This window comes from Petaurus breviceps, unplaced genomic scaffold (genome assembly GCF_028583685.1).
Source record: "Petaurus breviceps papuanus isolate PSGF00001 unplaced genomic scaffold, PetGlider_PUasm1.0 38, whole genome shotgun sequence".
Lineage (NCBI taxonomy): Eukaryota > Metazoa > Chordata > Mammalia > Diprotodontia > Petauridae > Petaurus > Petaurus breviceps.
The window spans coordinates 29038274-29110362 of NW_027186304.1; the positions used below are offsets into that span (position 1 = coordinate 29038274).

The 72089-nt window shown below is 38.9% G+C and overlaps 1 pseudogene; it reads right to left on the reverse strand.

The window, feature by feature from the left end:
* Window positions 1-24954: 24954 nt before the first annotated feature.
* On the reverse strand, window positions 24955-46471 carry LOC138169940 (probable E3 ubiquitin-protein ligase TRIML1; annotated as a pseudogene).
* Between the last annotated feature and the right edge of the window lie 25618 nt (window positions 46472-72089).

Here is a 72089-nt window from a genome sequence, read left to right on the forward strand (position 1 = left end):
TACATTTTAAAAATTAGAATGTGATACCAGGACAGAAAAAAACACCCCAAGCTAATGGTAGTTGGGCCTACCAGTGGTTTGAAAGAAAACAGACCAGGGGTCTTAGGACTGATTGCTCATCTCCTAATCTTTACAGTAATCACATCATAGAGCTGGATCTAGGACTGGTTCCAGAGGCCAGGTAGCCCAAACTCCCCATTTACAGGTGAAGAATCTGAGTCCCAGAGAGGTGACGAGACTTTGCTCCAGGTCATATAAGTAGTAAACATCAGGAAAGGGATTTGAACCCAAATTCTTAGACTCCAGAGCCCATGATCTAATACCATATCATGCTTCTTCCTCTTAGATTTCCATCCTCTAATACCAATAGTTGCATCAAATGTGTGTGGGAGCGTATGTTTGTTTCTGGGCACTGATTCAATCTAACACATATTTGCATTTCTATAAAACTTTTCTCCCAAATAGCCATTAATGAAGGAGGAAGTATTTTTATCTCAGTTTTCCAGAGGGCCAAGTGGAAAGAGACCAAGAAACACAGAAATATAAACGTTCCCAAATGTGTGTATGAATGTATATGTCTGTATACATACACACACATATACATACCTATATACATACAGAGAGAGATTAATAGAGAGAAGCTCTCTATCTCCCTCCCTCCCTGCATTTATACATACATACACGCAAAAGAAAAGAAAAGGGCATAGGCAATAAAAATCTGGCTTCAGAGTTATGAATACCTGGCTTTAAGTCCTGTATCTGCCACACACTAGCTAGGAGCCCCTGGTATAAGACATTTATATCTCCTCCATCCACCTCTCATGCTCCCAGGCAGTGTTCTAAGGCTATAAATTGCAAATAGTTGCTAACCTGCCCAGTAGAGGAATTTCCCTACATATATATTTTTTTCTTGGGGGATGGGGATAAACAAGTCCTGAGGGAGATCTAAATATAAATACATCTCTATGAAATAGGTTTTCATTTTTTAAAAAAATGCCCTCTCAGAAAGATTATTTTTTTCTATGCAAAGGTTTTATGTACTATATACCTTGGAAATGTTCACCTTTCCATTATGTGGAAGACAGGGGAGTAGTATGATACAGGGGCTAGAAAGTGTGCCTCAGAGGGAAGAAAACCCAAACTCAAAAGTTTTCCTTTTAACATGTTATGATTGTATTCATGTGTGGATGCATATATATACATACATATATACACACACACTCATACACATATACACGTGTGTATTATCTGTATTTCCATAATATGATAATAATTATTCCATTGGCATCCTTTTCAATTAGCATTTATTAAGCACTTAGAAGGTGAAAGACACTTGTCTAGACATGGCATTTATCACATAAAAGACATAACGAGGCTCAGCTCTCCCCTAGAGACCATCCTACAATAAGGAAAGCTGCAATTGGAAACATATGGAATAAAAAGAATTATAAATTTTTCACAAAGTCTCATCAAAGGGCCACACATGCTGGTAAACTAATGGAAGCAAGGGGCATTAAGACAGTGTATTATAGCAGGGTTCTTAGGAAATCTTTCTGAAGTAAGGCCCTAAGGGTCATAGCCTTATGTTGTTCTCTGAGTTGTCTATCATAATGGAGTATTGTGTTTGTTCCAACTGTTTTAAAATAAAGAATGTTATGTAGTGAAACACATTTTAGTATACATATCATATCTGAGACCCCTCCTCATCCCACCTTCTTTCACGGCCTTAAAAAGGACATTCATCTTATAGTTATATCATAAAATTTTTGGTGTGTGCAGTACTATTTTTTTAGAGTCCAAAACACTTTACTGGTCATGTCTAGATAATATATATGTTGTTTATAGTTTCTCTCCCTCCCCCCCCCCTTCCTTCCTTCTTTCCTTCCTTCCTTCCTTTTTCTACTACTATAACCTATGGTTGGGAGAAAGAACATGACACTGATTTCTGACCCTCTCTTTGTTCAGAAAAATACCACTAGTGTAAGGGAAACCATATAATGTAGCAAGTGAAAGTTTTTTATCCAGTTTTTCTAAAATCTCATTACCTAATAGCAAGACCAGTAATCAGGGAAGAATTCATACTTTTTCAGGGAAGGGGGGAGGGCATGAAAGGAACAAATTTTTTTTTAATCAAATGATTTTGCTCAAGCATTGTCCTGAGTCTTTGTAATTCTCCTTATAAGGCCATTTTTTTCCCCTAGTATTGATAACATCTTTGTAACAAGGTGTGAAGGTTGACTTTTTACTAAAATAAATTCTTGTTTTTTCCCAGTTACTTGTTGCCCCACTGATACCACAACAGAGATGATAGATTGATAATTAATGATTGATTCACAGCCAGGTCATGCACCTGAAAAATACCCTTGAATTTATACATGTATATACTTAGTTGTTTACGTGTTGTTTTCTCTATTAGAGCTTGAGTTCTCTAAGGACAGGGATGACTTTCTTTGTACATGTCCCCAGTGCTTAACATAATTTCTAGAATATTGTAAATGCTCAATAAATGTATGTTGACTAATCAGTTTAATCTCTCTCAGCCTCAGTTTCTTCATTTGTAAAATTGAAGGTTACTATCAAGACTAAATGAGCACTTTGCAGATGTTGACCCATTATTTCAATGCCAGCTATAACTGAGAACATTCACTACTGCACCCAGTCCTTGTACACCCAGAGCTTTAGTAAGGGACCAAAGACTACTTTTTAGCAATTTTCATAATAGCTCCTTAAAGGTCTAAAAGACTGAAAAATAAGAGTCAGCATCTCTAAATAGTTTCCAGAGTATGACCCAGGATAGAGAAATAACGGTATTCATGAACACACAAAAACGCAAGCTATTATCATCATATGCAAGTACGTTCATTTCCTCATCTAGAAAGGCTAAACACAAACTAGATGGTACCTAGGGTCCATTCCAACTCTTATATATATATATATATATGTGTGTGTGTGTGTGTGTGTGTGTGTGTGTGTGTGTGACACATACACACATATACATACATACACGTTATATATGTATATGTATGTACAGAAATATGCATGCACATATATAAGTTTGTGTGTATATACATTTGTATGCATATAGATATATGTGTATACATTTATATCTATATTTCTATATATACTAATCTATATAATTATGTGTATATACGTATATATACAAACATTATATCAATATATTTATATAAGGCACAAAGGCTTACAAAGTGCTTTGTACCAACAACACTATGAGATACATAGTATAGATATTTGTATACACATTTATTGGTAAGGAAACTGGCTCAGAGAGGTTCTTACCTTATTTTGTCAATATTAGCACAGCAACTGACCTGTCAAACTGTTATTTTTCCCTCTTACTCCGTAACTGGGTCCACCTCCTTTTCCAGTCATAAATATCCTTATGTTTCTTATGCCAAATGTGGTATCATTAAGTTATGTGGTTTATCATCCCTTAAATTGCTGTTATTATGCTTTACAGGCACAGTACACAAGGCTCTATATCTCATGCCTCAGAAGGCCAAGTATTTCCCCCCCAACCTTCATAAGTGTCACTGTATAAACTGCCTTTGGAGTCTCTGACTGTGTACTCTCTCTGTAGCTTGTAGCTTTCAGCTTCCTGACACTAGTGATCTATGACACTGGTTCAACATTTATTAAGCCTTATGATGCTCAAAGCACTGCTGTAGCAACTGGGAGAAAAAAAAAACAGCTTATATTTATATATTATTTTGTACTCCCAAGTGCTTCACATAAATTATTTCATTTGATTGTGCTACAAACCTGTGAGGTAACTGTAACAAGCATTTTCTTGTTTGTTTGTTTGTTTAATTTAACAGGACAGTGACTTAAGTGGTATAGGGAACTCCTGGTGAGGAAATTCCCTCCACCAATGCAGGTTGCCATCTAATTTACAACTTAAAAGTCTAAGACAGAGGTGTCAAACTCATGTTGGCTGTATGCAGCCCATAGCACATCAAGCCAGATTAAAATGTAGTTCTTTTCTGATTTTAATGTATTTACAAAAAAAGAAATATTTAAACGTGCAGTTTTCTAAGACAATATGTGGCCTAAAGGAATACTTATATATGGTTTAGTGGCCCTTATTTCTATTTGGCTTTGATACCACTGATCTAAGAGAACTTCCTAGAGAGCCATTTGCCTGGGGTCACCCAACCAATTCATGTCCAAGGTGGGAAGACCCAGGTTTTCTGTGCTATAGGGCTGGCTCTCTATCCCCTGAGACACTGCCTGCTTCAGAGTCCATGCATGATTCACCCTATTCTAGAAATGAAGAAACTGTGGGTCACAAAGATTAATCAGTTTTTGGAGAAACTGCCTAGTTAGGTAACAAGTATTTATTAAGTTTGCAATGTGCCAGTCACTGTGCTAACACTGGGAACACAAATATAAGGAGAAAAAAGGCAGTTCCTGCCTTCAAGTAGTTTACATTTTAATAGGAGGAAAACATACAAAAGGGAGCTGGAAAATGGTAGTGCAAGCATGAAGATACCTGCTTAAAGTCATGATGTTGAAGTTCAGAAAGTCAGAAACGCAGCCAGGATGGCCAGCTTGGGCCCCATTCCAAAATGGCCCACGGAGGAATTTACTAATGGGAGAAAGGGTTTGTCACAGCGACTGGCTACCTCAGTAGGAAGAGGCTTCAGGCACTGAGGGAGGTTAATGGAGTACTCAAGAAGCTCCCCATAGGCAGGGTATAGCTTCTTTTTGGCACTGTGAATCTGCCTTCCCAAACTCATATCCAGTCTGTTCTTGGCTCCCAGTGGAACAATGACTCAGGCCACCGTTGTCCTTAGAGCATTAAAAAGAAGATAGGAAGTTCAAAATCCTCTAGACCTTTCAAAGTTTCCGAAGTCCTTTTCCAACTAAAGAGAGAGAAGATGTAGACTGAAGAGGAGGTAGTCTCCTTCTCACCCCTCAAGCTTTCTCTTCAGGGGATTTTTAAAAAATAACATTCTCCTCTGGCTAGCACTACGCTAGAAATAGGTATTACATCTAGCCCTAGAACAATGCATTTTGTCTCCATACCATAGATTTGGGTGAAGGTGAAAGACAAAGAAATAAGATTAGTAGCAAGGCTGTATTTCTTATGCTATGATAAGAACATGAAAGTTACAATTTTAGATTTGGAAGAGACCTTTAAGGTCCAACGACTACTTGAAACAGGAATTACAGTTATATACTCTCTGGAAAGTGTTCATTTAACCATTGCTTAAAAAACTCCAGTGATGGTGTCCTAGACCATAGCTAACTCAAGACCAGTGGTTCTAGCTGGGGACTGAAATGAAAGGCAATATCTAGACACCATATAGCACTAAACAAAAATGCTTACTTAAAAATAGCATGGTAAGGCTACTCAGTGAGGATATTGCAGTGTTTCTGGTAGACTGAAACCTCTTTTGTCTCAGTAATGAAATATGTCAGATCAGAAGAGTAAGTCTGACCAGAAGGCCACTGTAATACCTTCTCTTGGAAGAAGGTCCTAGACATCAGTTGACTTCAACTGGCAATGCAGTATGCATCAAGTTTTTATTTTTCAGTCATTTTCAGTCATGTTTGACTTTTTATGACTTCATTTGGGATTTTCTTGGCAAAGATACTGGAGTGATTTGCCATTTCCTTCACCTGCTCATTGTACAGCTGAGGAAACTGAGGCAAACAGGGTTAAATGATTTGCCCAGGGTCACACAGACAACAAGTGTCTATGGTCAGATTCAAACTCAGGAAGATGAGTCTTCCTGACTCCAGGCCCAGCACTCTATTTACTGTGCTACTAATTCCTTGTGGATTGGTCTTTTGTATGTCCTAGATTAGTTCTTAACTTTGGTTTGTGAACTTAAAGAAATAATTTTGATGACTATTCCAAAATAATTTTTCTATTTTAATTCTACATATGTTATTTTGTGTTTTTAAATAAGTATTCTAAGAAAAGGTTCATAAGCTCTATCAGACTACTAAAGATTTCTCCCCTGATTCTCCCCCGCATTAGTGACTCAAATCTCCTGGGCCAATGGATTCTTGATGATAGCTTTTCTTCCTTTTAGGCAATACCTAGTCTAGTCTACATGGCAGAGACCCTAATTGATATTGATCCATTGGCCTCCAGAGGTAATCCAGGTAGTATTTAACAAGCTCTAATATTTAGGTATTTACCCGTTAATACAATATGATAACAGCTTAGACAAAATGTGGTGCTACCTCTCAAGAAAAAGTAAATTCTTCACAAAGCAGAAAGACACATTGATAAGGGATTACTTTTCAAATGAGTTAAAATGAATGATTGAAGAAAGGGACTGGAACAGAAGAGAATCGATTACATGACACAGACCTATTTATCTGTTACGAGAATGCCCAGGAAAGTGCAGAGTATAATGTCAACAAAGTAGCTAAGTCAGGGATGTTTTAGCAGTGTACATGTGTCTCACAAATCACCAGTAATATAACAAGCATCTAGTAAGCACCACCACAACATATATGACCATCGTAACAGTCAAAACGTAAAATTTCAGGGAAGATTGACATTGAATCCATCTATATTAAAATTAAAAGAAAAGAAAAACTCAGTAACGCTCCCAAGGCACACTAACAAAATTATATTTTGAGTAATGACTTTGGGGATTATGGCCATGAACTTGTTATATAAACATCATCTTGCTTGCTGTTTTGGTTATTTAAAAGATAATCGGTTGTCTGCTTTTTCCCACTTGTTATACGTAGTCTATGTAATGATGTAACAAGCATTTTGGCAGCAATTTCATTGAAGAATTATGCAGCAGCTGTTTACCATGGGGCCAAGTCAGAGATATTCCATTTCCTGAGAGTTTTCATTTAATTGGGAGGAGAGTTAAATGAATTAAATCATTCCATTTTATTTTTCCAGATCTCACTAATCTGGAGAACTTTTTTTTTTCTGTGTCTTCTTGGCCTCGGCACGGGAGTTCATAGAAGACAACATTGGCACAGTCTGGTGGGTGGGCTGAGTTTATTGAGCTTGTACCTTTCTGAAGAAATTATGCCTATTCTTAAAGTTCTACTCAAATGCTGCCTCCTTTAGGACCTCTTCTAGAAAGGAGATCCTTCCCTCTCTAAAGTGACTGGATAAATCATTTAACCCTGCTTGCCTTCCAAGATTTCATACATAACTTTATTTTGTAATGCTCTGATGCATTTATCATGTGATATAATTTCTTATAGCAACTTCCTTATGCAAAGCCCAATACTGATGCTTCATAGAGGGTAGAAAGGATCAGACTTGAGAATCTTGCAAATGATGCCAGCAGGCTTCAGTATCTTTATAATATATAATTTTTAGTATCCTTATAATATATAATGTCTGCTTTCTGAGCACCAATCTAGCTGTCATTTGTGAGACTCATCACTCGTAGACTGACCATCTGGTGATGAATTCTCTGACCATGAAAAGCCATGAAACAGAGAAAAACAGTATTTCAATTATAGACCTGTAAGGTCTATTTCTTATGGTACCAGATTAGTAGAAAAGGAGGAGGAATGTGCTAAGAATCCTGAAGTTTTTTAGATCACACATAATCATTGACTTAACCGTTTGTACTATGAATGTGATACCCTTGCTCAGTTACCTAGTGGACATATGACAAAAAGAACTGAATCATATCAATATTGACATTGATATGCACTTGTCACTGTCCTATTTTTAGCCATGACTTGAATAAAGGCATAGTTGATAGGGTCATTAAATTTGCATACATCACAAAGTTGGAATGGATTGTTAAAATATTGGGTGATAGAGTCAAGATTCAAAGGGATCATAACAGGCTACCAGGCCTGCACAACCTGCCTCTTGCCAAAGAATTTATTTTTGTGGGGGTGGGGAGGTGCCAAAAAAATGTAGAGAGAAGCATCCTTTGTATGTAGAGGAAATCCTTTCATTTGCTACAAGCAGCCCTTGGGCCACAAGTTGTGTAGACCTGGGATAGAGCATGGAATGAATCTAATAAAATGTAACTAATAGGGATGAATATCAAATCTTGCTCTTGACTATAAAAAATTAGCTTCCTAACTATAAGACAAGAGCGATATGATTAGATAGCAGTTGCTTTGAAGAAGATCTTGTGATATTAGTAGTCTCCAAGATACATGAGTAAGCAGGGTCATGGAGTTTTAAATGTTGAGGTTTAGGGGTGGTCAGGTCCCCAGAATACTGACAGGCTGGGTTCTGCCCAAATGAATTCGACTCAAACCTTTTTTCAGCCAAAAAAAAGCAAAGTTTATTAAAGATCCAACATATTGGGTAAACTCTTAAGGAATCTGAACATTTGCAACACTTGTATTGACAAGTGGGACAGAATGATTCTGAGCACCTTCATGGAGACAAGATGGATCTTATATACAGAAAGACTATGAGGGGCAGCCAGGTGTCTCAGTGAGTAAGAGCACTGGCTCCAGTGTTGGGATGACCTGGAGATCAAATCTGGGCTCAGATATTCAGCACCACACCCAGAAATAATAACTGACCATGTAACCTTGAGCAAGTTACTTAACCCCGATTGCTTTAAAAAAAAAAAAAAAAGAAAGACTATGGGAAGGAACTAGGGGTGGTGAAGTAGTCTGGGGTGACTAGAGGAGGGGGTTAGGGAGTATCTTGAGGAGGAGTCTAAGGAAGATCTTGATGGGTCTGGGGTCACTAGAGTTCAGATTCCAGGAACCAAGAGAATAGGATTTTGATGGGATCAAGGGTGGAAGCAACTGGAGGCAATCCTGAGGTAACAGAAAATGGAGGGCTAGACTAGGTTAAGGGAAACAGATTTGGGCATGAACAATCTAGATTAAGTGGGAAAATTCAGGGAGAATTCAAGGTGGGGGTTTCCCAGGGCCTATGAACAAATGGGACTCAAATTCTTTTGAAGTAAAGGGAAAAGGTCTTGACTTGAGACAGAACCTGGTCATTCCTCTCTCAAACAGATGGGTCCCAAATTCTTTTGAGGTAAAGAGAAAAGGTCTCAGCTTGGGCCCATACCCTATTGCTGCCATAGCAAATAACAAACAACCAAAAACAGACAAACAAAAAAATACTTAGTATAATCTTTGGCTGAATTAAGAGAGGCATAGCTGCCATGACTTGAATGTCTCAGGGCCTCATCTGATCTCATCTAGAATATTATGTTTAATTCTGAGCACCATACCTTAGGAAAAATAAACTGACATATGTTCATCAGATGGCAACAAGGATGGTTAGAAGGTCTTGCATCTATCTCATATTGTTGAAGAAATGGACTACGTTTAGCTTTGAGAAGAAACATTTCAGAGAAGTATGAAAATCATCTTTAAGTATCTGAAAGACTCTTATATGGAAGAGAGATTCTATTTATTTGTTTGGCCCCAAAGGGCAAAGTCAGGAAGTATAGGAAAAGCTGCAAAGGAACCAATTTAAGATTAGATGAACAAAAACTGTTGTTATAAATTCTCCCTCCTCCAACCTCTTGAACATAAAGTGTCCCTGGGGAGAGTGGGTTCTTACTTAAAGGTCACTCATGTAGAGAATGTAGTGATAAAGGGATATGTTACAAATTCCAACGCTGGCAGTCCTTCTTGACCTTCATGGAGTGAGTCATGAAGTATTTAAGTATTTAATTTCTCTTCTGAGCTCTCAGGATTGTCACATTTCTCAGGCCCATTCTTCTCTGTTGTGGGAAGGCCCAACCAAGCCCTTCCATTGCTCAACGTGCCTAATTATTCTTTGATGTGTCTCTCAGCTTCCAATGCTAATACTATTGTCCCAGAGATATCACTGCTGATGACTAAGACCTCTAGATCTTCTAAACTAGCTTGCTGTTCTGCCGCTTCCATCCAGGGGCTTGACTGATTCTTTACAATCAATCATAAAATAGTTCTCGTGTGGCATCATCTGCTTTCGTCTAATGACTGAAAGCCCTTACGATCATTTCAAATTGATTAAGGACTTAGTTTCCTTTTGAATAATCCAATAAAGATAATCTATGTTGTTGTGGGTTTGTCACTCGTGTCCTACACTCTTGACCCTATTTGGGATTTTCTTGGCAAAAATACTGGTATGGTTTGCCATTTCCTTCTCCAACTCATTTTATAGATGCAGAAACTGACTTGCCCAGGGTTGTGTGTGGTTTGTCTTTCATTCTCAAAGAGGACCTTGCATCTATCATGACATCAGGAAGATGATACCACTACTTGCAAGTGAATTGAATGACAGTGAGAGAGTACTGGGCAAAGTCACCAGTTCACTTTCTCCTCCAGAGCCATTTGGGTCCATGGGTCAGAGATAGATCAAAACAGCTGGAAATGGCCCAGAATGTAGTGGGAAACTTTGGCCTTTTTAAGCAAAGGTCTTTCTGAGCCCTCACTTTGACTGAGGCAAAGCCCATTCAGTGATTAGGGCTATTTAAAGAGTAAACCAAGGCGTGGCCTCTTTAATTAAAAAAAAAAAAATCAAATCAAGCCAGGAGACCCTGAGGGTTGTTTCTGGCCAGAAGAGAAACCATTACTATTTACATTCACTCTGAGCAATGAGGGCCCAAAAAATAATGAGTAAGTAGTTTGGGCAGGAACCTATTTTTGGTTAATCAATGAGAGTTAGAGTGAATTGGGTTTCAGAGTTGATCTATAAGAAAGAGATCTAGCCAGTAGACCCCAAGATAGGTTTCAGGAATCAAAATTTATGGTTTGTCCTTCGTTCTTGAAGAGGACCATGATATCAGGAAGATGACACCATGACTTGCAAGTGAGAGTCACCAGGCTCATTTTCTCCTCCAGAGTCATCTGCATCCAGTGGCCAGATATAGATTAGAACAACTGGAGATAGCATTGTCTGAGTCCAGGTTTGAACTCAGGTCCTCCTGAATCCAGGGCCAGCACTTGATCCACTATGCCATCTAGTTGCCTTTAAAATTCCTATGTCTTTGGTAATTGATTAGGGTGGAGTGGATACCCCACCTTTACATGGAATCACTCATTTCATCAGTAGGCCAGTCAAGTCGGGGAAGAGCTCCTGCCAAGTCCCTCAGAAGAAATAACTTGGAGGGAAGAAGAGACACTCTCCTTCCTCCAGGTGACCAGAGGCAGTAGCAATGGCTTCTGGAGTGCTAATGGCTGAAAATAGAGGAAGAATTTGGAGATAGATGTGGAAAGACAGTCACCTTGGGACAATGATAGTTTTAGGGAATGAGATCTTGTGTGGCAGAGGGGTGTTCCCTAGAAAGTCACCACTCCTAGTGATGGGGTTCAGGCTCTGGAAACCCCCTTGAATCTTCCCACTTGATGAGGCACTTGCCTGAGGTCATAAGCCTTTCATTATAGCTAGGCCCAAATCTCTGTTACTCTTAACCTAATCTAGCCCTCCACTGTCCAGCTATTTCCTACCCTTGATCCTATAAAAATATCTATACCCAAATCTGTTACTCTTAAACTAGCCTAGCCCTCCATTGTTTGTCATCTCCAGGTAGTCTCCAGCTATTTCCCACCCTTAATCCCATTCCTGGAGTCTGACCATAGTCCTGGTCAAGATCCTCCCCAGACCCCTCCTTTAGACCACATCCTAGATCCCTCCCACAGTCTCTCTGCATATAAGATCCATCTTGCCTCCATGAAGGTGCTGAGATTCAATCTGGACACAAATGTCACAAATACTTAGTCTCCTTAAGAGTCTACCTATTATGGTGAATCTTTAATAAACTTTGTTTCACTTTGATTGAGAGAAGACTTGAGTTGAATTCATTCCGTAGGACCCAGCCTGTTGGTATTTTGTGGTCTTAAGCATCCCTAAATCACCAAACCTCAACAGGTCCAGAGAGGTGTCCTACATCTCTGAAAAAAAAGACAACTAATAAATGTTTGGCTTATTTTCAAAAGGTGAGAGGTACTAAGGGAATCCAGTATTCTGAAGCTGATTCTGAAAAACATAAAGAAGTTGTCTGCTGTATATTGCTGTGCAGGTTAATGTTATTGATGTGATTTGGGATTGATAGGATTCCTGAAATGGCAGGGGACAAGGTGGCTTCTGCCTGGAATGAATTCATGCACTTAAACCTTCCAGTCAAATGAAAAAGTTTCTTGTAGCCCATAGAGGTGAGATTCTTAGTGAATCTGCAACTTAATGGGTCGGTGAGACTGATGCTTGTGTACAAAAAGGATAGTGAAAGGATCTGGATGGGATTAAGGAGAGGTAAGTAGTAGTCTGAGGTAGGCCAGGTGTAATAGTGAAAGGAGTAATAAATAGGCTAATTAGGTGATCTGGATAGGATTAAGGAATGGTTGGTATATTCCAGCAGTCTGGGGTGGGCCAAGAGCCACAGTCAAATAAGCTGGGTGATTTGGGTGGGCTGGCGTGGACCGGACAGAGGCACCAATGATCTGAGCTACTGATAGGTGTTGAGGTTTAGGTTTAGGGGTGCCCAAAATATCAACATGCTGGGTCCTGCCGAATGAATTCGACTCAAGTCTTCTCTCAGACAAAGAAAAACAAAGTTTATCAGAGATTCACCATAATAGGTAGACTCTTAAAGAGCCTCGGAATCTGTGATGCTTGTACTGGACAAGTGGGCCAGAATCATCTGACACAGAGTGAGTCTGCACTAGATAATTCTCCGGTTTTCTCTTTTCATGGAGGCAAGATGGGTCTTATATTCAAAAAGGTTGTGGGAGGAAACTAGGGGTGGTCTAGAGGAGGAGTTTGGGGAGGGTCTTCAGGAGGAGTCAATGAGGTCAGACTCCAGGGATGAGAGATTAAGGGTGGGAAGTAGCTGGAGGCTACCTGGAGATGACAGACAATGGAGGGATAGGCTAGTCTAAGGGTGACAAGATTTGGGTATAAATATTTTGGGAGCATCAAGGGTGGGGGCTAGCTGGAAAATGGAGGGCTAGCCTAGTAATAGAGGTTTGGGCTGAGCTACAATGAAAGGCTTATGGCCTCAGGCAAATGCCTCATCAAATGGGAAGATTCAGAGTTCAAGGGGGTTCCCAGAGCCTGTACCTCATCAATGTGTATTGGAAAATTCAGGGAATAGGTTGTTTTCAAAGACATGGTCTTTCCTTCTTGGGGTCGTGGTCCCATCACTCCATCATTATCTTATCTTCGTAGGTTCCTAACTGCTGTACAACAATGCTTTTGCTCCTCTCTCACTTATGCTATAAGTATTGCCCCCACTGTTCCAAACCTTCTGGAGCGTTGGAAAGAGTGCTGAATTCGGAGTCAGAGGACCTGGGTTTGAGTCCAACTCCTGCCACATACTACTTTAATGACCTTAGCAAACTAATCGTATACTTTGGGTCTGTTTATTTATCTGTAAAATGAGGGTGATAGAGTATTTGGCTTCTAATGTCCCTTCCAGCTCTGAATCTGTAAGTAGCTAGATGGTATAGTAAGTAGAGTTCACTCTTCTTCTCCATGCTACCCTTCAAATTCCCTCAAAAATACCCCTCTATGGCCTATTTCTTTGTTCCAGTCTCTGATAAAGAGTTCTTCTCCTTGCCAAGATCAGCCCCGGTATTTGTGACTTTGATCCCAGCACCTTCTTCCCTTCTGGGAACTTTCCTCTTTGATCATCTATTTTCTTCCCATAATTTTCAAACTTGTTTATTCTCTAGGGCCATCCCTGATGCCTACAAATGTGATTAGATTTACTCTCATCCTAAAAACCAAACAAAAACAACTTCACTTTACCTTTGCAAACTAGCAAGATGTAATGTTATATTTTCCCAGCCTTTCATAGCCAAAGTCCTAGATAAAAGTTCTCTGCCCTCTTTGCTTCCACTTTTCCACCTTCCACTTACTTCTCAATCCCTTGAATCTGGCTTCTGTCCTCATTACTTACTTCTACCAGTCAACTGAAACTATTCTTTTTATGATCTGCAGTGATCTCTAGGGCATAGTCCTATTACAGTTGTCTGGAGCATGAGCCCTACAACTCAGCATGAATATATGCTTATGATATATGCTAATTCCAATTAAAAGTGGTGGCTTTTAAGCCATATAAAAGGAGGAGGAGAAAGAAGAAGAGGAGGAAAAGGAAGATGAGGAGAAGAAGAAGGTGATGATGATGATGATTATGATGATGGGGGAAGGGGTAGGGAATAATTATTTATATAGTGCCCACTGTATGTCAGGGACTGTGCATATTTTTACAAATAGTGTCTCATTTAATTCTTACAACACTCCTCGGAAATAGGTAAAAATAAGGGATAGAACCACTGCTCAGGGGTGGATGGGATGATAGTACAAAGTAAGATCATGAAAGACTCAAAATCTGGGATTATTTTATTCTTAACTTGCATCTGTCAGGCCCAGCACTGTGTCTAGTACGTAATATGTGCTTAATAACTTGTTGATTCATGCTAAATGACAATAGAGGGAAAGCCAGTCAATGAAAGTCTTTTCTTGCAATACTAGGCCTATTAACAATATTTCAAAAATGGTTAATAGATATTTGAAACTTAAAGAGATACCAAGAGAGCAACCTAGCTTCCCTTAGTAAAAGTTATCAAGGTAGAGAGAACTATGTCCTAGAATAATAAAAGAAATATTGGATGTGATTGATAAATCATAATTGTTGAACTCTGAAAGACTGGAAAGAACAGAAAACATGCCCTAGGTCTGAAAAAGGGAAATATTTGACAACTTTTGAGAAAACAGGAAAGTAATCAAGTAGAAAATAGGTTTAGACCATTTTATACTATATTCTCTAATAATCTCAAAATGGATACAAGACATCAATGTGAAAGGAAAAAGAAGACCAGGTACATTTCCCAGCTCTGGCTAGGGGTAAGTTGATAATCAAACAAGCAATAGAGATGGTCAAAAAGGATAAAAGATGTATTGAAGTATTTTATGAAATCCTGAAGCTTTGGTATGAACAAAATCAGTGCATTTAGGATAGAAGGGAAAGCTGTTTATTGGGAGTGGAATCTCTGCATTTGACATCTCTGATAAGGATAACCAAAATATATAGGCTGACACAAATACATGACTGTCTCCGATAGACAAAAGGTCAAGAAAAAAATCAAATCAACAAGCATATATAAAATGACTTATAGTTGCCAGGCACTATGCTAAGCACTGGAAATTTAAAAAAGGCATACAGTCATTTTTTTTCCCTCATCAAGTTTGCAGTCTAATGGAGGAAACAAGATATAAAGGACTATGTGCAAGCAATATGTAATATAGAATAAATTAGAGATAATGAACTAGTCTTAAGTGAACAGGTGTAAACAGGTTTAAAATTTTTGTAAATAAAAATAAGAGTCTGTGTTCCAAAGAGATGAAAAAAAGAGAAAAAGAACCCAATTTATATAAAAATATTTATAGCACTTTTTTTTGTGGTGGCTAAGAATTGGAAATTGAGGGGATGTTCATCAATTGAGAGATGGCTGAAAAAGTTGTGGTATATGATTATAATGGAATATTATTGTGGCAAGCAGGATGATTTCTGAAAAGCCCAGAAAGACTCACATGAACTGATGCAGAATGAAGCGAGCAGAACCTGGAGTACATTGTACACAGTAACAGCAATAATGAATGATGAACAACTGTGAATGACTTAGCTAATCTCAGCAATACAGTGATTCAGAGAATCCCAAAATACTCATGATGAAAAATGTCAACCTCCTCCAGAGGGGGAAAAAACATGATGGTGTCTGAATACACACTGAAGTATACTATTTTTTACTTTCTTTCCTTTTAAAGTTTTTTGGGGGCTTTGAGTTTTCTACCAGAAAAATGACTAATCTAGAGATATGTTTTACATGATTGCAAATGCATAACTTACATCAGATTGCTTACTGTCTCGGGGAAAGGGTAGGGGAGTGAGGGAAGGATAGAATTTTTAACTCAAAACTTAAAAAAAATTTATTATGTTTCATATGTAATTGTGTAGAAATAAAGTGTTATATATAAAAAGGTTTTTAACTGTGAGACTTAGTTGTTTTAATACAATAGGAAATAATGGTGAAGGGAAGAGGGAGCAAGATGGACCTACACATTGACAGGAGCCATTTTGTTGAGGTTAAAGGTTTGGGGGTACTCGAGATCCCAAAATACCAACAAGCAGGGTCCTGCCGAATGAATTCAACTGAAGTCTTTTCTCAGCCAAAGTGAAGCAAAGTTTATTAAAGGTTCGCCATAATGGGTAGACTCTTAAGGAAGCTTTGGTATCTGTGACACTTGTATTGGACAAGCAGGCCAGAATAATCTGACACAGAGTAAACTTGCACTATTTCATGGAGGTAAGATGAAACTTACATACGGAAAGGTTGTGGGAGGAATCTAGGGGTGGTCTAGAGGAGGAGTTTGGGGAGGGTCTTCAGGAGGAGTCAATGAGGTCAGACTCCAGTAACAAAGATGAAGGGTGGGAAGTAGCTGGAAGCTACCTGGAGATGACCAACCATGGAAGGCTAGGATCCTTTAAGAGTGACAGATTTGGACATAGATATTTTGAGAGGATCAAGGGTGGGAAGTAGCTGGACCGTGCAGGGCTAGGCGAGCAACAGAGATTTGGACTGAGCTATAATGAGAGGCTTATGGCCTCAGGCAAATGCCTCTGTGGGAAGATTCAAGGAGAGCCCGAGGGGGTTCACAGATCCTGTACCTCCTCAGTTTAAGCTAGCAGGCCTTACAACCAACAATGGTGCATGGAGAAGAGAAAGGGGAGGTAAATAGTCTATTTTTCTCAGTAACCCACTCCTAATGAAATCATCAGTCTTCATTATCTTAGGACTCAGATATCTCATACAGCTTTCTGGTTTCTGAGAGCCTCTCCTAAGGCAGTTGTCTGGTCTTCTGGAAATCTCTCCTCTTGTCCTGGCAGGACATGGCCTTTTTCCCCAGGCAGAAATCTTTGAAAGTTTTCACAGAGGGAGGCAATTATATGATTCTTGATTTTCATGATTCAAGGAAAAATGTAAGGTCCCAGATCATAATAGTTAACATTCATATAGCACTAGAGGTATAATATGGGTAAGGCACAAGGATAAGCACTTTATGGACAAGAGCTTCCTACAACCCATCCTGAAAAGGGTGGGTGAGTACGGCTACCAAATGGTTATCTCACTTCCCTTGGAGACTAAAAAGTCAAAGCTTCAGAAAATTCTTAGGGTAGTGTGGTACAATGAGTAGGGATTAAATCTTTTCATTTTGTAATTTCTAGCCAGACAGTATAATATACAAACATAATATACAAACTTCAGCTTGGGGGCCTAATTAAACCTGGATTTGCAAGCTCTTAATATTCAAGATCGTTTTACAATTAAAGTTTTAGCCTTAAAATCAGGGAAAGAATTTACCCTACTGCTACTTCTGAGTTAAAACAAACTTTCCACTCTTAGCTTCAGTTAGTCAATTAGCATTTGTTAAATTGCTATAGGATGTCTTATCATTAGAAAGAGTAGTTATTCAGCTTCTAGAATGGGTGGGGAGAGTAGGGTGAAGGAAACATCTGGGGAAGAGTTGGTTCTGGGATCTTGGAGTCTGGGGAAAAGCTGAGATTTCCTATCCTGAGATGCAGATAATACAGATATCTTGGGAGAATCTTTTAGATGACCTAATTGCCCTTTCATTTTCTATTTTCTCTGGCTCACTTAAGGGAATCCCTTTGGTTATGCTATTTTTGCTATTCTTAGTTTCCATTATATGTAAAAATTCTTAATCTAATTTAGGTTTAAATCTTTCAATTTAATTACTAACTCGATCTTTTGTGCAGTTTAGTGTGGGTGAGGACTATCAATTAATCCCAATAGAGACCTTTGTGGTCTGTCCTCTAAGAATTAAAAGTACAGGAGACATCATATGCCTCCTCAGGGAAAGGGCCATTGGCCCTTGCTTTCTAAGACTGGGTTCACAATACCATGCTTGCCCAATGTAGGTTTCATTCTCTGTCTAGGAGATTCTAGTTCATAAACTAAGGGGAAGTAAGAACAGAGGAAGGCTATATTTGTGAAGAGGGCATCATAAAATGATGAGGTTTTGGGTTAGGGGTGCTCAAGACCCCAAAAAACCAACATGCTGTGTCCTGCCAAATGAATTTGACTCATGCCTTCTCTCAGCCAAAGAAAAGCAAAGTTTATTGAAAGTTCACCATATTGGGTAGACTCTTAAGGGACCTCGGCATCTGTAAAGACTTGGACAAATGGGCCAGAATCATCTGACACAGGGTAAGTCTATGCTAGAATTCTATGGTGTTCTCACACCACATGGAGACAAGATGGGGTCTTATATACAGAAAGGTTGTGGGAGGAATCTAGGGGTGGTCTAGGGGAGGAGTTTGGGAAGGGTCTTCAAGAGGAGTCAGATGAGGTCAGACTCCAGTAATGAGTTTGGGGAGGGTCTTCAGGAGGAGTTAATGAGGTCAGGTAACAGTTGATTTGGGTATAGATATTTTGATAGACTCAAAGGTGGGAAGTAGATGGACAATGGAGGGCCAAGCTAGTAACAATGGTTTGAGCAGAGCCACAGTGAAAGGCTTATGGCCTCAAGCAAATGCAACATCAAATGGGACTATTCAATCAGAGTTCAAGGGGGCTCCCAGAGCCTGCATCTCATCACTAGGAGACATTATCTCCTTTCCTAAATAAATTAACAATGGGTGTTGTCTGGCTAGAGCTGATGGGGTGAAGGGACCTGGACCCTTAAAAGGAAAAGACCTTGCCTTTGAAAGCAGCCTAGTCCCAAAACTTTCCCACACTCTCTTTCCCCAGAGGAATCTGGCCTATCCCAGCCCACTTAGATACTCAATAATCCTTTTAACAGCCCTTTCACTGTGGCTCTCTGACCACTTAACTCCTTTTCTTGTCTTCACCTTGCCCACTCCAGGCTATTTACTGCACCTTATCCCATCAAGATCTTTTCACTGATTCTTTTGCACTTTTTTCACCAACTCTGCAGGCTCCTCCTGTCATTACAATGAACCTTGTCATTTCACTGGAAGAAAGTTTGAGTGTGTCAATCCCTTCCAGGCAGAGACCCTCCCCGCCTTTGCCCTGATATATTGGAGTTCCCAGCACCCCAAACCACAACAGTGCCACTGAGCAGCTAAGCAGGGGTGGGAACCAGCAGTTTTTGGATTCAGTCAAAAGGTCACACTCAAGGATCTAGAAAACCATAATGGTGTCCAGGTTTCTGGTTTCCCGCCCCTCAGCTAGAGCCATAGAAAGATATATTTTTGTTACTAAACCCTTCTCTCCTTTGCTACTTGGGGAGAAGGAAAAAAGAAAAAAAAAATTGGCTTGCTTTTTACTCACAGACACAAATGTATAGAAAGGAAAGAGAAAAAATAATCCCTTGGACTATATAAATCTGGTTCCTTCTCTTCCTTGTAAAACAATAAATCTGCCTGTAATATTCAGAGTTAGGTTTTTTTTTAAAACTTTCTTAAAACAAATTTCCTAGTATGCTAATTTGGTAGTCACTACAATAATTTCACTGTACAATCCACAATTTAAAGAGACTTCAGTAATTTCCAATTTGTTGATGTCAGACTTCTTTAAGTTGGGGGAAATAACCCCTCCTATGTCTGTCTTTTAATTTTAGCCACAATCAAAAGACAGAGATTAAAAAAAAGTTTTTTCTTTACTCTTTCCCTTTCAGAGAAAGAGGGAAAAAAACCAAACAAACCTATTTTAACTATAAATAAAACTGGTAGTGCTGAGGTTTAAAATGTTGAGGTTTAGGGGTACTCAGGTCCCCAAAATACTGACATGCCAGGTCCTGCCTAAATGAATTCGACTCAAACCTTTTTTCAGCCAAAGAAAAGCAAAGTTTATTAAAGATCCACCATATTGGGTAGACTCTTAAGGAATCTGAACATTTGCAACACTTGTATTGACAAGTGGGACAGAATGATTCTGAGCACCTTCATGGAGGCAAGATGGATCTTATATAAAGAAAGACTATGGGAGGGAAGGAGGGATTTAGGGAAGATCTTGAGGAGGAGTCTAAGGAAGATCTTGATGGGTCTGGGTGACTAGAGGTCAGATTCCAGGAACCAAGAGAATAGGATTTTGATGGGATCAAGGGTGTAAGCAGCTGGAGGGAATCCTGAGGTAACAGAAAATGGAGGGCTAGACTAGGTTAAGAATAACATATTTGGGCATGAACAATCCAGATCAAGTGGGAAAATGCAGGGAGAATTCAAAGTAGGGGTTTCCCAGGGCCTATGGACAAATGGGACTCAAATTCTTTTGGGGTAAAGGGAAAAGGTCTTGGCTCGGGCCCATACACCATCAGTGCTAGGGATGCAGAAGAGCCTCCTGGCAAAGACTTACTGGTCAAGCTGGTTAAGACCCTTTTCTCTGTTTCCTGACTAGCACAATTGAAGTCACACAGAAGCACATGCCAGCAATTAGGGCTGATCATCAAGTATTACACTACAGATATACAGAGAGAAAAAGACACACCAGAACACACTCAGGGATATAGTCTCAGTGAATAAAAACAAAAATTACTTTTCCTAATTACTTCTTTTGTTCAAGGAAATCTTTTGCACTAAGATGCCTAGGTGGTCAAACTGGCTTTTCTTTTGTTGATGGTGATGGTGGTAGTTTTTTTGTTTGTTTGTTTTTTTTTAGGTCTGTGCTGAAGCACTTAATCTGATATGTTGCCAAGAAAGATCTGTTATCTGACTCAGACTGATTAATATAAAGTAATTTTAAAGTTTATTCTCTCACAGATCAATGTCTCTGACTTCCTTTAGAAATTCTGGATTTGCGACACACTGTTGTGCAGCTTGTGGTTTGTAGACAGAGCCTCAGAATGTATATCAAATCCTGAGGTGGCCAGAAATTGTACTTTATCTCCCTACTCTACTTCTGGAGATCTCTGTCAGTTACAACACATTTTACTAATGACCTATAGGGCCAAGGCAATATTCACAGTGCCTATGGTGGCTATGAATATGCTGGTGTGATTCTAAATTGCAAAATATAACAGACTCTCCACATGGAAGACAGAACCAGAACATTTAATGTTGTGCCCAAACCCAAATCACATGCCACCTGATTTGGAGCCCACCATTAAGCCCCTTTATATTTGTCTTTGTCTCTATTCTACACCCTGTAATAGCTTGAAACAGCTTAAGGCATAGTTTGGGGTATTGCCCAAGGTATAGTCCCCTAACCCCCTACTTCCTGAATTAGCATTCTATATGTCATTGCTATATACAAGGATCAGTCTCAGGGTTATGGTACAAGTTTATCTTTTTTTTTTTAATCATTAATTTGTTTGTTTCCTTATAGTTTGCAGGATTCAATTCCACAATTCCTTGATAAAGTTTATCTTAAGAAGAGACCACCCTGTACTCAGAACATGACCCTAGCCTGTCCCCATTACCCAACCACCCTCTTCCCTGTTCTAGGAGGGACCTCCTTAGTCCAGGAAAGTTGAACCCTTATTCCCTTGCATCATTAGCCCTGAGCTATAGATCTAACCAATGGCAGTGCTTGGTTTCTGCATGTCATTGCTTATGCTACCTTCCCTCCCCAATAGTGGTTTTTGTGGTTTTAGCCTTTAGAAGCACTGTGTGTATACCTGGGAGCTGCCTGATTTGAGTTTATACTCCAGGTAGTGGTGAGTTTAATCAATAAATCCATACCTAAATTTATCTTGAACTCAGATCTCAGCTCACTCTTATTCTCTGCACAACAAGTAAAACACCAGAAGGTCAAATTCCAATACCAGAAAGCCAAATCGATCATAGTAATAAAGAAATCTATATGTAATAACAATGCAGAGAGCACCACCATCCCCAAGCATTCCCCCTGCTAAGACCTTCCCAGAAACAAACACTCACAGGTTGCTGCCTACTTCCTCTCCTTCCCTCAACTCTAATTGCTCTGGGCTCTGCTCCATCTTCACCTCTTCCTGTTCCATCCTTCCTGCTCTACCCCTTCCTGTTCCATTTATTCAGCAAGCTTCTCCCACCACAGACTTATGTGACTCAGGCTTCAATATGACTAAAACAGGTCACATGGGCCTATTAATAGATATATAATAGATGGGAAAGATCTTCCCATTAAGCAAAACTACATTAACAATACATAACCCCACTGTGAGAGTAGCCAGTTATTAAAAGCTTATAACACCAATGCGAAATTCACAATGACCATGGTAGCTATGAATATGCTGGTGTAGTTGTGAATCACAAAATGTAACAGACTCTCTACATGGAAGACAGAACAAAAACATTTATACAAATACCAGAAAGCTGAATCCCAATACCAGAAAGCCAAATCCATCACAACAACCAAGAAGTTGGTACATATAAGCAGTGCAGCGAACATCAACATTCCCAAGCCTTCTCTCCATCAGGCATCCAAAACAAAACAGGACCTTTTAAGCAAAAATGCCCCTCTCTCACTCACACTAGCTACAGTGCCTCCATGATGCTCTTGCTCCCAGATGTTCTGGTTCCCTCCTGCTCCTTCCTGTTCTACCCTTTGTGATAGTAATGGCAATTAAAGATTCCCCAGTATTGGCTTGGTTTTCAAATTGATTGTGTTAAAACCCAGAGCTTGTTAATCCCACCTGTGGGATGGGCTTGTTGATGTGAAAAGAAATCCTGAACTAGGAGGAGCTGGTGACATAGATTTGGAGAGACAAGAGAGAGGCAGAAGAAATTTTTTTGGAAGCGGCACCCACGTGGAGGCAGAGAGAGACTGAGAAGGATTGCTGAGAGCCACTTTGAATCGCCCTGGACTTTTGAGACCTGACCCCTGAGCTGCCAAGGACTGAGGAGACATGGCTGTTTTGCTGGTACTTTGTCTGTCTGTTTTGATGTTGTTTTGCCAGATTTGTCTACTGGTGAAAAACAATCCTTTTGTTGAAGAAGTTCTGGAACCTGGCTGTTGGCTAAGAAGCCCTGAGACTGTCCTGCAGACAGAGTGAATACTGTCCACTGGTGAAGGACAGTGCTGTTGTTGCAGGGGTCTGGGAACCTTTCTGTTAGTTCAGAAGCCCTGAAGAAGGATTTTCTGGTTGTATGTTTACAGAAATCCTGGGAGAGGGTTTTGCTAATGTTTTCAGGGGTTCTAGGACTGTTCTACAGACAGAGGATGAATTAGTGAAGAGACTGGCAATGTATCTCGTGGCCTTGCTAAGCCTTGTCTCCCCAGGAACTAAGATTGCTGAGAACTTGCCTCTTATCAAGATGAAGAAAAGACCTCCATTTGGGTATTAAGTGCTGAGCTTAAACTTGATGTAACTCTGGGGTAGATTCAATTGTGATCCAGGGGTGGGGAACTTTTGACCTTTTTGTGCTTTGTGGTGGACCAAATGAAGGTACAGCCTAGGGGTGGAGAAGTATTTAGAACAGGGACTTTGTAATTGATTGAATGATTGGAAGGTCCTGGGGTGGGGTAGTCCTTGGAGATTATTTAATCACATTTAGTAAATGCTGTATTTGGAATGATGTCATGTTTTGATCTTCTCTGTTCTTGGTTGGTCACTGAATAAAATGGAGAGCACCTATGCTGGTATTTTGAACCTTGGGAAGTTGCCTTTCCTTGGCAATTACAGTACACCCTTTCAGCAAACTCTTTCCTTCCCCCCACTCCGCCCCCAACCATGGGCTCCCTGTGATTACATTTGGCCTTTTAAGGGGCAGGGAAGATCTTCAAATTACCATTACCATTACAAAGCTACAGCACATAGAAAACAATGAGAACATATTCTTGCACAGAAGTTTTAACAGTTGAGAATAAGGAGAGTCAATTTAAGGTCAGAGTGTCTAACAGAAAATTCCCTCTTATGAACAAATTTTCCACTTGAGTCCAAAAAGATTTGGTGAAGTTTTCTCATAAGAATTTGGAGATAGAACTGTGATCTCTTTGTTAGTTTCCAAGTTGTAATGAATAAAGTCCCTGAGAGACAGAGTTTCCAGGTAATTAATATATTAATTAGGCTGACCAATAATCAATAAATTGATGATCAGTGATTTTTCTCTTTAACCAAAGACAGCAAGGGAGACTCTTAAACACTTTAAAGCAAGTGTGTGCCTTCTAACAGAAAACCTCCCTCCCTCCCTCACACACACACACACACACACACACACACACTCATACATACAAGTGAAACTCAGCCCTTATTGGTGGACATTTAATGAGGAAGTGGGTCAAATGTCTTCAACTTCTCTTGCTGTGAACATGGCTTGATCATGAGATTCAGCACCCTTGAGGCATCTGGGCAAAGGATGCCATTTCTATCTGGGCCTTTCTGGCTAATTTTCTCCTTCATGAGCTGGGTTACTTTAAAGTCCAATGGAAGGGATCAAGGACAAGGGACCATATTCTGGGGGAAAAGAGCTCTCTGAATAACCAGAAAAAAAAAATCTAGCAGAGTAATGAAAAGTAAGGGCCCTAACTCTTAAAATAAAGATAAGGGTACCTTCCCAGGTAGATGCCTTGGGTCTGGGAGAAGATTACTTTACTCAGTTACAGCCTTCAGAAACTGACCTTTTCAGTAGTGAGGTCCTAACAAAAATAGGAGGAAAAGAATGTATCATGAATTAATAATTATTATTAATATGATAGCATAATGTTAATTTCTCTCAAAATATAATACATATAATGTACATATGTACCTCAGTATAGCTGTTTATGTATGTGAGTGTGTATATATGTGCACACGTGTGTATATATATCTGTATCTTGGATAAATACACTATCTGTAAGTGATATTCATTTCCATGGGCCATAGGAAAATAATTATTTTCTAAGGATGGGTTGTCTTGTGACAGCATTGTCAATATTCTTATATAAGGTATTAGTGAGGCCAACTAATATTAAAAAAAAGACATTAATAAGACAGATTTTGTTGTCATTATAGTTGACATTCATCCATCACTTTATTGAAATGATTTACAAGGGTTCTAAGGAATGGAAATTTTAGGTGTTGTTTTCAGTTGCTTGAAATTGAAAGTGTCATCATTATTATCATTTGTTAGCCTTCTACTGGTTACTCCTGGTGCAGATAATGAGAGATCCAGGGGTACTTTCTTCATTGGGAAGGTAAGTAGAGAAGCAAAGACAAAGAGGCCCTTGAAAGATGTTTGGGGAATTGTGGATAAGATATCTCTCTATGGCATTGTAAAATGCTATATGTCCCCTTTCATAATCAAGGAAAATGCCCACTTTGTGTATAGGTTGGATTACATGATAACCATCTTGTGAATTCCAGAGAAAGAAATCATTTCCATATTTAAAGCCAATTATTAGGGTCCTTAAATCCTCAGATGATAAGTAGCATTTCCACTTCCTACTCTGTCCTATCTCTCACCTCTACTTCCCAATAGTGTTTGTCTGAGGCGAAGGTCTGGGTCCCCAATACAAGAAGAGCATAGTCAAATCTTCCTTTGTTGTCAGGCAGGTCCTGGGGGCCATCTCCATCTTCAGACACAAGGAGATGAGGACTGGCTGCTTTAGGATCCAGAGTGATATCCCTATAGAAGCTCATGGACATTTCTCTCAAGTAAGTGATGGGCCAGGTGGTCCAGTCAAGGGAAGCAACCTCTGCTTTTTGAAGTAGAAGTTCCTCATTCCTTTCCAAGGTGCCTTTCACATCCCAAAGCATTTCCAAGGAAGGCTCATCCAAATTCTCCTCTAATTCTAATGTTATTTGTTGCAGTTTTTGGATTTGTTGTGACAGTTTGGCCTTGCTCTCCTTGAGTTTTGCCAGGTTATTTCTGAACTCCTGGTCCACTTTTTGCAGGTGTAGATTTTCTTCATCCCATAAAAATGCATGTGTTTTCTCATATTTGGATATTAATAACTGTTTAAAAACATGTGTACCCTCCTCACACCATGCCTCTTTCTCTCGCATATTCCAGTTTGACTTTAAATTCTTTCTCTTTTCTCTGTAAGATAATCTGGAACTTCTCCTTACATTTGGCATCACCACTTTCCAAGAAAAACCCTTGGTAATCTTTGTGCTCTGGAGCTAATAAGACTCAGAGAGGGGTCTCTGGTATTCCTCACAGAAGAGCTCTTTTTCTCCATGTTGATCACAGGTGGTCAGGCCCTCCATGCTCTGCAGAAAATGAGGTCTGAGCATTTTGCCAGTGATAGATTCTGCAGCTTTCTGTTGGGCACCAAATTGCTGTATTTGATGACTCCTCTGCACTTTGGGCAGGTTAACGTTTCATCAGCTTGCTCCCTCTGATTCCTTCCTTCTCAAATATTCCTCTCAGGAGGGACAATAATGCTAGTTCATTCCTTTGAGCTGTACCAGCAAAAGTGTTGAGGACTGAGTTGTTGTGTTCTTTTAAAGGGTTCCTTTTTTTTTGACCCCTCCCTTTACTCTGCCCATGAAAGGTATGAACTTCTGAGTCCTCGTAGTGTTTTTTCTCTGTTCCTTGCAATTGTGTCCTTTTTTAGAGTGAAGCAGCACAATTCCCAATAGGGTTCACACCTAGAGATTTTGGGTCAGAGTTATCTTGTCCCTTAATTCATCAAGTCAGTGGGGCCTGGGTACAAATGATTCACGTTTCATTATAGATATTGTTTACAATATAAATACTGTGTTAAAATGTCTTCTTTCTTGTAATGGCTCCATGGAAAGAAGGAGGGGGAGGTCTGTATGAGAACAGGAATATAAAAACGGAAGACAGCAATAAAAATTTATTTTGAAAAATATTTTGCTTCAGTCTCCTACTTCTTCACTTTCCTGTTTCCTGCTCGCACATGTCATTTATTTGTTTGTTTGTTCATTTGTTCCTTCATTCATTCATTCACTTTCTCCAGCAGCAATTTCATTAGGTGCTCAGGTGCCAGCAACTCCAAACTTAACAATGGCATTAGTGAAAGAAGCCAATTCAGTTTCAGTTTCCAAAAGTTAATCTATATCTCGGTGTGTCCATTAGTGCCTGCACACAGGCCGCTCCAACATTCACACTGGGATCAGGCCTTCCCATCCTGATTCTGGTGCCCAGCAGAATTCAATCCTTTCTCACTCAGAGTGGAAATTTTCCTTTTTTTTTTTTTTGATAGTAGTTTATTCTTCCAAGTTACATGTAGACATTTTGTAACATTCATTTAAAAAAAAATTAAGTTCCAAATTTTTCTCCTTCTGTCCCTTCTCTCTCCCCCTCTCTAAAATGGTAAGCAGTTTGATATAGATTATATATGTTGTATGTCATGAAATATAACCTATTTGTTTCTACAATGTTTTATGTAGATGTCATCTTCCCTGCTGTAGTAGAACTTCCTTGTGACCAGTATGACCTTATTTTAGCCTTGTAACTCATTCAAGGCCTAGCAGGTCCTTGATATAGATGGAGGTGAACTAAAGACATACGTTTGAATGGAATCCTTTTCAGTTTTAATTGAATTTGACTGCCCAGGTGCCTGGCGACCTCTGATCAGCCTTTTGGAAGGGAATGGGATATAAGTTCAAGGAATTTGTAGAGTGACAGAAAGCTGCTGGTTTTTGGTCATGGATTCAGCAAATTCTGAGCACCTAATACAGTGAGAGCATAGTCAAATTTCTCTTGGTGATCAGGCAGGTTCCTACAGGACATGGACATACTTAGAACACTTAAAATCACAAGAGAAAATGAGATGGGGATTGATTGCTTCAGATTTCAGACTTATATCACTTTTTTTTTTTTGCTTTTTGGAGGGCAATTGGGGTTAAGTGACTTGCCCTAGGTAACACAGCTAGTAAGTGTTAAGTATCTGAGGCTGGATTTGAACTCAGGTCCTCCTGACTTCAGGGCCAGTGCTCTATTCACTGAGCCACCTAGCCCCCCAGAGTTATATCAGTTTAAACAAGAACTCCCCAGAACCTGATTTAATCCTTTCTATTTGTCAAGAAATTCCTGTCCTCATGGAGCTTCTAATCTATCACAAGGGACTTGAGACATGCCCAGCTACTTAAGAGAGTACAAAATGCTGCAAACCAAGCAGGTTTTTTATAACTAAAAATAGTTACATTTAGAGATGGGAGGTGAGAGGAAAAGAAGTACACTTCCAGGAAGGGTAGAAAATCTGAGAAATATAGAAAGAAGGAAGGAAGGAAGGAAGGAAGGAAGGAAGGAAGGGAAAGGGAGGGAGGGAGGGAGGAAGAAAGAAAGAAAAGAAAGGAAGAAAGAAAGAAAGAAAGAAAGAGAGAGAGAAAGAAAGAAAGAAAGAAAGAAAGAAAGAAAGAAAGAAAGAAAGAAAGAAAGAAAGAAAGAAGGAAAGAAAGAAAGAAGAAAGAAAAGCAGAGAGGAAAGAAGGAAGGAAGAAATGAAGGAAGGAAAGAAAGAAGCTGAAGGAAGAAATTGAAAGGGAATGAAGGTAATAAAAGAAAGAAAAGGAGAGGCAGAAGGAAAGAAGAGAAGAAGGAGAGAAGCAGAAAAATCACTAAGCACTTTACAACTGTTACCTCATTTGATACTCAAAACATCTCTGGGAGGAAGGTGCTATTATTATCCAAGTTTTAGCAATAAGGAAACTGAGGCAAACACAATTTAAGTGACTTGTCCAAGTTTATACAGCTAGTAAGTGCCTGAGACTAGATTCAATCTCAGGTCTTTCTGACTCAGGGCCTGGTCCTCTACCCACTGTGCTCCAGAAAGACTGAGTTCAGGTCATTCCTCTATTCAGTTCCTCTTAGTGATCTAGATACTTTTCTAAGACAATAGATTTCAAAGAAATTGACTGATTTGCAAAGTAGAAGGAGCTCCTTACCTAAGATTTCTCTTGTCCAGTGAAATTATAGGTCCAATTCTTCTCCTTTTCAGTCTCCCTATCCCCATGCCTATTCTAATGCTAAGTTTATCTGAACTATACATTTTTAACATAATACTTGGGGCCCATTGGTCACTTATAGTTACACTAACTTAGACTAGTATTGGAAGAAGCACCTTGAAAATTGACTGTAGGGGGTGGATTCAACATGGCAGTGTAGAAACAGGACTTCTGAGGGACTCCGGCTCCCACCTCCTCCAATTAATGTAAAAATTGACTCTAAACAAACTTTGGAGCTACAGAACCCACAAAATGACACAGAGAAGCTGACTTCTGGATGAAGACAGTCTGGCAGGATGGCAGGAAGGGGCCAGCTCAGCACTGTGGGAGATGAGCCCAGGCCTGAACAAGCCTGAACTTTTAGCCTCAGGGTATCCATAACCATCCACCAGCTGGAAGGATTTGAGATCACAAGCAACTGTGGCAGTTTCCAGACTTATCAACCCATAGATGATAAAGACAAAGTGAGGGGTCAATGCAGAGTGGACTTTGGAAGCTGGATGTTCAGAAATGTGGTCCAGCCTTTGCCCCCAGGGAGAGAAGTGGCTGAGGCATGCCGGGCCATCTAGCCACCACCACATGGCTGCTTCAGAGCTCGTGGCCTGCAGATTGTAGGTGGACCAAGCAACCATTCTGAGGGGTAATCACTCATGCTTTAACCTGCTTGGATCTGGATCACTGTCTGGGGTGGAGGACCTGGGGTGTGTGACCAGTGTGCCAGAGCATGTGGAGGCTTCAGAGAGGGCAGCCAACTAATAGCTCCAGCAGCTGAGAAAACCTCAGTGATTTGGGATAAAGCTCACCTTCCTGGTAGCAGAGTTCTACTGTGGCAAAAGGCTTAAAAGTCAAGTAATTGAGTGGCAACATGAGCAAGCAAAGGAAGCAAAGCAAACAGAGCATTCTGAAATTAGACTCCTATTTTGGGGACAAAAAGGATCAAAGCATGGAAAAGGAAGAAGACAATGAAGTCAGAACTCCTGCACCAAAAGCTTCAAAGAAAAATACGAGTTGGTTACAGGCCATAGAGGAGCTTAAAAAGGATTTTGACAACCAAATAAGAGAAGTGGAGGAAAAATTGGGAAGAGAAATGAGAATGATGCAAGAAAATTATGAAAATAGAATTAACCTGACTGAAGAAAATAACACCTTAAAAATAGATCAAGTCAGATGGCAAAAGAGGCTCAAAAAGGCAAAGAGGAGAAGAATGCCTTAAAAAGCCTAATTTGACAGATGGAAAAAGAATCTCAAAAGTTCACTGAAGAGAATCATTCCTTCAGGATTATATTGCAGCAAATGGAAGCTAGTGACTTTAGGAGAAATCAAGATACTATTAAACAGATCCAAACGAATGAAAAAAATAGAAGGCAATGTGAAATAATCACATTGGAAAAACCACTGACCTGGAAAATATAATCAGGAGAGAGAATTTAAAAATTATTGGACTACCTGAAAGCTATGATCAAAAAGAGAAGCTAGAAATCATCCTTCAAGAAATTCTCAAGGAAGATTGCCCTGATGTTTTAGAACCAGAGGGCAAAATAGATATTGAAAGTATCCACCTTTTGAAAAAGATCCCCCCCACCAAAAAAAAAAAACTCCTAGGAATCTTATAGCTAGATTCTGGAATTCCCAGATCAAGGAAAAAATATTAGAAGCAACAAAGAAGAAAGAATTTGAATATTGTGGAAACACAATCAGGATAACACAGGACCTGGCAGCTTCTACATTAAGGGATTGAAGGGCTTGGAATATAATATTCCAGAGGTCAAAGGAGCTGGGAATAAAACCAAGAATCATCTGTCCAGCAAAACTAAGTATCATGTTTCAGGGGAATATATGGTCATTCAATGAAATAGAGGGCTTTCAAGCATTCTTGATGAAAAAACCAGAGTTGAATAGAAAATTTGACATTCAGATACAAGATGGAAGAGAAGCATGAGAAGGTAAACAGGGAAAAGAAATCATAAGGAACTTATCAAAGTTGAACTATTTACATTCCTACATGGAAAAATGATAATTGTAACTTATGAAAATTTTCTCAGTGTGAGAATAGTTGAAGGGAATATAAATGCATACACACACACATATATATATATATATATATATGTTTATATAGGAGGGCATATGGGTATATGAATACATGTGACTGTATGTATATATGTGTACAGGTATACATAAACAGAGGGCACACAGGACCAATTGAATAGGAAGGGATGATTCTTAAAAGGTGAAATTGAGAGGTGAGAGAGTAATATAATGAGAGGAGATGGGGAGAGAAAGAATGGGGTAAATTATCTCATATATAAGAGGCAAGGGAAAATTATTACAATGGAGGGGAAGAACAGGAAAGCAAAAGGGAATGGGTTAACTTTACTCACTGAATTTGGCTTAGAGAGGGAATGACATACACACTAAATAGAGTATCTTTCCCTACAGGAGAGTAGGGGGTGATGAGATATGGACTCTGAAAGCCCCCTTGAGCTCTCCTTAAGTCCTTGAGGTACAGGCTCTGGGAACCCCCCTTGAACTCTGATTAAATTGTCCCATTTGATGAGGCATTTGCATGAGGCCATAAGCCTTACATTGTGGCTGGGTCCAAACTTCTGTTACTACACTTCCCACCCTTGAGCCTATCAAAATATCAATCCAGCCTTGACCTGGCTTAGCCCACAATTGTCTGTAGTCTCCAGGTAGCCTCCAGCAACTTCCCACCCTTAAGCACTCATTGACCTCATCTGACGTCTCCTGAGACCATCCCCAAAACTCCTCCTTCGACTACCCCTAGATTCCTCCCACAACCTTCTGTATATAAGTCCAATCTCACCCCATGTGGTGTGAGAGCACCATAGAATGACCTAGCATAGACTTACTCTGTGTCTAATGTCAGCAAACTTTCCAATAAATTTTACTTTTCTTGGCTGAGAGAAGGCTTGAGTTGATTTCATTAGGCAGGACCTGACATGTTTGTATTTTGGGGTCTCCAGAGCACCTCTACCCTTAACCTCTTCATTTTTATGGTTCCCTGATACTGAAAACACTGCTAATCTCAAGCTGTTCTCCAGCTGGGACTGGAAGGTCAGACAGCTAGGAGGCTGTTTTGTGCTCAGCCTGACCTCAGGTTCTTGGTCCTCTTTGGTTATTTTGGAGAAAATGGACACGTGGGCAGCTTCTGAAGAATGGAGGACAAGGACAGATGCCCCATCTGGAAAGTAAGCCAGATTCTTTCCATTTTCTCAGCACTAGGGAACTGGGAAAACTTCAGGTACTTTTGTGGGTTTTTGTTTTTTATTTTTGTTTTTCGAGGCTTACATTCAAGCCTTCCTTTATGAAGGAAGGGAATTCCAGGCCCTGTGCTTGTAGCTCCCAAAAGTTTGCCTTTGGGTTGTCTTTTACAACATTGGAAAAAAACTTAGTTTCTCTGGAGACCTTAAAAAGGAAAAGTTGGTGTTTTTTTTGCAACACTGTTTTGACCTAGGTATCACCTAGAAGACCAGGAATCATGGCCTGTTTTGGGGACTTTAAAAGATAATACTCTCTCTTGCAGTGAGAATCATACTGTCCCAGAGAAGGAAGATGGATAGAAGTTGCGTTGAACTTTCTCAGAACAACATTCTCAGGAAAGACTGGAATGGGTTCTTATACACAGAAGGTTGGAGGAGGAATCTAGGGGTGGTCTTGAGGAAGACTTTGGGAAGGATCTTCAGGAGACGTCAGATGAGGTCAATGAGTGCTTAAGGGTGGGAAGTTGCTAGAGGCTACCTGGAGACTACAGACCATGGTGGGCTAGGTCAGTTCAAGGGTGGATTGATATTTTGATAGGCTCAAGGGTGGGAAATCTAGTAAGGGAAGTTTGGACCCAGCACAATGTAAGGCTTATGGCCTCATGCAAATGCCTCATAAAATGGTATGATTTAATCAGAGTTCAAGGGGGAGGTTCCCAACCTTATACCTCAAGGACTCAAGGAGAGCTCAAGGGGGTTCCCAGAGCCCATACCTCATGGGGGGGAAGGGCATGAGAGGGGCATTGATGGAGGGGTGGGAAGATTGGAGGGGAGGGAAGTTAAAAGCACACACTTTTGAAAAGGGACAGGGTCAAAGTAGAGAATAGAACAAGTGGGGGGTGGGATAGGATGGAGGGAAATATAGTTAGTCTTTTACAATATATCCACTATGGAAATGTTTTGTGTAGCTACACATGTACAACCTATATGGAATTGCTTATCTTCCCAGTAAGGGTGGGTGATGAGGAAGGAAGGGAAAAATCTGGAATTCAAAATTTTTAAATCAAATGTTTAAAAAAATATATTATTATTTTTTAATATTTAGCTGGGAAATAAGATATACAGGCACTGGGGTATAGAGAACCATCTTGTCCTACTGGAAAGTTAGAGAGGGGATGGGGGGATATAGGAGAGAGCAGATTGGGGGAGGCAGTATACAGTGGATTGCTGTTTTGGGGTGTTGGGTAGGGGAAAGACAGGGAGAAAATTTGTAACTCAAAATCTTGTGGAAATTAATGATGTAAACTAAAAATAAACATAAAATTTAATTTTAAACAAAGATCTCAGTAGGATAGAATATAGAAACAAGTGGGATAAGAAAAATGTATTGTCAAAAAGTCAATTTCACAATGAAAGAATACAAGGTTAGATAGCAAGTGATCCAAGTAGACTTTAGGGTTTTAATGCACAGAAAACTCAACTGAGAGTCTAACAATGGTATATGGCACCCCAAGAAGCCTAACAACATATTCTGCTAGCTCAATGGGGTAAGGAGACAATAGTTCCACTGTTTATACCACATAGCTGCTGCTGCTTCTTCCTCTTCCACTTCTCCTCTTCCTTCTCCTCTTCCTCCGTCTTTTTCTTCTTCTTCTTCTGCACACACCTGGATACAAATTTTTATGAAGAGTATTGACAAGCTAGAAGATAATCAGAATAGTGAAGAGTTGACAGAGCATGAGAAATGAGGATGGATTAGAGGAACAGGGAATATTTAGTCTGGAAAAGACATCACTAAGGAGGGCATGGGACCTGTTTTCAACTATTTGATAATGTAGGAAGCAAGATTAGGTTTATTCTGTAAATATTCTTCCATTTTATTTAAATTGTTAAATTTTTGGCATATAATTGGACAAAATAATGCCTTATAATTGCGTTAGTTACGTCTTCGTTAGTGGTATATTCATTTTTCAAATATTTAACATTATTGACTTGCTTTTCTTCTCTCCCTTTTTAAATCAAATTAACCAGTTGTTTATTAACAATATTTTCTTTATCAGAAAAACAATTCCTAGCTTTATTTATTAATTTGATGGTTTTTTATACTCAATTTGATTAATCTTACCTTTAATTTTTAGAATTTCTAATTTAGTGTTTAATTGTTTGACCCCAAGACCAGAGCAAAGAAGAATGTAGAAAATTTGTAGGGAAACACATATAGACTAATTTCAAGAAAACAAACAAAATTCCTAAAATTAGAACTGTCCAAATCTGGAATGCATTGCCTTAGAGGGTGATAATATCTCTCTCACTGGGAGGTAGGTCTTCAAACAAAGCTGAATAAACAAACCTTGTCAAGTACAGGGACTGAAGTGTAGACAGGATCCTTTGTTTTTTTGTTTGTTTCAGGATTGGTTGGGCTAGGTGGCCACTGGGATTCTCAATTCTTAAATTCTCTGACTGTGGAATTTCAAGCCCTGTTGCCTGTGGCATGCAGATAGAGAAAATAATTTGGGTGAATGGAACTCAAACCACATCATGTAGTCATCTAACTGCCAACTATTAAGCTAGTTGAAGAACAAAAATTCTCTGCTAACCAATCATTGCAGCCACATGCAGATTATAATCTCAGGCCATATGCTTTATAACCTGGGAATATAATTGATGTTAAACAACTCCTATTTTCCTTGTATAGTACAATCTTTTGAAAGAAACAAATATGGAATTGCACAATAAAAATTAGAAAAGCCTTTGGGCCCAGTAATCTATCACTAGGGCTCTATCCTAAGGATGCTTTAAAAAAGGAACAAAAATCTAACCATACAATGGCAGTATATCAAAGTAATGGAATATTGTGGTGATATAGGAAATTACAGTTCTGAAGAAAACAGACATGGAGAGATGTCCACGAAAGGATGTGGAATGGAAAAAGCAGACTCAGAACAAAAAATGAATACTCATTACTACTCAGAACCAATAATAACTACAGCAACAAAGTTGGGGAAATAGTCAGACAAAAGAAATATCAGAACATGGATACGACCCAATGTTTGCATTCTTTCTTTTTTTTTTTTTTAAAGCAATTGGGGTTAAGTAACTTGCTCAAGGTTACACGGCCAGTTATTATTTCTGGGTGTGGTGCTGAGTATCTGAGCCCGGATTTGATCCAGGTCATCCCGACACTGGAGCCGGTGCTCTTACTCGCTGAGCCACCTGGCTGCCCCTGCATTATTTCTTAAAACAAATTGTAAATAGTTTGGAGTTCATGGTTTTATGTATGACTTTGTTTGAAAAAATATTTTATTTGCTTTTTTCTTGGTAGCTACTAATTTTAGAATAAATAATTCCCCATTTCTTCTTCTCTCCCTATGACTAAGTGATTCTTTAAATGTCATTTTGAAGAAATAAGTTCTTTAAATATAGTTTTGAATAAATAGATCAGCTCCTTTATCACTAGCAGCATTCTGGTTTTGACAATCTCTAGATCAGCTTCTCTAAAGTGCTGAGATGTAAGGTTTCCTCTAGTGGTTATTAACCCGGACCCTAACAACATACTGCTTTTCAATATTTTATAACTGTATTTCAACAAAATTAGTTTCTTTGTTAATCTTCTATATTTTATTTTATTCATTTAAAAATATTCTGAAAAGGTATTCATAGGATCCACTAGGCCACCAAAGTAGTCCATTGTATAAAAGGTAAAGTAACCCCTTCAAATCTTCCTTCTCTACTACAAAAGACAACCTCCTGACTTCTTCCTCTTCAAAGCTCTTGCTTTGAAAACTGCTAGTCCCTTTCCTCACCCACATCTCCAACCTTACTGTTACCTTCTATTTATTCTGTGCCCTACACATGCCTCTTTAAGTGGTCTTCTCACTAAAATATAAGCTCTTTGTAGGCAGAATGTTTTTTCTTTGTCTTTGGCGTCCCAGTTGGTAACTGGAAACATAGTAAGTGTAAGTATACAGTAAGCATTTAGCAAATGTTTAATGATTGACTATTGCCCTCCTTTCCCATCAAAGCTGGGAAAGAATGACTTGAATGGTAAGTTAGGGACCTTCCTTAATCCTTAGCACTGTTGAGTGCAGACAGTGGCAGAGCTGGATGAAGAACATGTGTGTATTTCTTCTCATGAAATAGAGTTTGGGAAACAAGTTCATTCTCTGAGACCCATGGAGACTGATTTGAGTTATACTGGTAAGAGAGTAGATAAAACCTCTTATGCTGTTTCTCAAGAAAGAAGCTGTGTATGATGACTTCAGAATTAATTTTAATGATGAAGAATTTGAGGCTCAGGTAGGTAGATAGGTGTCTAAGGTCACATAGAAACATCAGTACTATGACTTGGGCTCCAATCTAATGATTCCAAAACCAATTCTCTCTTTACTATAGTGTCTCTTGCATTATAAACCTTAAATTAAATACTATATAAATATAAATGGGAGCAGCTAAAGGACTTTAGTTGTTGGAGATTTTCCTACATTGATGAAATCATAGGACTTCTTATTTAGATATGAGTTTATATTATTATTGTTACTATTTAGACAGTACAATTTGACTTCATTGTTTAACTTCAGGACTATACTTCACTACCTTTTCAAGGTACTATAATTTTAATTGATCTGAGATCACAGTTGATGTAGGTTATACTTTCCAAAGAGCATATCTTAAGCCATATATGCATTCTTATCTTGCATGTTGTTCCCCTATCCCCTATAGAGGTTTGCTTTAATATGGGGGGGTGGAACTTCTGTTAAGTTTTTAAATTTTTCATGGATACCAGTGCAACCTTGAGACTGACCATCTGTCATATTTCTTCCTTTCCACATGAATGACCTATCTCTTTTTGTGGTCATATATATCAGTGATGACTTTTACTCCATTTCTTGCATGTAAATCATGTTTGGTAATATGTTGCATCCTCCTTATATTCACTGATTTACTTTTTGGTCACTTCTGATCATGGAGTTCTGTAATTGGCACCCATGTATTATCACCAGGAAGGAACTGGAACTTAAAAATAAAGACTTTGGCTGAGCCATGCAAATATAATTAAAAGGATGATAACAAATATATTATTTTGTTTGTAGATTTTAGTGTTTGTAGTTTTCGTGCTTTCTCAATTAAACTACCAGAGGGCTACTATATAGAACTGAATAAAATTCCTTAATAACAGAATTAATTTGGAGGAAATAATGAAAAAAGTGAGAATGAAAAAGGAATAGCAGTTCCAGATCCTAAATTTAATTTCAAAGCAATAGTCATCAAAATTATAGGGAGGGAGGGAGGGAGGGAGGGAGGGAGGAAGAAAGGAAGGAAGGAAGGAAGGAAAAAAGTGAGTTAGGAAGTAGACATAATTAAATTCAATAATATGGTATTTCATATACCCAAGAACACAAATTACTTAGGGAAAAAAGTGCTACATAAAAAGAATTTCTGAGAGAAATGGAAAATAGTTTGGAAGAAATTAAGTTTAGGTCAACATATACCACATTAAGCTCAAAATGGATATGTGAATTTTAAAGGTCATCTCATAAAAAAAAATTAGCAAACCATATCAAATACCTCTTACAGCTAAGGAGATAATTATTAGGCAAGTAAGGGATAGAGGCATTAAGAAAAGATATAATAGGTAATTTCAATTGCATGAAGTTGAAAAGGTTTTGCATGAGCAAAATTAACATAACTAGAAGTGATTAGAAAAAAATCATTGGGTGGGGAAACAAAGACTTATTTGCATCAAATATCTCTGGCAACAGAAAATTATATCTGAGATATCTGAGACAGTCAAAAGAAATAAAAAACACCAAAATCCATTCTCTAGTGAATAAGAGGTGAAAGGATATGAACAAATAATTCTCAATAGAATTCCAAACTATTAACAAGTGAAATATGAGGGGCAGAGCCAATATGGTGGGACAGGAGCAGGAAAACTCTGTGAGCTCCCCCCATAACCACCTCAAAAACCTATAAAATGTGACTCTAAACAAACTTTAGAGCTACAGAACCCACAAAGTGACAGAAACAAATCTCCCACTGAAGGCAACCCGGAAGGCCTATAGGAAGGGTCCATTGCAGCACGCTAGGAGCTGAGCCCGGCCCTGCATAAGCCTGGAGTTTTAGCCCTAGGGCAGCCCTGACCAGCAGCATCTGGAGCAGACTTTTGGGAGAGTGGATCACCAGCAGCAGTGGCAGTTTCCAGAATTGTCAACCCATAAATGCTAAAGACAAAGTAAAAGGTCTGTGTGGAACTCTGTTGGCACTGGGGGGACTAGGAATGTGGTCTGGCCCCTGCCCCTGGGGAGAGAAATGGCAGAGGTGCAGTAGCTGCAGCCTACAATGCTGCTTCAGAGCTCCTGGCCTGCAGATCATAGGGGGACCAAGTGACCATTCAGAGCATAATCGTTCTTGCTTTAACCTGCTTGGATCTGGATCACAGTCTTGGGTGGAGGTCCTGGGGTATGTGACCAGGTGCCAGAGCTTGTGGAAGCTTCAGAGAGGACACCCAACTAGCTCTGCAGCTGCAAAAATCCCAGTGATTTGAGACAAAGCTCTCCTCTCTGGAAGCAGAGTTCTACTGTGGCAAAGAGCTCAAAAGTCAAGTAATTGAGTGGAAACATGAGCACACAAAGGAAACAAAGCAAGCACAGCAATCAGACTTTAGATTCCTTTTTTGGGGACAAAAAGTATCAAAGCGTGGAATGGGAGGAAGACAATAAAGACAGGACTCCTGCACCAAAAGCTTCCAAGAGAAATATGAATTGGTTATAGGCCATGGAAGAGCACAAGAAGGATTTTGAAAATCAAGTAAGAGAAGTGGAGGAAAACTTGGGCAGAGAAATTAGAATGATGCAAGAACATCATGAAAAGAGAGTCAACAACCTGACTGAAGAAAATAACACCTTAAAAAATAGACTAACTCAAAAGAGGCCCAAAAGGTGATGAGGAGAAGAATTCCTTAAAAAGCCAAATTTGCCAGATAGAAAAATAATTTCAAAAGCTCACAGATGAGAATAATTCCTTCAGAATTAAATTGGAGTAAATGGAAGCTAATTACTTCATGAGAAATCAATATACTATTAAGTCCAAAAGAATTAAAAAATAGAAGGCAATGTGAAATATCTCATTGGAAAAACCACTGACCTGGAAAATAGATCCAGGAGAGATCATTTAAAAATTATTGGACTACTTGAAAGCCATGATCAGAAAGAGAACCTAGAAGCCATCTTTCAAGAAATTCTCCAGGAAAATTGCCCTGATATTTTAGAACCAGAGGGCAAAATAGAAATTAAAAGAATTCACCCGTCACCTCTTGAAAAAGATCCTCAAAAGAAAACTCCTAGGAATATCATAGCCAGGTTCCAGAGTTCCCAGATCAAGGGGAAAATATTACAAGCTGCTAAAAAGAAACAATTTGAATACTGTGGAAACACAATCAGTATAACACAAGATCTGACAGCTTCTACATTAAGGGATCTAAGGGCTTAGAATATGATATTCCAGAGGTTAAAGGAGCTAGGAATAAAACCAAGAATCACCTACCCAGCAAAACTTGAGTATAATATTTCAAGGGAAAATGTTGTCCTTCAATGAAATAGAAGACTTTCAAGCCTTCTTGATGAAAAAAAAGAGTTGAATAGAAAATTTGACATTCAAATACAAGAAGCAAGAGAAGCATGAGATGGTGAACAGGAAAGAGAAATTATAAGGTACTTATCAAAATTGAACTATTTATATTCCTACATGGAAAAATGATAATTGTAACTCATGAAAGTTTTCTCAGTATGAGGATAGTTGAAGGTAATATATATATATATATATATATATATATGTATACATGCATATATATATTTCTATATAGGAGGGTATATGGGTATATGAATACATATGTGAGTATGTATATATGTGTACAGGTATACATAGAGACAGGATCAATTGAATAGGAAGGGATGGCATTTTAAAAAAATATATTTTTTTATTTATGAGAGAAATATAATGAGAGGGGATGGAGAGAGACAGAATAGGGTAAATTATCTCATATAAAAGAGGCAAAGGAAAACTGTTACAATGGAGGGGAAGAACAGGAAAGCAAAAGGGAATGAGTCAACCTTACTCTCATTGAATTTGGCTTAGGGAGGGAATGACATATACACTGAATAGGGTATCTCCCCCTACAGTAGAGTAGGGGGAAAGGGGATGAGAATGGGGATGGTGAAGGGGAGGGCAGGTTGGAGGTGAGTGTAGTTAGAGGCACCCACTTTCGAAAGGGGACAGTCAAAGTAGAAAATAGAACAAGTGGATGGAGATAGGGTGGGATAGGATGGAGAAAATTTAGTCAGTCTTTTACAATGTATCTACGATGGAAATGTTTTGCTTAATTACACATGTACAACCTATATTGAATTGCTTATCTTTCCAGAAAGGGTGGGTGACAAGGGAAGAAGGGAAAGAATCTGGAATTCAAAGTTTTAAAATAAAATGTTTAAAAAAATTATTATTATTATTAATTTTTTTACATGTAACTGGGAAATAAGATATACAGGCACTGGGATATGGAGATCCATCTTAACTACTGGAAAGTTGGAGGGGAAATAGGAAAGGATATAGGATAGAGCAGATTAGGGGAGGGGGTATACATAGGGGTTGCCATTTTGGGGTGGTGGGTAGGGGAAAGAAGGGAAAAAAATGTATAACTCAAAATCTTGTGGAAATGAATGTTGTAAACTAAAAATAAACATAAAGCAAGAAAAAAAAAGCCAAATCAATAAAACAAAAACACCAAGTGAAAAATGGATCCAAATCACTAATGATAAGGAAATGCTGAACCATACAATTCTGAGGACTTATCACTACTGAATTGGCAAAGATGACAAAAGATGGGAATAGCTAATGCTGGAGTAATTGATGATAGTATGTTATGCTAGTCTGCTATTGGTGGGGCTTCGAATAGGCACAACAATTTGGAAGAACAGTTTGGAATTTAAATATTGTTACTAATATTGATGGGGTACAGGCTCTGTGAAACCCCTTGAACTCTGATTGAATCTTTCCACTTAATGAGGCATTTGCCTGAGGCCACTAGCCTTTCATTATTGCTAGGCTCAAATCTATTACTCTTAACCTATTTCTTAACCTAATCTTCCATTGACCAGCTACTTCCCACATTTGATCCTATTAAAATATCTATACCCACCCTTTATTTTATCAAGTTATCTATACCCAAATCTATTACCCTTAAAATAGTCTAGCCCTCCATTGTCTGTCATCTCCAGGTTTACTTCAGTTATTTCCCACCCTTAATCCCATTCCTGGAATCTGACCTCAGTTCCATCAACATCCTTCTTAGACCCTCCTCTAGACCACCCCTAGATTCTTCACACTGTCTTTCTGTATATAAGATCCATCTTGCCTCAGTGAAGGGGCTGAGATTAATCTAGCCCAGACTCTCTCTGTGTCAGATTATTCGGACCTACTTGTCAATATAAGCTTCACAAATACTTAGGCTCCTTAAGAGTTTACCCATTATGGCAAATCTTTAATAAACTTTGTTTTACTTTGGCTGAGAGAAGGCTTGAATCAAATTCATTTGGCAGGACCTGGTGTGTTGTTATTTTGGGGTCTTGAGCATATCTAAATCCCAAACCTCAACAATACCATTAATACTAATAATAGCTAACATGTATGTAGTAATTTAAGATTTACAAAACATTTTACATTTATACTTAGAATAACTCTATAAAGAAGGTGATATTATCCATATTTTACAGAAGTCTGAGAGAGATTAAGAAATTTGCCAGAATTATACAACTACTAAATGTCTGAGGAAGGATTAGAAATTCAGATCTTCCTGACTCTCCACTCTCCACTCTATGCTCTCTAACTGCCTCTAATTATACTAAGACAATGATTGGAATTTCCCCACCCTTTGATCCAGAGATGCTACTGCTAGGCTAATAATAATATTTAAAAATTTATAAAGCATTTTACAAATATTTACTCAATTTATTTGCACATTTATTCTCACAATGATTCTAGAAGGTAGGGATTATTATTATCTGCATCTTATAGGTAAAAAAATTAAGGCAGATTGTTTAAGTAATTAGCCTAGCATCACACAGATAGTAAATGTCTAAGGCAAGATTTAAATTTCTTTCTTCCTGACTCCTATGCCAGTGTTACATTCACTGGTTCATCAGCAACCTAGGGTGGTAACAGAAAGATCCTATATACACAAAACTATAGTAGCACTTTTTGTTGAAGCAAAGAACTGGAAAGAAAGCAGATGCCAATCAAATGGGGAATAGCTTAACAAATTGGGGTACATAAATATAATCGACAATTATTGTACTATAATAAATGTTGTATATGGGGGTGGCTAGGTGGCACAGTGAGTAAGAGTGCTGGCCCTGGAGTCAGGAGGACCCGAGTTTGGTTCTGGCCTCAGACATTTAACACCCACACCAAAACACTAGCCATGTAACCTTGGACAAGTTACTTAACCCCAATTGCTCTCCAAAAGGAAAAAAAAAAGTTGTATATGAAGGATGCAGGGAGAAGTGAGAAAGCTTATGTGATGCAAAGAGAATAAGCAAAACCAGGAAACAATATACCTTAACAAACTCCTCTTGACTTTTTAGTATTCATGATATTCCTCTATTCTATGTAAATTTCTGTTATGTAATTGCATCTTTACCCTATAAAAATCCATCTTGCTTTCTCTAAAGTTGCTGGTTCCTGTTGGAATTTAGCCCGCTTCATGAGAGGCGTCAGTCTCAATAAATGCCTGTACTTGGATTAGAGGTGGTCTGACTCTGAATTCTTTGAGCCAGTTCCACCACAACACATCATGAAACCACAACAGTTTTGGGGTGGGTAGAACCCTACCACAACAGTTTTTGGCATTTGGGTTTAAACCGCAACAAAATGACCCAACAACAACAACAACAACAACAAATTTTGTTGAGTGGGCCCTGTGTTATTGGGCTGATGCAATCAGCATAATGCCATATGGAATCAAGAATCCCTAGAAAACAATGCCATCTATAGGAAGTACTCTTTGGGTTCCAAAGGGGACAACATTCATGACAGTGATAAACACCACTGACTGTTTCCCTGGATATTGATTTGTTGTTGTTGAGTCATTTCTGTGATGCCCAACTTTTTGTAATCCCTTTTAGGATTTTCTGGGCAAATATGCTAGAGTAGTTTGCCACTTCCTCCTCCTGCTCATTTTATAAATGAGCAAAGTAAGGTAAACAGGGTTATGTGACTTGCCTAGGATCACATAGCTAGTAAATGTCTGAGGTGATATTTCAACTCAGGAAGATGAGTCTTTTGACTTTAGCCTGGGTACTCTATCCACTGTACCACCTAGCTGTCCCAGATATCGATTAACAGAGATGTTTTTAAAAAGTTATCCTATAGGGGCGGCTAGATGGCACAGTGAGTAAAGTGCTAGCCCTGGAGTCAGGAGGACCCGAGTTCGGTTCTAGCCTCAGACACTTAACACCCAAACAGAAAAAACTAGCCGTGTAACCTTGGGCAAGTTACTTAACCCCAATTGCCCTCCAAAAGGCAAAAAAAAAAAAGTTATACTATAGTAGAAAGGAAACCTATCTATCAGTAAGTCAGTGAGTCAACAAGCATTTATTAGGCACTTACCATGATGTTTCAGACCTGTGTTAAGCACTGAGGATACAAAGAAAGTAAAAAAAACAAACCCCAAACACAAAGCAAAACAACAAAACAAGAAACAGTCCCTGCCCTAAAGTTCCACAGTCCTAAACTCCCAGAGGAGCTTACAGTCTAATGGGGAAGACTATATGCAAACTATCTACCAAAAAGCTATATTCAGACAAATTGTAAGTAATGAACAGGAAGAAGGCACTAATATTAAAGAGGACTGATAAAACCTTCCTGCAGAAGACAGGATTATAGCTGGGACCTGAAGGAAGCCAGGGAAGCCAGGAGGCAGAGATGAGGAGAGAGCACATTGCAAGAATGGGAGATAGGATGGGAGTAAAGAGTGTAGTGTTTGTAAAACATTGCAAATACCATTGAAATTGGTTTATTTCTTGGTTAGTTTTGCTAAACTGCTTTTTTTTCTATTTAAAAAATCCTGTTTTATAAGAGATCTCAATGGGTAGGAATGATGAGGTATGGGCTCTCCTTGAGTCCTTGAGGTACAGGCTCTGAGAACCTCCCTTGGACTCTTGATTAAATTGTCTCATTTGATGAGGCATTTGCATGAGGCAATAAGCCTTACATTGTAGCTGGGCCCAGACCTCTTGCCTAGTTACCAACCTAGTCCTCCATTGTTCATCTACTTCCCACCCTGGAGCCTATCAAAATATCAATACACTCTTGAACTGGCCTAACATCATTGCCTAACATCATGTGGTGTGATGTTGGCTCTCAAGTCACTAGATGACTCTTTTTTGGGGGGAATGGGGTGTTAACAATCTTGCTTTAATCAATCACACATATCATTTACCTAGTTCAGGGGAAAAAGTCAGCACCCCGAACTTCAGAGTATACAGAGGTTACAAACAGAAGTTATAAGAAGACAGAGAAACAGATCAAGCAGATAGGCTTGTCCAACCATTTCATCCATACCTAGTCACAGTTACTAGAAAGGGAAGCACCAACATCTGGGTTTTCAAAGCTGGGGGGACCAATGGCTGGTCAGAGTCTTGTCTGGTCAAATCATACAACACTTCTCAAAGTGAGCCCCAAAGCAAAGCCTCGCATCAGAGTTTATATAGCCTTCTCCTGGCTCAGAGAATGTAACAACCCTCTTGACCCACTGCCCAATCACAGAGCACTAAGGTGTGGGCATTCCCGAAAACTAAGCCTCCCACAGGCTCCAGGTGCACTTAAGCCTATCAAAGGGCCTAGGGGCAGGGAAGATTTTAAATTTCCTTTCCTATAACATAGGACCCCAAGATCTTTCCTACCCATAGCATAGGCAATTTACATTTGAATTAACATTAACATATCTTAAATCACATTTTCAAGATGCATAACTAAAATTACCAAAGTGCCCACAGGGCCTTAAACAAACACAGAGTACATTGCATTATAGTCACCTCAATTCAAAACAAGTGTCCAAATAAAGTTCTCTTGAGGGGAGGGGGGTGTCTTTCCCCTCACACTGCTCCAGCCTCTGCTTCCAAGTCCTGAGGGGTGGCTGGGCAACAAAACCAGCAGGGTGGGGTCCGTGGAGTCCAGGGCACTTTACCCCACCCATCCTAGACACAAGTCCATCCTCCCCCTGTGTCCCAAACTGTGGGATGCAGCAAGAAAAGATTCCTACCTTGCCATACAGTCCTTATTTTGTCTTGTGGCTGAATTCTGAACTCCTGGATTCCTTCTCCTCCAGCAGGAGGCAGCCGCTCCTGGCTTCTGCCCCAGTCCCAATGCTGGCAGCTCACCATTCCTGCTCTCAGCTCAGCCAAGTAAGCATGCAGTCCGTTCTTTTCTCCTGTTCCATGGCTCCACAGAGTCACAGCTACTACAACTGGGAAACAAACAATTATCCCAGCCTCCATATTTTCCTTTTAGTCTGCAGATCCTGTTCATGACACCATTTGTGGCAGCAAGCACCCCAGTGTCCCTAGGGTGGCTGCCAACACAGTTTCTTAGATCTGCTTTTCTAAAGGAAAGCGACTCACAATGGGTTAACAATCTTGCTTTAATTAATCAAACATATCATTTACCTAGTTCAAGGGAAAAAGGTCAGCACCCTGAACTTCAGAGAATACAGACAGAAGTTACAAGCAGACAGGCCTCCAACTGTCCAACCATTACATTCATATCTAGTCAGTTACTAGAGAGGGAAGCATCAACCTCTGGGTTTTTCAAAGCCAGGGGGCTCTCAACGGCTGGTGAAATCACACAACACTTCTCAAAGTGAGCCTCCTTACTAGCTGACTCTTTTTTGTGTGTGTATGTGTGTGTTTCTTTACCTTAGTGTAGGTGATGGAACAGTGAGCCTGAGATGGATATTTCTAACCTTGGTGGCTACCTCATCAGTTCCAGAGCTTGGTAACTTCCTAGGTGGTGACTTAAAGCAGTAGGTGCTTTTTGCAAATATATTCTTCTTAGAGAAGGAGATGACCATTGACAGAAAAATGAGCTAAACAGTCCTGGTTGGCCATAAGGTCTTGACCTTTATTTACTGTTCAGACAGTATAGACTGAGAGCAAGAATGTTTGAAGTTATAAAAGTCTCCTGAGGGTCTTTATCTCCAGGGAGCCTATGATAGAGGTGAAGGGGGAATGTATTTTTATAACTGTTTTTGAGTTCCTGTGAGTCCTTTTAACCATAAGACTCTTAGGAGTCTTTTCTTCCTCCAACACTTAAAAGATTCAAGATTTTTTCAGTGTAGGTACTCACTACACTGGTGATGGTGGTAGTGGTGGTGGTGGTGTTATGATGATGGTGATGATGATGATGATGATGGTGGTGATGGTGGTGGTGGTGATGGTGATGACAGTGATGATTGGAGTGATCATGATAACCCCAATAATAATGATAACAAAATTGCATTGCATTTACATAGTGCTTTAAGTTTGGTAAAGTGCTTTACATATGTTATCTTTTTAATACGAAAATTTTATAATTATGTAAAATATTGGGCAGGTAGATGGTGTAGTGGATAGAGCACCAGTCCTGGAGTCAGGAAGACTCATCTTCTTGGGGTTCAAATCTGGCTGCAAATGCTTACTAGCTGTGTAATCCTGGGTGAGTCATTTAACCCTGTTTGCCTCAATTTACTCATTTGTAAAATGGACTGGAGAAAGAAATGGCAAACCACTCTAATATTTTTGCCAAAAAAAAATCACAAATCAGGTAACAAATAGTCAGATGCAACTGAAATGACTGAAAAACAACATCTAAAATTTTAGTAGGAACTATGAGAAACTACACTATTTTATTTTAGGTGTATCTTGTCATTTGCATGCAACGATGGCCTAAGAAAGAAATAAGAAAAATAATTCTTTGTGAGCTATTTTCATACCTATAAAGGAGATTATTTGGTCAGTACTCTATCAGTAGTTTAAAAAAAGAAAGGAAACCTAAGTTTCTGTGTGGTGTCTCCTTCCAGCCACTTCTACTAGTCAAACCTCTCTCCTTGGTAATTTAATTTAAATATCCAAAACCCCTAGGGGAAAGACTCTCCTAAAATGTTATCTTTCAACTTATGACAACGAGAGAGTAAAATAAAAGCCAGAATAAGTCTAAATAAAATTCACTTAAATTAAAGTTCAAGTCTAATAGATACATAAATAAAATGTGATGTTGGAAACAAGTAAGAGATATGCATAAAGCCAGGGAAGTTAGCTCAGAGTCCTAGGAGAACATACTACAAAGGAGAGCACAATGACTCTGAAATGTTGATTTTACTCTTCCTTGCCCAAGGCCTTATTCTTTTGTGGCATCAGCATGCTCAGAAATCCCTATCCTAGCTCCAGTGGGACAGTGATAGGAATGACCAATCCTTTTATACCCAATTATGCTTTCTTGCTATGGATCTAGTTTCACAAAAGTGTTCGTTCTGTTTACTGCAGAAGGGAAAGAATATTCAATTAATCAATCAACATTTATTAAGCTCCTACTATATGCTAGGTACTGAGCTAAGTGCTGGGAATATAAAAAAAAAAAGACAGTCCCTGCTCTCAAAGAGCTTACCATCTAATGGGGAAGGCATCATGCAAACAAATATATGCAAAGTAAACTCTATGTAGGCTAAATAAGTAAAAACTAACAGAGGTAAGTGGAATAGTTTGGCAAGCAGAAGAGGAGAGGGAAGGAGAGAGGGAACTGCTGTGGTAAGAGAACCATTTAAAAACAGAAAATTGCCCAGTGCTAACCAGTACTATCCACAGAGAGTAAGACTATACAGATGTAGAATCACAGTATTAGTATCTCCCTAGAACAACAGTGAGGGGCTATGGTACATAAGGGGAACAAAAACTGCTTCTCCAGTTAGAGGACCTGAGTTCAAGTCCTGGATGCCTCACTTCTGGCCTGGGGAGGTCATTTACCTTTACTGGATCTTAGTTTCCTCTTCTACAAAATGGAAAAGATCAGATGTAGATGGCTTTCCACTGTTCCTTCTACTTCTCAATCTATAAGGATCCTATAAGCCCTTAACTCACAGGATAGCTAGGTAACACAGTGGATAGAGCACCAGACCTGGAGTCAGGAAGATCTGAGTTCAAATTCTGACTCAGACACTTACTAGCTGTGTGTCCCTGGGCAAGTCACTTAACCCCTATTTGTCTCAGTTCTTCATCTGTAACATACTATGTGCTAGAGAAGGAAAAGGTGAACTACTTTAGTATATTTGCCAAGAAAACTTCATGGACTTGTCCATGGCGTCAGATTCAGAAACAAATGAACAAGAAATAGGACCTCAACAGCCAAGGATCCAAAAATAATGAACTCCTGCTCATCATCAATCTGTAAAACCCTAGTCAATTAGGGACAATTCTTTGGCACGGTGCAGAGGGTTTTCTTTTGTCTTAACCCAAACATATGTCAAATAGTTGTGGTTGCTGCTTTCCACTAATCCTACCAACTTCCTTTCTAGTACTTAGCCTGCCCACTCTCTGCACTATACTGGCCATATCACTTACTTCATTGGGTGGAATTTGTAGTAAGGTCTCTCTGTTAATCTCTTTCTGATAGAATTCTTCTTTCCAATAATTTTCTGAGCAAGGTGCTTTTAACTTTAGGAGGCAAAGGTGATACACAAATTTCTGCAAAGCTTGTATGGACTCCAGCTACAATTCAAAATCATCATGGTCAGTTCAAGGATGTACAACTTAATGTGCTGCCCCTGATCACAAGGTTACCCTCCTGCTATAGCTGCAATTTCATGATACTCACCAAGATAATGAGAAAGGTATCTTTCTCATCTCACCTTTGTCCTTTAGAATGACAGGATCTTAGAAACTTAAGGTTGGAAGGAAACTCAGAATTTATCCAAGCCAAGTCCTATCGGATACAGAAATCTCTCATATGACCTTTCTGTCAGATGCCCATAGCCACTTAAGGTAACACGTGGTCTCCAATAGTAACCACCAGGAAGAAAGCTAGATTTAATAGACACTTGTTCCAAGATAGCTATCAATAGTTGTACATTTCTCCTAATCCAAGCATTTTTTTCTTTAAAAAAGAGTCGTGTATATATATATATATACATACATACATACATATGTATATATATAAAATTAACCAGTCATAAACTAAGAAAATGACATGCACAACAGAATAAGCTAATTAGAAGGACTGAGCACCTTGTCAATAACACTGTTTAAATAGAGCAATTCTTCACCTGGACCCATGGACCTGAAAGCGAATGTATTTGACCTTTATTTACTTTTAATTTTAAATATTTTTATTTTCATTTCCAAATTCTTTCCCTCCATTCCCTTCCACACACATTGTGAAGGTATGAAATTTGATAACCATTATATACTTGAAGTCATGAAAAACATATTTCCATATTAGCCATGTTGCAAATAAGTAAATAAATGAAAATAAAGTGAAAATAAATATTCATTCTGTATTCAGAGATGATCAGATATCTCTCTGGGTTTGGGGAGCATTCTTCTTCATCAGTCTTTTGGAATTATGTAACATTGTACTGATTAGAACAGCTAAGACTTTCACAGTTAATTATCATTACAATATTACTGTTTACTATGTATAATGTTCTCCTAGTTCTTACTTCACTTTGTATCAGCTATATAAGTCTTCCCTGTTTTTTCTGAAATTGTTCCCTTTGTCATTTATCGCAGCACAATAGTATTTAATCTTATGCATATACCATAACTTGTCATGTGCATATATACCATAACATTTACCAGTTGATGGGCATCTCCTCAGATTCCAATTCCTTGCCACCACACAAAGAGCTACTATAAATATTTTTTTTGTACATGGGGGTCCATTTCCCTTTTTCACCTTTGTTTTCACTAAGAAATCACTTGTAATTTTAGAAAGGGTAGTTCCAGTTGAATGGTGGAGCCTGAAGCAAGATTAACAGAGAAAGACTTGTAAGTGAAAGGTGAGGAATTGGAAGCAATGAGGGTAGGTGACCTTTTTTTTCCCTTAGGAATTTTAAATGAAATCTGGAATTCTCTCCATTTATTTAAATACATTCTAAAAAGGGGTCCATAGATTTTATGAGATTGTCAAAGGCACAAAAGAGGGTAAGAATCCATGAATTAGAGATTGGGTGATTCTACATCAGGGCCATTATAGAAGGGTACTCTTTTATGGGACAGTAGGAAGATGGACTTTTAGAGTCATTCACACTAAGAGTCTGATCTATTATTTTTTTATTCTAAAGCTTAGGTGACTTTGGGCTTTCCTTCTTAAAATTCCTCCAGCATACTAGAGAGTCCATCTGTCATGATCTTTCTCCCCTGCTCCATACTTCAAAAATTCCTCTTCATAATCCCTGTCGTCTCCTCCTTTGCTCTAATAGCTAACAGAAAGGTGAGCATTCTCCTTGCCTACACTGTCCCTTGCAATATCATCTTGACTTCAGTTTTACTTATCTCCTTCAGGACTTTCTACTTTGAATACACATTGTCTGGCACAAAGTAGGTACTAAGAAAATGCTTGATTAATCATTCCCTCCCTTTCTCACTTCAGTTTCTTTTAGTCACTTGCTCTTTCCCTGTCACTTACAAACATATCCAAGTATCCTCCATCCTTACAGGAATTTCACTTGATCTTAATAGAGGTTTAGGTTATCATTCTACATCTCTTGTCTTTTTCACAGTCAAATTCCTAGGGAAAAAAAGTCACCTACACTAATTACTTCCATTTCCTCACCTTCCACTTACATATCAATCTCTCTTAATCTAGCTTCAGGCTCCACCATTCAGCTGGAACCACAAAGTTACTAGTAATTTCTTAACTATTAAATTCAATTAACTTTTTGAAATCTTCATTCTGCTCAATCAACCAATCACCATGTATTTATTAAGCATTTATTATTGTCAAGTACTATTCAAGATACTGAATGTTCAAAGCACAAAAATCGAAACAAATCCTATTAACAAAAGGCTTAATGTTGGCTTATATTCTAATAAGTGTTGAGTTCATATTATACACACGCACACACATGTACATACATGCATATTGTATATCTACAATACACACAGGTAGCTAGATTTCTTAGTGGTTAGAACACCAGACCTGGAGTCAAACAGACCTGAGTTCAAATCTAACTTCAGACACTAGCTGTATGATCCTGGGTAAGTCACTTAACACTGTTTGTCTCAGTTTCCTCATCTGTAAAATGAACTGGAGAAGGAAATGACAAAACATTTCAGTATCTCTACCAAGAAAACCCCAAATAGGGTCATGAAGAATTGGACATGACTGAAATAACTGAATAACAGCAATACCCACATATATACAATGCGCATATGTACGCTCACCTATAAGTATACATGATATTTACGAAGTTAATAAATATAAACATCTATAAAGTAGTAATCAAATTCGATATGATTTGGGCAGGAGGGCAAAATCAATTAGGATGGGGCCAGGAAATGATTTGTGGAGAAGATTGTGATTTATCTTCATCTTAAAGGAACAGAGAGAGTCTATGATGTGTAGGTAAAGAAGAAGGTGTATTTTATCCTAGAGACAATAGCACACAAGTCGCATTGTCAGATTTGGGTTTAAGGAAAATTGGCAAAAAAAATAACACAAACAAACAAAAAAACTGGGATGTGGAAATACTTGAGGGAGGAAGGCCAATTAAGAGGCTGTTGCAATAATGCAGGTGAGAGTTGGCAAAGGCATGAACTAAGGTGTAGCTGAAGAAGGAAAGGGGTTGGATTGGGAGATGTTTTGAAGGTAAATAATGGCAAGATTGTCAACAGTTCAGCATAATGTTGAGGAGCAAAACCATGAGACAAACCAGGTGAGATTAATGTCATGACAGCCTAGAAAGGAGAGAGTATCACGGAGGAGAAGGTAAGCAACAGTGCCAAACACATCAGTTATTTCTGATATCAGATAGATAATTATTCCATTGTTATCTCCATTTGACAGATGAAGAAACAGGCAAGTAGAGGTTAAGTGCCTTGCCCAGGGTCACACAGCTAGTAAGTGTCTGAGGCTAATTCCAGCTTAGGTCTTCCTGACTCATGGCTCACTGTTCTATCCTAGATGCCCCTAATGAAATGGCATTATCTAGCAGCATTGTACTCTAGTGGATACAGACATGGAAGGCCCTGAAATGGCAGCCCAATAAGTTGTACGATCCCAGATTCCCCCTGTATGGTCAGTGGTGCCTAAATATAAACAGCTGGGTGTGCATTGGTTTTAGTTAGGACTACTATCCTACATTCTCATTTACTCGATGTCCCCTAGAACATGGAAGGATTTATTCTCCCCAAAGAGTGCTGGATGGAAAAATAATGGCAGTGCCTTTATGTCATCTATTGAGACAGTCTGGCATTCAAAGTTGTCAAAGAAACATAAAAAGGTTAGCAGGGATTTGGGCTGTGAGGGAAATGACATATCTTAGGATGATAGCATTATAGATTTAGAACTAGAAGTGACATTAGAGACCATCAAGTCCATAACCTTTATTTACAGAAGAGCCTGAGTCACTGGGCATTTCAAAGACTTGCCTAGAATCATATAGCTCACAGAATCATAGATATAGAATTGGAAGGGACGAGTACCTTCTTTTGAAAAATGAAGAAACTGAGGCATAGAAAGTTAATAAGTATCTGAGATAGAATTTGAACCCAGATATTCCTGATTCTAAGCCCACTATCCATTACAGCATTTTTCCTTTCACTATGCTCTAATGCATGGGATTGTAGGAGTCAAAAGAAGCTAAATTTTGGTAAACAGACAAAGAAGACAAAACAAAAAGAAAAGAAAAGGAAATCAAAGAAAAAACACAAAAATTCCTTATAATATGGCTGTGTCTATCATCAAATAGATAACAGAATTAGCCAAACAACCTAACTTCTCCCTTCCAGAAAGGGATTGAAGAACTAGAATAATCTAAAATAATCTGGGGGTGATGTAGTTAGAGTTAAGGGTTGCTTGAGACCCCAAAATGCCAATACACTGAGTCCTGCCAAATGAATTCAACTCAAGTCTCTCAGCCAAAGAAAAGCAAAGTTTATTAAAAGTTCACTTGTATTGGACACAGAGTAAGTCTGTGCTAGAAAATTCTATGGTGCTCTCACACCACTTGATGTGAGATGAGGTCTTATATACAGAAGGTTGTGGGAGGAATCTAGGGGTGGTCTAGGGGAGGAGTTTGGGGAGCCTCTTCAGGAGAAGTCAGATGAGGTCAATGAGTGATTAAAGGTGGGAAGTTTCTGGAGGCTATCTGGAGGCTACAGACAATGGAGGGCTAGGCCAGTTCAAGGGTGGATTGATGTTTTGATAGGCTTACAGGTGGGAAGTACATGGACAATGGAGGGCCGGGCTAGCAACAGAGGTCTGGGCCCAGCCACAATGCAAGGCCTATGGCTTCATGCAAATGCCTCATCAAATGGCATGATTAAATCAGAGTTCAAGGGGGTTCCCAGAGCCTATACAGCAAGATTCGAGGTGAGCTCAAGGGCACCCCATGGGGGGGAGGAGCCAAGATGGTGGAGTAGAAACAGGACTTCTGCACTGCTCCAGCTTCCATCTCCTCTAACACATGTAAAAACTGACTCTAAACAAACTTTAGAGCTACAGAACCCACAAAGTGATAGAGAGAAACAAATCTCCCACTGAAGGAAGCCCATCAGGCCACCAGGAACAGTCCATCACAGCATGCTAGGAACCACAGTTTTAGGCCCCAGGGCAGCCCCAATGAGCTGTGGCTAGAGCAGGCTTCATGAAAGTAAATCACCAGAATCTGTAGCGGTTTCCAGACTTCTCAATCTATAAACGCCAAAGACAAAGCAAAAGGTCAGTGTCAAACTTGGTTGGTCCAGGGGAGGATAGAAGAGTGTGGTCTGGCTGCCGGCTGCTATCCCTGGAGTGAGAGGTGAAGGAGGTGTGGTGGCTGCAGCTGCTGCCATGTGGCTGCTTCTGGAGCTCCTGGCCTGCAGATTGTAGGGGGACCAAGTGACAATTCAGAGGCTAAGTGCTCTTGCTTTGACTTGCTTGGATCCAGATCATGGACTTGGATGGTGGTCCTGGGGTGTGTGACCAGTGAGCCAGAGTGTGTGGAGGCTGTAGAGAGGGCACCCCTCTAATAGCTCCAGCAGTTGCAAAAACCCCAGCTCTCTCTATTCTGGAAGCAGAGTTCTACCATGGCAAAGAGCTCAAAAGTCAAGTAATTGGCTGATAATATGAGCAAGCAACAGAAGCACAAACAGACCATAGAATCCTTTTTTGGGAACAAAATGGATCAAAGCATAGAGTGGGAGGAAGACATCAAAGTCAGGACCCCTGTATCAAAAGCCTCCAAGAAAAATATGAATTGGTTACAGGCCATGGAGGAGCTCAAGAAGGATTTTGAAAATCAAATAAGAGAAGTGGAGGAAAAATTGGGAAGAGAAATGAGAATGATGCAAGAAAATTGTGAAAAGAGAGTCAACAACCTAATAAAGGAGATCCAAAAGTACACTGAAATAACACCTTAAAAAATAGACTAATTCAAATGGCAAAAGAGGCCTAAAAAGCCAATGAGGAGAAGAATGCTTTACAAAGTTGAATTGGACTGATGGAAAAGGAATTTCAAAAAGTCACTGAATAGAATAACTCCTTCAAAATTAGATTGGAGCAAGGGAAGCTAATGACTTTATGAGAAATCAAGATACTATAAAACAGATTCAAAGAAATGAAAAAATAGAAGGCAAATGTGAAATATCTCATTGGAAAAACCACTGACCTGGAAAATAGATCCAATAGAGATCATTTAAAAATTATTGGACTACCTGAAAGCCATGATAAAAAAAAAGAGCCTAGACACCATCTTTCAAGAAATTATCAAGTAAAACTGCCCTGAAATTCTAGAACCAGAGGACAAAATAGAAATTGAAAGAATTCACCAACCTCCTCTTGAAAAAAATCCCCAAAAGAAAATCCCTAGGAATATTATAGCCAAATTCCAGAGTTCCCAGGTCAAGGAGAAAATACTGAAAGGAGTCAGGAAGAAATAATTTGAGTATTGTGGAAACACAATCAGGATAACACAAGGCCTAGTAGCTTCTACATTAAAGGATCAAAGGGCTTGGAATATGATATTCCAGAGGTCAAAGGAGCTAGGACTAAAACCAAGAATCACCTACCCAGCAAAACTGAGTACAATGCTACAGGGAAAAAATATTGTCATTCAATGAAATAGAGAACTTTCAGGCATTCTTGATGAAAAAAAACCAGAGATGAACAGAAAATTTGACTTTCAAATACAAGAATCAAGAGAAGCATGAGAAGGTAAACAGGAAAAAGAAATCATAAGGAACTTATTAAGTTGAACTATTTACATTCCTACATGGAAAAATGATAATTGTAATTCATTAGACTTTTCTCAGTATGAAGATAGTCGAAGGAAATATATATATATATATATATATGTATATATGTATATACATGTATACATACATATGTGTATATATAGGAAGATGTGTATATATATGAATATATATGTGAGTGTGGGAATTTGTATGTTCATGTATACATAGAGGGCATAGGATGAGTTGAATATGAAGGAATGATATCTAAAAAATAAAATTAAGAGGTGAGAGGAATTTATTGGGAGAAGAAGAAAGGGAGTGATAGATTAGAAAAATTGTCTCATATAATAGGCAAGAGAAAACTGTTAAAATGGAGGGGAATAGCAGGGAGGTGAATGAGAATGGGACAACCTGATTCTCATTGAATTTGGCCTAAGGAGAGAATAACATACACACTCAATATGGTATCTTACCCTAAAGGAAAATAGGGGGGTAGGGGATAAAAGGGGGGAGGATAGAAGGGAGGGAAGATTGGGGGAGAATGTAGTTAGAAGCAAATATTTTTGAAAAGGGATACAGTCAAAGGAGAAAATAGATTAAGTGGGGGGTGGGATAAGATAGAGGGAAATACAGTTAGTTTTTTTTTTACAATATAACTACTATGGAAATGATGTGGGTAACTACACATGTATAATTTATATTGAACTGCTTATCTTCCCAGTGGGGGTGGGTGAGGAGGGAAAAAGGGAAAAATATTTGGTACTCAAAGTTTTAAAAACAAATGTTTAAAAATTTGTTTGTTTGGATTTTTTTACATACAACTGGGAAATAAGATATACAGGTACTAGGGTATAAAAACCCATATTGCCCTACTAGAAAGTTAGGAACAGGGGAAAGGGGGAGGATATAAGAGAGAACAGATTAGGGGAAGGGGTATTCAATAGGTTTGCTATTTTTGGGTGGGGGTAGGGGAAAGATGGGGAGAGAAAAAATTGTAACTCAAAATCTTGCGGAAATGAATGTTGAAAACTATAAATAAATTTTAAAAATGTCAGTGTAAAAGATGAAATCTGTAAATTAATGTGAGAATTAATAGTCACTATTGTATTAGTAGGATTGATTATAAGTAAAAAAAATTGACACTTCTACCTCATGTGGAAATGTTAAAAATTTTAAAAAATGTTCAACAACAAAAAAAATAAAACAATCTCAGCAGGTTGGAAAAGTGGGTGAAAGCTAAAGAAAAGATAGCTAAGAGAAATAAATGTAAAGTCCCTCTTGTGTTCAAAAAGTCAATTGCACGGGTTCAGGTTAGGGGATATGTTGAGAAGAAGCTGATTGTAGGAACTGTGAGCTCAGCAGCATGAAATGGCAGCCAGAAGAATTAGACGTATTGTATCTAAAGTGAAAGAGGTGATAGTTGCACTATATTGTGTCTTGGTCAGAACACATCTAAAGAACTATGTTCAATTGATGGTACTACATTTTAGAAAACATTAATAATCTGGAGTGTATTCCAAAGTAACTGACCACAATGGTGAGGAAACTCAAAACTGTGCCATACTAGGATTATTTGAAGGAAATGGGTTGTATGTAGCCTGAGATACACAATGTCATCTTCAAATATTTGAAGGGTTATCTTTTGGAAGGCAGACAACATACCCTTAGACCCAGAGAGAGGAATAGAAGTAAATGTCATGAGGGAACAGATTCCATCTCAGCATTAGAAAAATTTTTACTGACAATTAGACCTGTCTAGAAATTGAATGGACTCCTTCAAGAGTTACTGATCCTTCATCTCTAAAAATGTTCATTGAAAAAACTAAATGATCACTTGTCAGGGCATCATACTTTGTAGGAAGATTCAAATAGAGAACTTCTGGCATGTCTTCTACCTTTATGATGTTATGATTGTAGCCCTAGCATATGAAATGCTCAGACAGTGGAGAGCTTCCTGAAAAAAAAAAAAGAAAAGCTATATGATTTGTTTCTGTGTGTCTCAAGAGTCAATTTTCCTTTTCCGCTTATGATCCTTTAGTATACTTCCATCTGCCATTCACATCTTTTCATAGCACCTATATGGTAGATGTGATTTCCTTAAAGGATATATGACATTTGAAGTCTGCAATTTCATTAGGCATTCAACTTCCAACATAAAATTTAATGACCAAGCAGATGAGCAAAGAGATGATTTTGTTAGAATAAAGCACATAGGCGCTCACATCCTAATTGCACAGCCTACTGTACAGCATAGGCAATTCATACAAACCAGCTGCTCAAAGCAGAGCCAAGGATGCCTCTCTGACAGTGGTTATCAACTGCTTTGTGCTAACAATTATCTATCAATACACACTTGATTTTGATTGAGATCTTCTGAATGCATCATTTGATAGGACACTTGGCACTACCTCACTTTATCCTTTCAAAATGCATTATGCTTGTTGATTGGTCAAATTACAGCTGTCTCTTCCCTACTGCAAGAGTGGATCTCCATTTTACAGATGTAGCAAGTAAGGGAGAGACTGAACTTAAGTCATACAATGAGTTGGTAGCAAAACTAGAATTATAGCCAGGGAATGAAGTGGAAAATATTTACTGTGGGAGCCCTGATATAATTATCATTAAATTACTCATGTTCGGCTAATGCTGCATTTGGCACTTCCATTCTACAAACCTCTGACCCACTACTGGCCTGGAAAAAGCAACATAGAGAGAGCACAGTATCACTTCCACTTACTTTTTCTCTCCACTCACGCAGTCATCATGCTAGTTATCATCACGTTTTGCTTGAACAAAATTTAAGTCTCTTTACTGTAAAATCCTTCTTCAACACAGGAAACAAAGTGACTTTTCCTAAACTTCCAATATCAAATCCAATTGCTTCTTATTATTTCCAGGATACAGTTTCTCTCTTGAAATTTAAAGCTCCTCGCATCCTGGCCCTGAACTACCTCCCCATTGTTCTCTCCTATTTCTCCTCTCTGCTCTATATAGCCCAGCCATGCCAGCAACCTTCCTGTTCCCCATATATGACACTCTATAGCCCATCTCATTCTCTTTGCACTGGCTGTTGCCTGTTGCAGAAATGTTCCTCCTCACCTCTACCACCTGGAGTCCTGGATTTGCTTCAGGCCTGCCTTAAGCACCACTTTCTTTTTTTTTATTTTAAGCCATCGGGGTTAAGTAACTTGCTCAAGGTCACACGGCCAGTTATTTCTGGGAGTGGTGCTAAGTATCTGAGCCTGGATTTGAACCCCAGGTCATCCCAACAGTGGAGCTGGTGCTCTTACTCACTGTGCTACCTGGTGGCCCCTAAGCACCACTTTCAATATAGGACCCTTCTGGTTGCTAGATAACAGCCACCAGTGTCTTGATTGAATTAATTTCCAAAGAGGAGAGCTTCCTGAATGATAGGTAAAACAAGGAGTATCTGGAAGTGCCAATGCACAACAAAATGAAAATACAACCAGTGCAGGAAAAGGTGACCAGGGATAACATGTCATCAGGAGGGAGCCAGTTCGTAGTAAGAGACAGATGGAGGGAATGGGAAAGGATACATTTTAATATGAATGCAGATAACTGATAATTTAGAATGCCTTTGATCTCAGAAAGATCTCCAAAGCAGCAGGGAAGGCCCTGAATCAAAGCCAGAGGCCACAGGCAGGCAGTTTGGATATGGGGCTGATTTCAGAACAAAGGAGCCCTGGATCTAGAGCTTTTAAAGGAGTACCTGGAAATAACATTGTCCTTCTTCCCTTCAGTACCTGGTTGAAATCTCCATTCAAGTTCATACTAGGGGTCTTCAATATACATCTTGATAATCCCTCAAATTCCCTAATTTCCTGATTCTGAAATCTACTCAGTTTCCATAGCCTACTCTTATAATCTACCTGAGCTATACACAGAGATTGTCATCACCTTGATTTTCCATAAGCAACAAGAGTTCCACTTCTGTGCTCATGGACTCTCAAATTTCTTTATCTGATCAGAACTTTTTATTGTTCCAGTTTTCCCTTTGTCTTAAGACCCATAACCCTCTTCTTAATGTGACCTCAAATCCCTCTACTCCATAGCTCTTTCCCAGGTCATCACCCCTATATTGGCTGTACTCTTTCTCTTTCAAGACTATCATTTTCCCATTGGCTACCTCATTTTGGACTTCTCTACCATGCTCTCAGACACTTCACCATTGGCTATTTCATGATCCTCCGATATACAATCAGGCCTGATGCTCTTAAATGGGGGTGGAGAACCTGCAGCCTGAAGGCCACATGTGGCCCTCTAGTGCAACCCTTTGACTGAATCCAAACTTCACAGAATAAAGCCCTTTAATAAAAGGATTTGTTCTGTAAAACTTGAACTCAATCAAAAGGCCACCCCTGAGGACCTAGAAGGCTTACATGGCCTTGAGGCTCTTGACTCATCAGTACCCTCTGCCACTTTGATTGGAGGGTAGCACCAGACTCACTTTGAAGAGGGGACACAGGGGAGACATTTCATTTCTCACTTCTCTGCACTCATTTTGGATTTTTTTTGACTTCTTTCACTGCATTTATTTTGGTCTTCATCTTCTCCACCATGCCCCTCTAGCATATGTCTTCTCCCCTACCATGCCCTACCCTGTGTTTTTAAACTTTCTTTCCTATGGTCTTTCTTCATTACATAATAAACTCTTTGTTTTTCATGTTTGTATCCCCAGCATTAAGCACTGTGCCTAGCATATAATAGGTACCTAAATGTTTATTGACTAACTAATCTTTTGGTGAACCAGATCAAGTCTACACTCTCCTCTACAAGTGAGTCCCTTGCCCCTTTATCATATCGGTTATTGTGGCTTGACAAGCCCCACCTTGGATCACTCTTATCCATCATAGTTACTATTCCAAACCTTTTATGTCATCACAAGCCTCACATGGCACCCTCCAGCTTCTCAGCAAAGACCTTGCCTCATACTGCACTAAAAAGATTTCATCCATTTGCCAAGCACCCCTGCTTTCCTCCTCTTCTTTACCTCACACCACTCATCTGTTTTTCTTTTGTCAGCTGTTTACATGCACCCTTGATCCCATTCAGTCCAACAGATTGCCATATCTGTCATCCCAGCTTTCTTACTAATCTTGCATCTCTTCCTGCTTCCCTCCTGCCTACAAACAAACCCATGTCTCTTCCATTCTTAAAACACCTTTATTTGACACCATTATCCCAGCCTGTTTTCATCTTTTATCTTTCCTCTCTCTTAGCACTAACTCCTTGAGAAAGCCTTCTACAGTTGATGCATCTACTTGTATTCTGGTTCCTAACTTCATCCTTCAAGTCCAAATACGCTCTCCCAGTCGTGGGGGACAGCCAATGAGAAGACACAGAGATGAGAGATGGTATTCATTGAATAGATGACCAGTGTTACTGAATCACAGACTGTGTGAAAAGGGATAAAATCTAAGAAGATTGCAAAGTTATGAAGGGGTCAAGTTCTGAAGGAATTTATAGTTGATCCTGAAGGTAACAAGGAACCACTGGAGTTTCTTGAGTGGGATAACAATGTCAGAGGGAAAGACATTGTCAGTTCTGTTGTTTAGGAAGATTATCTTGGTAGCTGAGTGGGCAGCGAATTAGAGTTGGAAGACTATGCAGGGAGACTAACTAGAAGGTTGTAATAGAAAGCCAAGAGTAATGCAATGAGGGGCTACAAGAGGATGACAGTGAGAGTTGTGCAAGTGGAAAGAAGGGAATGTACAGATGCTATGAAAAGTAGAAATGGCAAGACTTGGCAATAAATTAGAAAGGAGGGATGACTGAGATAGATCCATTGAGGAAGACATTGGAATTGTAAGCCCAGGGACACCCTCAGCAGTAATACAGAAGCTTCCAAGGAGAGAGGGCTTGGGAGGCAAAGACAATGTGAAGGCTTCATGGAGCTAGTATATTTCAATAATAAAGGGAATGCAATTCCTGCCAAAGTGAAATTGTCCTCTTATAATTATGCCAATGCAAGCTGCAATCTTATCTTAGGAAGAAAGTAAGAAAGAGACACTAAGATTATTACTATAATAAGACAATGAGGCTGTAGGTGGTCTTGGTTCCCTAAACATCTATATTTTCATGAGAATGTGCATGTGTGTATCAATGTGTTCTTGAAGCACATTGACTGACCCCTTTGGGAAGTAAGGTAGGAGAATAGATAGTTTGTATATTCTCTCCCCAAGGGCAACTAGGTGGCCAGTGACCCTGGAGTCAGGAGCACCTGAGTTCAGATCTAGCCTCTGACACTATTCTTGCCAATGAAGAAAGCTCAAAAGAGATGGGAGCAGGGTGGCAGCCTTCTGAGAATCTTCTGAACTAGGATCTCCCATAGCTATCCTGGACCTCTTGGCATATTGGACTATCCTAAATCCATACCCAAGTTGGTTTCTAGATGCAAAGGGGAAGGACCCAATTCATGTGCCTTCCTGGTTTCTTTTTCCTGTTAGAGCCGTAACGAGCAATCTGCACCTGAGGTAATTTCACCTGAGACATAACCACTTTAGGGAGGAAGCATGCCTTGGGACACGATGAATTTCATAAGCTGCTGAAAGTAAAGAATGACTTCCCCAGTATACAGCCTGAGTGACGTTAGAAGTGAGGTACATCTGAGGGATACAAAGAAAACAGATGTTGTAGTCTAAAGGAAATAACATTGTCCTTGAAGTCAGGAAAATAATTCTATTTCCAGTCCTTCCACTAACTAGCTATATAAATAGATGTTACTCCATTGGGGGTGGGTGGGTCAGTTTCCCTATCTATGAAACAACATAAGAGCTGACATTTATATCTGGCAGCTGAGATCTGTTCTTCACACATAGAACCCTTAGAATAGTAACCCAGGCTTAAGATACTCTGTGGGTCCACATTTGCCTAGATAGTCCACACCAAATATTTGTTTTTTTTTTTCCATAAATAATTGTATAATATAACTAGTTCAAGGTTTTTAATGAAGTAGCATAATAATAAAAGTGGCAAAAGAACTTTACTCCTTCCATGAACCTGGAGACACTTTCACATAAATAGACACTCAGTGGCAAGAGTGGGCATGCATGGGCATCTCACACAGCAAAAGATGTGACCTGTTACAGCTCTGGAAAGGCAACTCTTGCTTCTGACTGTTGCAAGGCCACTGATATCTTCTGAAGATTTCACAAGTTGTTCTTGATGGACTTGCTTCTTGCTTGACATGGATTCTTCATTGGAGGCATTGTTCTGCTGGTCCTATAACAGAGTAACTTCTGCACGCACAGTCTCACTTGAATTGTGTTCTACTGGTCTTAAATACTGGTCATATGGTACCTTGGCATCTATTCTTCACTGGGCATTGACGTCGGATATCAAGGCATATTAATTTCTATCTTGATGCCTATTGAATTTTAACTCTTCAGGAACACCTGCCAGTCATCCTAGGTCCAGTCAACTAAGGTAATACACTGTATTTATATCTATATCTACATACATGTCTATGTCTCTATATAGACAAATATATAAATATAGTTATATATAATGTGTATATGTGTGTATATACCCCCCATGTGTACACAGGCTATGTGTATATACATATACCCTCTGTATATGTGTGTATACACACACACATATATATACATAGTATATACACACAAACATATATAGTGTACATATACATGCACAGGTGCACACACACATGTACATATGTATCTATATGTATGTATCTATCTATCACCTCTCTCTACTAAAAGACTAATAATTCTTGGGTGATAGCTTCTAAAATTAGATAACAAGAACCAGGCATTATAAGTAGGGTAAATATTAAGTATTTTATTTTGATCTCTATGTATGGGGAGAATCATAGTCTTCTTTCTCTGACAACAGTCTGGTTCAACACTAGAAAATCCCAAGGTCTACTAATGAATTTGATGGCAGCTAGGTGGTACAGTAGATAGAATGCCAGACCAGGAGTTAGGAAAATTCAGCTTCCTGAGTTGAAATCTGGCTGCAGACAATTACTAGACGTTTGACCCTGGACAAGTCACTTAACCCTGTTTGCCACAGTTTCCTGATCTGTAAAATGAGCTGGAGAAGGAATTGGTATACCACCACTCTGATATCTTTGCCAAGAAAATCCCAAATGAGGTCACAAAGATTCAGACATGACTGAAATGACTAAACAAGAACAGCAACAATGAACTTGAACCAGGACCAAAGGCAAGGTTGTCATTTACTATACAACCTAGATTCCTGCTTTTATTAGTCTTATCTATTACATTCCAGTCTTTATTATGTATATTTGTTAGCAAGAGAACTGCACTGTTTTTATGCTGTATTTTAGACAGAGAAAAGCCTATTTCCCTTCTCATAAATAACTTTAAATTTTACAAAGTATTTTATATTTATCTCATTTGATCTCAATAGTTTTTAGTTTTGTGTAGTATGTACCATGTGTATCATTAACCCCATTTTATAACTAATAAAAATGAGATTCAGGGAGACTAAAAGATGGCCTTTTTGGTCACATAGCTAGGAAGTCCCAGATGCAGAATCCAAACCCAGATGTTCCTGAAACCATGCTCCTCTCAAAATTAGGGAAAAGGATTAGATGATTTCTCAGATGATTCCTTTCCAATTCTGACATATTGAGATCCAGAGACAGCCAGGTGACCTCATGGGTAGAGCACCAGATGTAGAATAAGGAAGACCCTGGTTCAAATTTACCCTTGGCATGACTCTGGGCAAGTCACTTATCTATCCTCAATTTTTTCATCTGTAAAAAAGATGACAATAATAGCACTTATGTTATAGTACTGTTCTAGGGATGGCTAGGTGGCGCAGTGAATAGAGCACAGGCCCTGGAGGTAGGAGGACCTTAGTTCAAATCTGACCTCAGACACTTAACACAAAACTAGCTGTGTGACCTTGGGCAAGTCACTTAACCCCAATTGCCCTGCCCTCTCCCCTCCAAAAAGCAAAACAAAACAAAACCCTAAAACCCAAAAAACAAACAAAAATTCAGTACTGTTCTGAGGATCAAATGAGATAATTGTATATAAAATGATTTTTTCCCTCAAACTTTAAAGCACTAGGTAGATGATGATTATTATTATCTATGATACAATATCTCTGGTAGAATTTAGTAATAAAGGTCCACATAACATATAGGATTTTCCAGGAGTGCTAAGTAAGTAAACCCCTGCAAGTGTGTTTTTCTTTATTATGTTCTAGGACCTTTTCATAATTCCTAGTTTACAGGGTTATTGCAGATCAGTCACAGTGTTTGAGACGTAGAAAGGAACAGTAGAAGGTTTGTATGTGAGATATAAAAGTACCTTAAGGATTGGTGCAGACCTTGATCATTGGCAAAACAGGCTGTTGCTTGTCCCTTGTTCTCAAAGAAGACCGATGATGTCACAGGAGCGATAGCTTGACTCTTGAGTGAATTGGATTGAAGTGAGGTAGAGCTGTGCAAAGTCATCAACTATACTCTCTCCTGCAGAGTCATTGGATTCCAGTGGTAAGACAAAAGCCCAAACTGCTGATGATGGCCCAGTATGCAATAGGGAACCTTGACCTTTCTAAATTAAGGTCTCTGGAAAAACAATAGTACTTTTCTAGACCAATATACCTAAACTTTAGTAACTTACTTTTCCCTCATGGCATGCATATATATATATATATATATATATATATATAAACGTGACACACAAAATGTATAGTCTTGGAATCAGACAGAAGCACATTGCTTTGAGGACATACCCCTTCCAAATGAGCAGAGCATGGTGTACTTTTGGCAGTCAGAATTCTAATGAGTCTGCTGACTTTTAAAAAGTGATTCATAAATAAACAAGCAGAAAATAATAGAGAGTTAGTAGCTGTAGCTGATGAAATCCAGCCAACTGTGTTGTATCACCATAGCAACCATACGTCCTAAATCTGTACTGGAAATAGTTGGATTTTCTTGGATATGAAACGTCAATTCTTTTTTTAAACTGTAAAATTAGTGAAATTGGAATATGTTCCCATTCTAAAAGAGAGATTCTCTTTTTTATTAATGCAAACCCTTAAATTAATAGTTATTTTATGATTGTTTTTGTATATATAATTACTTTAGTACTGAGATAACCAAGTAAGGATTGGTATGATTACATCTGTGAAGAGTTATGTAAAGAAAATGACATTGTTTTTACAAGAAAAAGGCATATGTAGGCAAAGTGCTTTCTGTTATTTGTCGAGACGAATGATTTAATTACAAACCCATGCACTGTTTTCCTAGATGCCTTTATTAAAAAATCTAAGAACAATTAAGAACAGCATTTAAGTTCAGTACTGGAGGACAGAAATGGTGTCCATTTAGCTTCTGTAAGATTCATAGAGATCTGTGATATTTACAGTTTGATAAATGAAATTGATGAGAAACTTTGAATTTTAAATGAAGCATGTGTTCAGAAAGAGTTATCCAAATTGTTGTCATATTTGTTAGTAGATGGTTACATAGGGATGAGAGAAAGAGAAATTGGCAGCTCTTTTGTACTGTTTGTTATTTGTATGGCCCTATGAGTATCCCCTAAGGAGAACTCACCATATAATGTTTTATTGCCTTTTAATTTTTAATAATGAATGTGTTGGTTGGATGACTCAGAATTGAAAGATAAATTAAACAATAAAGAGTATGCATAGCATCTTGGAGTTAGAGCTAAAATGAACCTTAGAATCCAAGAAGTCCTAATCCCTCTCTTTCCAGATGAAGAAACTGAGGAACAAAGAACGTCTACAGATTGCCCAGGGTCATACAACTTGCCGTTTCTGAGATGAGATTTAAACCAAACCATGATGTCTCACAAATTATATTAGAGAAATTCAATTATAGAAGGTTAGATCTAGAACAGACTTTATAGATTGTTCCAAATCTTTCATTTTCTAGATGAGGAAACAGAAGTAGGAAGTGTTCTTTAGTAGAACTATTTGATGGCTATCATTAATTTGTTTTGTTTTGTTTTGCTTTTGGGAGGGGGGGAGGGCAGGGCAGTTAGGGTTAAGTGACTTGCCCAAGATCACACAGCTAGTAAGTGTCTGAGGCTGGATTTGAACTCAGGTCCTCCTGACTCCAGGGTCGTTGCTCTATTCACTGCGCCATCTAGCCGCCCCTGGATATCGTTAATTAGCTGCCTATGCTAACACTATCTTATGGTCCTGTTGAATTTTTACTTGTTGAAACACTTTCACGTCTATAATCTCATTCTATCTTTCAAACAACTCTGTGATATAGATAGGGAAGCTATGAATGTCCCAAAGAGGATGAGTGGCTTATGTAGAGACACACAGCTAGTAATTAAAAGAGCTAGGTTTAAAGTTTAGGATTCTTAATTTCTGATTTGGATTCTTTTCACTGGACCACACTACTTTTCCATGACAAAAACAGGAAAGTTATACCTAGGAGCTTGAAATGATAATTGTCATATATGCTATTTTTTTTTTTCTGGGCAGCTAGGTGGCAGAGTGGATAGTATGCTAGCCGTAGTCAGGAAGACTCATCTTCCTGAATTCAAATCTGGCCTTAGACTCCTACTATCAGTATGATGCTGGGCAAGTCACTTAACCCTGTTTGCCTCAGTTTTCTCATCTGTAACATAAGCTGAAGAAGCAAACAGCAAACTAGTCTAGTGTCTTTACCAAGAAAACCCCGAATGGGGTCATGAAAAGTCTGACACAACTGAAAACCACTAAACAACAACAAATATATTACTAAATAAAATTCAGACCCCAGGTAAATGCTAAACTTTATCTTTTGCCTCCTACTTTCACCTAGTCCTTTTCCCATTCAGTCTTTTGCCCTCCTTTGGGAGTGCTCCTCAGACCCTTCAGTAAAGCCAGTCCTCCCATATTCCTCCCACTACCAAAAGTTGCTCTCTGCAAAGGCTCCTTTCACTGTCCTTCCATTAACTATCTTTGCAGCACCGGCCAGGTGAGTTGTCCTTTCCAGATCTCATTTTTTCATCTATAACATAGACTATCTGCATATATGAGATTTCTACTCCACAAAAAGTAAAACAATATAGTGGAGTGGATAGAATGCTGAACCTATACTCAAAATAGACCTGAGTTCAAATCCTACCCCTGGTGGCTATAAGCTCGCGGCAAGTCACTTCAATGCCCTCCGTTTCTGTGTCCTCTTTTGTGAAGTAGAGGGAATAATAACAACCTCCAAGAGTTGTTTTGAAGACAAAGTGAGATAATATTTGTAAAATGCTTTGTATACCTTAAGGCACTATATAAATACTAACTACCATCATCATCATCATCATTCTCATCCTCATCCTCATCATCACCATCATCATCACATCACCATCACTATCATCATCACCATCATCATCACCATCATCATCATCACCATCATCATCATCATCATCATCATCATCATCACCATCATCATCACATCACCATCACTATCATCATCACCATCATCATCATCACCATCATCATCATCACCATCATCATCATCATCACCATCATCATCATCATCATCATCATCATCATCATCAATCAATAATTAGAGCTGTCCAAAGGGAAGATAGGCTTTGTTGGGATGTGGCAGATTCCTCTTGCACTAGAGGTCTTTAAGGAGAGACTGTTTGGCTACTTGTCAAGGATACTATAAGATGGAGTCTTGTTTGAGAGTGAAATTTAAATAAGTCAGATATTCTGTGATTCTGGAACTAGTTGGCCTCCAGGACTTTTCTATCTTAGATTTTAAAAAATACAGTGTGAAGCTCATTCACGGTATGGCTTAAAAGACTGAAAAAAACACTCCAGTTCTATCCTTCCCAGGAGTATTTTCATTTTAATACAGCACTAAGTTTAAGCTAAAACAATAGGAAAGATCACACTGTAGCATCTCAGGGACTGGCCAAGCAAAAGGAGGGGTTGAATTTTCTGTAAAATCATGTTTGGGGCCTTTGTGGGGCACTTCCAATCATACTACAATATGTGTTTTATTTTTCCACCCACATAAAAGACCTATGTGCACTAAACACTGATCCTACAAGTAACTTTTTCCAGCATCCCTTATCCCCATCTCTACAAGTTTTAATAGGAGGGTTTAATCTTCATTCTAGAATCCTAGGCAACCTTATAAATGGCACTCTTGACCTACTTTATGGGTTAGATCGAGCACATCCTTTTTCTAGTAGTGAACATGCTGAGATGTTAGAAATGGTCTGCCAGATGTGTCCCACTTTGGTAATAAAGCACAACTCTTCCTGCATAGAGTACTGATTGTGCCCAATTAGCACGTGTTAGAAAAAAGAACTTTGAGGGAAATCAAGTACCTCGAGCAAATACTTCTGAATTCATCATTGTCAGTATAGATACTAGACTCTCTGCTTGAGAGGAAAGAGAGAATAGACGTAGAAACTTAAAGCAAAATTGCCACATTGCCCTTATTTCATTTGGTCACAGGGATGGAGGCTGTGAAACTCTGGTTTAAAATGTTTGAAAGAAGTGAGGAGAGAGAAAAATTACTCATTTACTCAAAATTCATTCATTCTCCTATCTCCTATTCTTTCTTCAACCGAGAGATCTTTTAATTTCTCTGTCTTTGATTCTCTGAAGTATGACTTTTATTGGACAACCATTGGCATAGGCCCTCGCTGATGATAATAATAACTGACATTCGTATAGTGCTTATATAGACAGGAAGTCACTGTGGTGAGAACATAGATCACACAAAAGGCAGAAATAGAAAATATTTGTAAATATAGACTGAAAGGGAATTGTGCAAGCCTTTGAATGCCAGGAATTTAAACATTTAGTAGTTAATAGGGAGCTACTGACCACTTTTGAGTTGAAGGGTGATGTGACTAGAGTCCGCTTCAGATTCTAGTGTGTCAGCTTGATACAAATATAGAAAGCACAAGGTTGAAAACCTCTTCCCAAAGTTGGTTTTAACTTTCCCACCAGAATGTGAGAGTGGGGACATTTGAGCTAACTGTATGTCTCATGATTGTCAAGCCATTTTCTGATCATTTTAAACCTTGACCAAATCACTTAGCCCATCTATCTCATCTTTGAGGCTGTAGAGAGTCTTGACTCAAGATCTCATCTCCTTTCTTCCCCAACCTTCTTTTCATTGTCCCATCTCTTTCTAATCCTCACCTCTTTGAAACTACAACATCTCTCTATGTGGGCTAAAAGGTGAATGGAGCTAAATAATTTAGATATGGGCAGTGAGGTGGTATAGTGCACAGAGTGCTGGGCTTGGAGTCAGAACTCATCTCCCTGATTTAAAATATGGCCTCTGATGCTCACAAGCTGTGTAACTGTGGGCGAGTCATGTAACCCTGTTTGCCTCTGTACTCATCTATAATATAAGCTGGGTAAAGAAATGTCAAACTACTTCAACATTTTTGCCAAGAAAACTCCTTATGGGTTCATGAAGAGTTGGACTGAATTTCTTAATAGCAACAATAACAACAATCCCATCTAATCCCTTCTTGCTTAGGAACCAGGATTCCCCTTTTTATCCCTATAAATATCCTCATTCTGAAGCAAAATTTCAGTTGGGGCTTCTCATTTCTGAGGTCTAAAGCTTGGTTTTTAGCTGTAGGAATATCTCCAGAGAGAGTAAACAGTACCCAGTGTAATTATTGGAAGAGCAATAGAAAAAAAATCATTAACTGCTCTATTTGAAAATGTCATTCCTATAAAGGCCATCCCTGTGGAGCCCTGAAGGGGAGATTCAGTGGAATCACTGAGATCTCCGAGCTACCAGTGGGGTCCCCATTGTGCTTTAATTATTGCTTTAGTGCAAGCTTGCATATAGGGAACCCATGATTAATGAGATTGACCTGTTCAGAAAATTATCATCTAACTTAAAATGACAAATATAAATTAAATTCCTATGATGTGGTGCAAGGAGGCACCGTGAGTGTAATAGAAGGAGCACTGGACTTGAAATCTAAGTTCTGATGTTTGACAGCTGTGTGACCATGGGCAAGTAACTTAATGTCTTTATCTAGAATATGGGAATTGTAATGTCTGTAATGTGCCACAGTGGATAGCTAGCTGGCCTTGGAATCAGGAGATCTGGGTCAAAGTTTCAACTATGACACATAGTACATGTGCAAATGTGGACAGTTCATTTGATCTATGGGTGCTCTAGGTGACTAGGATTATGCATTAATTATAATAGCCACCGTTTATACAGTGCTTATTCTGTGCCAAGCACTGTGCTAAGAGCTTTACAATTATTAAGTTATTTGATCTTTGTAACAGCCCTGGGAAGTAGGTGCAATTATTGTCCCCATTTTACAGTTGAGAAAACTGAGGCAGAGATTAAGTCACTTGCCCAAGGTCATACACCTGGTAAGTTTCTGGATTTTAACTCAGGTCTGGCACTCTATCCACTGCACCACCTAGTTCTCCCTGTTACAGATGAGTTATTAATCTGCATCAGCAGAGAGAATTTCCACACAGGGTATTCACTGTGCTGATGAAATTTCAGGTCTAGACCACACACACACACACACACACACACACACACACATTCATGCTGAAATCTATTATGCAGACTTGTTTGTGAAGATCAAATTATATATATATATGAAGCATTTTACAAACTTTAAGGCACTTCTTAAAAACCAGCTCTGAGCTCTTATGGGAGATGCAAAAAAATAATAATTTGTTTACTTTATTGATATAGTACCTAACATCTTGCTTACAGTAGCCCTATAGAATGATGAAATTAAATACTATTATTTCCATTTTTGAAGATACTGGGGCTTATAGAGGTCAAATGATTTGCCTGTAGCTATATAGCTGGTAAGAGAAGGTCCAGGGTTTGGACTTGTCTCTTGACTTGAGGTCAACATTCTTTCCCCTATGCTGCTGCCTTTGAGAAGCTGACAATCAAGAGAGGATCGAGGTTTAAAAAGAGGAGAGGTAATTGACATGGATGTAAATAATATAGTACCTATTTTAATTCCATTATTATATCAACTACAAAAGTTGCTCTCTGATCTAAGTTCAATATTTGAAAGACATTAACCATTTCCAGGATCTAGGAAGACAGTGTATCATTCTTGTTCTGCAGTCTGAAAAAAGCAACTATCATTCATATCTATCACTAACTGACTTCATGCCAAGTCAGTGTTTGACATTTCAAGTGATTTAGTCAGGTGTTCAAAGCAATGGAATATCCAAAGAATTGGGAGTCAAGAACTTAGGACACTGAAACACATAAAAAAATATTTGTTCAAATATTTTGCTTTTGTTTTCTCTTTTGGTTGGCTGTGTATCTCTAGGCACATTGCCTAGATTGTGGCATGAAGTTGCATGGGTAGTCCATTAAGTTGGAACATCAGTATGTGTCTCTTGAACAGGCACAGCTGATGGATGATGATCTGGGTCCTGAATTGTATAGAAGAGGATCATGTTGAATTGTACTTGGAGTGTTGAGTAGTACTTTTAGTGATTGACATCTGCTTAGGTCAGCAAAAAACAACTTTTTCAGACAAGTATTCTTTCAGTAATACCAAATGGCTGCAAACGATGGAACTTCTGGGAAGAAACACAATTTCAGATGACCCAGAAACTAACTGAAAGATGAGTAATACTTCCTCCCCCCCGCCCCAGCCCTACCTTTGTATCTCTAGTAGCAACCAATTTCTGAATCATTGTATTATTTAGG